Source organism: Staurois parvus, unplaced genomic scaffold (assembly GCF_062004578.1).
Source record: "Staurois parvus isolate SC_StPar_1 unplaced genomic scaffold, SC_StPar_1.0 ptg000105l, whole genome shotgun sequence".
NCBI lineage: Eukaryota > Metazoa > Chordata > Amphibia > Anura > Ranidae > Staurois > Staurois parvus.
Genome location: NW_028317901.1, coordinates 2,460,706 through 2,532,794, shown reverse-complemented (window position 1 = coordinate 2,532,794; position 72,089 = coordinate 2,460,706). Strand labels below are relative to the sequence as shown.

The 72,089-nt window shown below is 42.9% G+C and overlaps 1 protein-coding gene across 1 annotated transcript; it reads left to right on the top strand.

Moving 5' to 3' along the window:
• Nucleotides 1-21,957: 21,957 nt before the first annotated feature.
• Nucleotides 21,958-63,194, top strand: LOXL1 (lysyl oxidase like 1). The gene is made up of 7 exons (XM_089671382.1): nucleotides 21,958-23,974; nucleotides 24,331-24,439; nucleotides 42,181-42,318; nucleotides 58,147-58,303; nucleotides 58,476-58,571; nucleotides 60,450-60,565; nucleotides 63,007-63,194. The coding sequence occupies exons 1-7, from the start codon at nucleotides 23,005-23,007 to the stop codon at nucleotides 63,011-63,013; spliced, it is 1,593 nt and encodes a 530-aa protein (XP_089527508.1). The 5' UTR covers nucleotides 21,958-23,004; the 3' UTR covers nucleotides 63,014-63,194.
• Nucleotides 63,195-72,089: the final 8,895 nt, after the last annotated feature.

Sequence of the window (72,089 nt, the reverse complement as noted above, 5' to 3'; positions counted from 1 at the left end):
CCATAAAATTGTCCTGTAGTAGGTTTAAAAAAGTTTGCCCTTTAACTGTTTCTGCAGTACCATTACTCCAGTCAATTTCTGGGTAGTTAAAATTCCCCATTATTATCACTGTCTCAGCCCTTGCAGCCCTTTCAATCTGTGCAAGGAGTTGAGTCTCCACCTCCTCATTAACACTGGGAGGCCTATACCAAACTCCAGTGATTACCTTTGTAGTATGCACCCCCATCTGCAGTTCCACCCTTAATGCTTCAGCCTCATCACACTCTCCATCAAATAGGTCCTCTTTCACACTCATTCTGAGATCACTTCTCACATAGAGACAGACACCACCACCTTTCCTATTTACCCTGTCTCTCCGAAAGAGAACATAGCCAGGAATATTAATGGCCCAGTCATGTGAAGAATGAAGCCAAGATTTACCAATACCAAGTACATCATAGTTCTGTTCATGCACCAAAGCTTCCAACTCACCTATTTTGCTTGGCAGACTTCTGGCATTGGTGAACATTGCTTCACTACAGAGCTGTTGGAAGTTGAAATTGATATGATGTGAACAGATAGGTGATCATTATTCTTCTTTGCATTTATAAAGGTAATGCTACAATGTTACAAACATATTGTCATTGTAACAATGGAATAAATTTGAACTTGGAACATTGGAACTGACAATATAAAAAGTAATATGTATGTCGTCTGTGCAATCTAAAAGAAAAAAAAAAGATTAGGTAATTATTTTTCACTAGAAACCCTTTGAACTCTTGGAGAACATCTGAAATAATGTTCATATCTACAGCTCACAGAACATCAGTGTGATCAGCAAGCTGTTTGATATGACAACAATTGTTTTTAAAAATAGCATAAAATAATATAATAAATATTAAAACGTACCCATTTAATTTGAAACTTGTACTTGCTTTTTCTGAACAGATTCTCAATTCTGCCAGTCCAGCTTGATATAAGCAGTGTACGAGAGGTAACAGCAAGGTGAGGTACAGGGGGCCAGAAGAGTAGAGTAGAGGGGTAAGCAGGTGTCAAGGTCCTACCTTTTCCCAGAAGTTATGCTGCTCCATGTGCTGACATCCATCTTGGGTTTCTGCAAAGCATGGTGGGAGCCTTTTATGCTTTCAGGCTTCTGCGGTCCATCCCCCAGAGGGGTGTGGTTGAGCAGATTTAAACCTGTTGTCTGCACTTGCTCTTTGCATTCGTGTCCTGTTTGATAGTGTTGTTGCAAGCTCTTATTCTACTCTCGTGGCTCTCCTGGAAACTGACTCGGCTTTGTCTAAGACCATTCTCAGCCTTATCCCTTTATCTGACCTCCCATTGCTAAACCCAGCTTGTGACCCGTGTATTCTTGTCTACCGTTCTGTACTGTCTGTCCCGCTGTTATCGACCCGGCCTGTCTGATTACGCTATCGTTCTTATCTGGTTCCTACCAGCTATACGCCATTGGCAGCGGCCATTACCGCAGCTGGGGTTTCTCGGGGGCCGCGACCTGGTTCCTGGCTGCGTTAAGTCCATCCCCACCATCAGGGGCCCTGGTGAAGGCCTAGGCCTAGGGCCTAGGGCTTAGACTCCGCGCCCTGAGGGACTCCGGTCTGTGGGTGGTGGTTGTCGTCAGTCGGTGCGTGACCCTGCCATTAGGCCTGCCTGTCCATTCCACAGCTCCTGCCCTGACAGCAGGGCACAGTACATGGGACAGGAGGGCACATATTTACATGGGAGCAGGGTACACGATTACATGGGAGCAAGGTACATGATAACCTGGGAGTAGGGTACACGATTACATGGGAGCAGGGTACACGATTACATGGGAACAGGGCACGTGATTACCTGGGAGCAGGGCACGTGATTACATGGGAGCAGGGCACGTGATTACATGGGAGCAGAGCACTTGATTACATGGGAGCAGAGCGCTTAATTACATGGGAGGAAAACATGTGATTACATGGGAGGATAGCACGTGGTTACATGGGAGGAGAGCACATATTTACGTGGGAGCAGTGCACATGACTACAGCTGTTATTATAACAATTATTTTTAAAAATAGCATTAATTAATAGAATAAATAATAAAATGTACCAATTTAATGAGAAACTTGTACTTCCTTTTTTCTGAACAGATTCTTAATTCTGGGTCCAACTTGATATAAGCAGCGTATGGCAGGCAACAGCAGGGCAAAGTACAGAGGCCCAGAAGGGTAGAGTAGAGGGGTAAGCAGAGCATAGGACAGAAGGGCACATTACATGGCAGGAAGACACAGTACATTGCAGGATGGTACACAATTACATTGGAGCATAGCACATGATTACATGGGAGCAGAGCACATGATTACATGGGAGCAGAGTATATAGTTACATGAGAGCAGAGCACATATTTACATGGGAGCAGAGCACATAGTTACATGAGAGCAGAGAACATACACTATATTGTCAAAAGTATTGGGACGCCTGCCTTTACACGCACATGAACTTTAATGGCATCCCAGTCTTGGTCCGTAGGGTTCAATATTGAGTTGGCCCACCCTTTGCAGTTATAACAGCTTCAACTCTTCTGGGAAGGCTTTCCACAAGGTTTAGGAGTGTGTCTATGGGAATGTTTGACCATTCTTTCAGAAGCACATTTGTGAGGTCTGGCACTGATATCGGACGAGAAGGTCTGGCTTGCAGTGTCTGCTCTAATTCATCCCAAAGGTGTTCTTTCGGGTTGAGGTCTTGACTCTGTGCAGGCCAGTCAAGTTCTTCCACCCCAAACTTGCTCATCCATGTCTTTATGGACCTTGCTTTGTGCACTAGTGGTCATGTTGGAACAGGAAGGGGCCATCCCCAAACTGTTCCCACAAAGTTGGCAACATGAAATTGTCCAAAATGTCTTGGTATGCTGATGCCTTAAGAGTTCACTTCACTGGAACTAAGGGGCAAAGCCCAACCCCAACTCCTTAAAAACAACCCCACACCATAATCCCCCCTTCACCAAACTTTACACTTGGTTCAGTGCAGTCAGGCAAGTACCATTTTCCTGACAACTGCCAAACCCAGACACATCCATCGAAATGCCAGACAGAGAAGTATGATTCATCACTCCAGCAAACGCATCTCCACTGCTCTAGAGTCCAGTGGCCGCGTGCTTTACACCACTGCATCCACCGCTTTGCATTGCGCTTGGTGATATAAGGCTTGGATGCAGCTGCTCGGCCATGGAAAAATCCATTCCTTGAAGCTCCCTACACACTGTTGTGCTAATCTGAAGGCCACACGAAGTTTGGAGGTCTTTAGCTATTGACTCTGCAGATAGCTGTGACTTCTGTGCACTATTGTTTCCAGTTGCTTCCACTTTGTTATAATACCACAGCTGACTGTGAAATATTTAGTAGCAAGGAAATTTCACGGATGGACTTATTGCACAGGAGGCAACCTATCACGGTACCAAGCTTGAATTCACTGAGCTTCTGAGAGTGACCCATTCTTTCACAAATGTTTGTAGAAGCAGTCTGCATGCCTAGGTGCTTGATTTTATACACCTGTGGCCATGGAGGTGATTGGAACACCTGAAGTCACTGATTGGGAGGGGTGTCTCAATACTTTTGGTAATATAGTGTAGTTACATGGGAGCAGAGCACATAGTTACAGTATATTGCAGCAGGGCTGTAGCGGCTTCCCTTTCATGCAAAGCTACATGGGGAAGTTGTTGTGGTAGTCCTGGTTCTGGCATGCTTTTCCCAGCCAGCCCCTCCTCTCTTGTCTATCCTATCACATACAAGCACCTTGGTTGGACAGGAGGGGGGAGGGGCCATCAGGGAAGAGCAGAGACACTCTTTTTTTACCCTCACCACTCTGCATGCAGGAGAAATGATACCCTCATTCATACCTTCTCCTCCAGTCCTCGCAAGCTCTTCTCCACTTTTAACTCTCTATTCTCTCCACCTCCACCCAGTACCTCACTCACCACCCACAAGATTGCTAACCACTTCAAAAAGAAGATCGATTCAATTCATAGGGACATCGCCACTGTTCAGACTTCTACCCCACCTAGCATCCCTCACACTAAAAACCCCCTCAACACTCCACTCCTTCGACCTCGCTACCACTGAAGAGGTCACTAAGGTCTTCTCTGAAGCCCGCCTCACCACCTGCCCTCTTGACCCTGTCCCCTCACAACTCCTACGATCACCCTCTTGCTCCATCCTAAGCTCCCTCACTCACATCTTTAATCTTTCCCTCTCTACTGGCACATTCCCCTTCCCTCTAAAACACGCGCACATCACTCCCATATTTAAAAATCCCTCCCTGGATCCCACCGACCCGAACAACCTAAGACCCATCTCCCTGCTGCCATTTACATCCAAACTCCTAGAGCGCTTAGTCTATAATCACCTGAGTTCCCACCTCAACGACAACAACCTCCTTGATCTCTTACAGTCCGGCTTCCGCCCCCTACACTCCACCGAAACTGCCCTACTCAAACTCACCAATGACCTGCTAACTGCCAAAGCTAATGGCCACTATTCAGTGCTCCTACTCCTCGACCTCTCTGCGGCTTTCGACGCGGTTGACCACCCCCTCCTCCTCAAACAACTACACTCTCTTGGCCTCAGAGACTCCGCTCTCTCCTGGCTCTCTTCCCATCTATCACAGCGCTCCTGCAGTGTTACCTATAACGCTGCCACCTCCTCTCCACTCCCCCTCTCTGTTGGGGTCCCTCAAGGTTCTGTCCTCGGGCCCCTTCTCTTCTATATCTACACCTCCTCCCTTGGCCAATTGATACACTCTCACGGCTTCAACTACCATCTCTATGCTGACGACACGCAAATCTATCTCTCTACCACTCACCTCACCCCTTTAGTCTCTGCTCGTATCACAAGCCTACTGAGTGACATATCGGACTAGATGTCACTCCACTTCCTCAAACTGAATCTGTCCAAAACTGACCTCCTAGTTTTCCCCCCAGCCCGCGCCCCCCTCGACTTCTCCATCAAGACCAACAACACCACCATCAGTCCCTCCCCTCAAGCCAGAGTACTAGGTGTCATCCTAGACTCCAATCTGTCCCAAGTCCATTCGCTGACAAACTCATGCAGACTTCACCTCTGTAACATCTCCAAAATACGTCCATTCCTAACCCCGGAAACCACTAAGCAACTCATTTACTCCCTCATTATATCACGCCTTGACTACTGTAACTCCCTCCTCATCGGCTTACCCCACCGCAGGCTATCCCCGCTTCAGTCTATCTTGAATGCTGCGGCCAGACTCATCCACCTTACCAATCGCTCCGTATCCACCACCCCTCTCTGCCAATTCCTCCACTGGCTTCCGATTGCCCAACGGATAAAATTCAAAATGCTAACATTAACTTATAAAGCTGTTCATAATACTGCCCCAAACTACATCACTGATCTGGTATCCAAATACCACCCAAAACGTACTCTCCGCTCCTCACAAGACCTCCTACTCTCTAGTTCCCTGGTCTCCTCCTCCCATGCCCATCTCCAGGACTTCTCCAGGGCTTCCCCCATTCTCTGGAACTCCCTACCCAAATCCATCAGAATGTCACCTACTCTGCTCATCTTTAGGTGCACTCTGAAAACCTATCTCTTCAGGGAAGCCTACCCCGCCCTCAGCTAATTACTGAACTCCTCCACTCTTCCTACCACTCCATCCCCCACAGCTATTTCCTCCTGTACCACTATCCCCTCCCTCCTAGATTGTAAGCTCCATGGAGCAGGGCCCTCCAACCCCTCCTGTATTGAATCGTATTGTACTGTCTCGTGTACTGTCTCCCTTTATAATGTACAGCGCTGAGCAAACTATAATAATAGGGAAGTGTCAGCAGCAGGGATGCAATGAACCCATCAGCAGCTTACGATTGATGGGTAGTTTGCTGCAGAACCACTGGGGACCTCTCACGGAGCCCTAGGATTCCACAGAATGTTGAGTGGAAAACACTGCACTATGGTATAAAAATTGTTACATGCCATGTTTTAGGTAATTGCACCAACAGTTACCCACTCAAATAAACCGAATTACTTTCTTCCTCCTAAAATGAATCCAAAACACAAATGTGTTTACACACACACATCCTATGTGTACATGCCCTATATGTTTCAACAATTTGGGTTTGCCTATTTTTAACAGTATAAGTTTACACAGGCATTGAGAGTAAAGTAATTTAAAATGCTTTTAAAAAAGCTATCGTTTTCACGTTTCAGACACATTTTAGATGCTCTTTGAATGGGTGCGTGTGTGTGCGTGTGTGTGTGTGGGGGGGGGGGGGCAATCAACATCTTTCTTGACATACTCCATAGTAATTAGATTAATAAGTCTTAGCTACCTTTTGTGGCTATATATAACCAGGTATGTTTCTCTTTTAAGAAGTGGCTTTGGTATGCTGCCAAATGGCTACAACATTGCAGAGCATGTGCAGTTGAATGTGACTAGCTACTACTAGGTACAGCATGACCTGGTTAAATAAGAACCTTTTAAGTCATATTCATATTACTAGCTAAAAGGTTTTATAGAACTTGGTCATTCAGCACCAAACAGACAATCAAACCAATAGCTACTGTTTCAGTCTGTACCAAATACCAAAAAATATAGATTCACTGAAATAAATAGAAAAGCATATCTGCGTGTTCAAAAATATTTTTTAAGAATTCAATTGATATTATTATTTTGTGTTTTTCCAAAAATGTGCACAATTCTCCACGTATTTTCTCATTCAAGGAGAAGTTTATCAAAATCTTTCCTCCTTAAATTTTATGAATTTTGTCCAAGGCAGTAAAGCAGGAGTCTTCAAACTCTCTAAACAAAGAGCCAGTTCACTGGTTTTCAGACTTTAGGGTGATCCAGGGCTAGTAGAAGCAAAAAATGATGAGTGGTCAGTGGAAGTAAACAATTCTTCAGGTTCGGTGAGCAATGAGTAAAAATGGTTTAGCGTCATCGTTGGTGTCAATGGGAGGAATAGTGTACTGTCGTTGATGTAAATCAGAGTAATAGTGCCCTAACACTGGTATCAGTGGGAAGAATAAAGCATTGTCATCAATATTGGTATCAATGAGAGGAATAGCGTTGTATCATTGCTGTAAGTAGAAAGAATCGTTGGTGTGGGGGAAGGAATAGTGTCCCAATGTTAGTGTCAGTAGAATGAATAGTGCTCCTTTATTGGTATCAGTGAAACAGTTCTCCATCATTGGTGTCAATGGGAGGAATAGTGCCACTTCCTTGTTGTCAGTGGGAGGAATAATGTCCCATTGTTGGAGGATTGGAGGATTTAAGGTTTTTTTCTTCTCATAGAGAGACTCTCCACTTCTATAGTTCAGGAGCCATCCCATCCTCTGCTTTCCATGAAGGTTTTGGGTCTACTGACATTTCTGGGGGGAAAAAGCCACTTTTGTACGATGATTAGACAAGTTGACATTTAAGCCTATAGTTTGAAGGAGAGGGTTCTACCCTCTCAACTTAGAGGAACACACTGCTATATATGTCATTGCTTCATGGGCATTTCAGCATGAGGCATTTGTTTCCCAGATTTGCAAGGCTGCCACCTGGTCTTCTGTTCACTCATAGTTATATAGTTACATAGTTAGTAAAGCTGAAAAAAAGACACTACTCCATCTAGTTCAACCAAAAAAAACACGTACACAAATAGAAAACCTATCTATCCTATACCCACAGTTGATCCAGAAGAAGGCAAACAAAACAAAACAATAAAGCAGGATCAAAATAGCTCCTCCCTGATCTCCCATGTGGCAATCAGATATTCTCTGGATCAACTACCCCTGTCGTTATTACCTTTAAATATTAATATTCAGTTATATTTTGTGCACGTTTGTTTTGTTTTTACAGGTAAGTAAAAATTCCTATTTTTTACATTAGAGACAACGATTTTTCTACATTTAGACACCTGACAGGGGTTCTACACCTTTGCTACCTGGGGATCTAACTCTACACTTTATTTTCACCAATATTGTTTCCTATTGCTGCACTGACAACTACAATCCTCCCCTATGCAATAAAGTAATTAAAAGGGTTAGCTTAACAATAATAATGCTATTTTTTTAAATTATTATTATACAGGATTTATATAGCGCCAACAGTTTGCGCAGCACTTTACAAAATGAAGGTAGACATTACAGTTTCAATACAATTTGGTACAAGAGGAAACAGAGGGCAATGCTCGTTAGAGATTACAATCTAGGAGGAAGGGTTGATTGATACAAAGGTAACAGCTGTGGGGGGATGAGCTGATGGAGGAAATAAATGGCAGTTTAATAGGTAGAAGCAGGATAGGCTTCTTTAAAGAGAGATGTTTTCAGGGATCGTCTAAAGGTGGATAGATTAGGAGATAGCCGGACAGATTGGGGTAGGGAGTTCCATAGGATGGAAGAAGCTCGGGAGAAGTCCTGGAGGCGAGCATGGGAGAAGGTGACACAGGAACTAGAGAGCAGAAGGTTATGGGAGGATCGAAGAAAGTGGTTTGGTTGATATTTTGGCTATAGATAGATGTTTGTCAGTTAAAATATTCACTGATTTGTTTAGGAATTCTTCTCTTCGAAGTTCTCATTTCTTGCCTATAGCCATTGAGCCTCACTGCTTTTTGCAACATGAGCAGCCTCAATCCTGCAGGGACAATATCACTTATGTGACAATAGTATCAAATCCAAACAGAGAATGAGATTCCCTTGTAATAGCCACTACAAGTTCACGGAACTAGGAACACAAGTGTACTGAGCCTTTCTCAAGAGGATATAGGAGATATATATAAAAATGATACAACCTGCCAGTGCTTATTAAAAAAACCAAAATATTATCATTATTATTATTATACAGTATTTATATAGCGGCAATAGTTCGCTCAGCGCTGTACATTACAATGGGAGACAATACATGAGACAGTACAATGACAATACAGTGTGATACACGAGGGGTTCGAGGGCCCTGCTCCTTGGAGCTTACAATCTAGGAGGGAGGGGATAGTGGTACGGGAAGAAAAGCTGTGGGGGATGGAGTGGTGGGAAGAGAGGAGGAAATCGGCAGTTAGCAGGGGGCGGGGTAGGCTTCCCTGAAGAGGTGGATTTTCAGGGTGCACCTAGAGGAGAGGAGAGTAGGTGAAAGTCTGATGGATTGGGGTAGGGAGTTCCAGAGGATGGGTGATGCCCTGGAAAAGTCCTGGAGGCGGGCAAGGGAGGAGGAGACCAGGGAGCTAGAGAGAAGGAGGTCTTTTGAGGAGCGGAGACTGCGTTTTGGGTGGTATTTGGATATTAGGTCGGAGATGTAGTTTGGGGCGAAATTATGGACAGCTTTGTATGTCAGTGTTAGCATTTTGAATTTAATGCGTTGGACAATAGGGAGCCAGTGGAGGGATTGGCAGAGGGGGGTGGTGGAAACGGAGTGGTTGGTAAGGTGGATGAGTCTGGCTGCCGTATTCAGGATCGACTGAAGCGGGGATAGCTTGCGGTGAGGTAGGCCAGTGAGGAGGGAGTTGCAGTAGTCGAGTCGTGATATGATGAGGGAGTGGATGAGTTGTTTAATGGTTTCCGGAGTTAGGAATGGGCGTATTTTGGAGATTTTGTGGAGGTGGAGTCGGCATGAGTTCGTTAGCGATTGGACCAATCTGATATGTCGTTCAGTAAGCTAGTGATTCGGGCAGAGACTGAAGGGGTGAGGTGGGGGGTCGAGAGATAGATTTGCGTGTCGTCGGCATAGAGGTGGTAGTTGAAGCCGTGGGAGTGTATCAGTTGGCCAAAGGGGGAGGTGTAGATGGAGAAGAGAAGGGGCCCGAGGACCGAGCTTTGAGGGACCCCGACAGAGAGGGGGAGTGAGAGGGAGGTGGTAGCGTTGTAGGTAACGCTGAAGGAGCGTTGTGATAGGTAGGACGAGAGCCAGGAGAGAGCAGAGTCTTTGATGCCAAGGGAGTGTAGTTTTTTGAGAAGGAGGGGGTGGTCGACTGTGTCGAAAACCGCAGAGAGGTCGAGGAGTATGATCACTGAATAGTGGCCATTAGCTTTGGCGGTTAGCAGGTCGTTGGTTAGTTTAAGTAAGGCAGTTTCGGTGGAGTGTAAGGGACGGAAGCCGGACTGTAGAGGGCCGAGGAGGTTGTTGTCGTTGAGGTGGGAGCTTAGGCGATTGTAGACTAAGCACTCGAGGAGTTTGGATGTAAATGGCAGCAGGGAGATGGGTCTAAGGTTGTTCAGTGGGGTCCAGGGAGGGCTTTTTGGGTATGGGAGTGATGTGTGCGTGTTTCAGAGGGGAGGGGAATGCGCCAGAAGAGAGGGAGAGATTAAAGATGTGGGTGAGGGAGCGTAAGATGGAGGAGGAGGGAGGTCGTAGGAGCTGAGAGGGGACAGGGTTGAGGGGGCAGGTGGTGAGGCGGGCTTCGGAGAAGACCTTGGTGATCTCCTCAGTGGTAGTAGGGTCGAAGGAGTGGAGTGTTGAGGGGGCTTCAGTGTGAGGGATGTTAGGTGGGGTGGAGGTCTGGACAGTGGTGAGGCCAAGGGAGAGGGGTGTTGAGGGGGTTGCTGTGTGAGAGGAGATAGGTGGGGAGGAGGTCTGGGCAGTGGCAATGTCCCTGCGAATTGTGTCAATCTTGTTTTTGAAGTGATTGGCAATCTCAAGGGTGGTGAGTGAGGTGCTGGGTGGAGGTGGGGGCGGAGAGAGTAGAGAGTTAAAGGTAGAGAAAAGCCAGCGAGGATTGGAGGAGAGGGTATTGATGAGGGTCAGGAAGTAGGCTTGTTTGGCAGCATGGAGAGAGGAGGTGTAGGCGTGGAAGGTGGATTTATAGCGGGTGAACGCTAGTTGGGATCTGGTTTTGCACCATGATCGCTCCAGTGCATGAATGCGTCGTTTGAGGGATTTGGTGTGATCAGTCTGCCAGGGCTGGAGCGGTCAGGGTCTGATGTTTTGTGTGGTTAAAGGCGCTAGCGAGTCAAGAGCGGATGACAGCGAGTTGTTATAAGCAGTCGTGGCCAGGTTGGGGCAGGACAGGGGAAGGATGCTGTCATAAAGTTGATCGGCTGCAGAGTGGAGGGGGGTGTGGTTCAGGTTGCGTAGGTTTCGGCTGGTAATAGTTTGGGATTTGGAGGGGTAGACGTTAGAGGATGAGGACACAGAGAAGGTAATAATGTTGTGGTCAGAGAGAGGGAAGGGGGTTGTGAAGGTGAGGTTGTGGGGAGCGCAGCGATGGGGGAAGATAAGATCTAGGGTGTTTCCGTCGGAGTGGGTGGTGGATTGTATGCACTGTGCGAGTGCAAAAGAGGAGGTTAAGTGGAGGAGTTGGGATGTGGCTGGGTTGTTGATGTTGACCGGGATGTTGAAGTCTCCAAGGATGATGGTGGGTAGCTCGGAAGAGAGGAAGAAGGGTAGCCAGGCAGAAAAGTCATCAAGGAAGCAGGATACAGGTCCAGGAGGCTGGTAGATTCCAGCAATCCTCAGGGGGGTTGGGGAAAATATCAGTGTTATTTAGACTAACCTATTAACAGAGACTTTATGACTTTGGAGGAGTTTGAGATCTTAACAGTAAGACTTGTTCACACTAGTGTGATTTCTGATTTGAGTCATCCACAATCGAATGACAATGGAAGTACAGTGGATACAATGGAGCTGCGAAGCAGCTCTGGGGAAGGGTCGTGTGCTACTTTGGTGCAATGTAGTGAGATTTTGTGGTCCACAGACTTCAATAGAAACACATGTACATCCATTTTTTATGACATTTTTTGCATTTTTCAGTAGTAGTAATAGCCATAGCAGCATCGCGTACAAAAACACACAGACCTAAAATTGCATGAAAATCACAAGCTGCTGGCGCAAGAATTGCACAGTACCTGCACTTCATGACCGTACTTCAAATCACATTCAAAACTAATTGCACTATTGTGACCTAGAAAACAAAAATAAAAATGTATACTGCACAAAAAGTATAGAAAAAAAAGCAATTAAATAAGCAGCAAACACCAAAGAGGATATCCTCTCCACTAAACAGATGAGATAATGTGTATTGTGCTACAACATATGTGCACAACATAATACAAAATTGTGAATAAATAAAGATGGTAAACTATCAAAATAATTCAATCAAAAATTACCATTAAAGTGCAAAAAAGATAAAACCAATAATACAGTGAAAGGAACATCAAAGTGAAAAATATCCAAAAGTGTAAACTATATAACCAATAATACAACGAAAGAAACATCAAAGTGAAAAATATCCAAAAGTGTAAACTATATAACCAATAATACAGTGAAAGAAACATCAAAGTGGGAGTGAAGGAGTGGCTTTGTAAGAAGCATTTCAAGGTCCTGGAGTGGCCTAGCCAGTCTCCAGATCTCAACCCCATAGAAAACCTTTGGAGGGAGTTGAAAGTCCGTGTTGCCCAGTGACAGCCCCAAAACATCACTGCTCTAGAGGAGATCTGCATGGATGGAATGGGCCAACATACCAGCAACAGTGTGTGCCAACCTTGTGAAGGCTTACAGGAAACGTTTGACCTCTGTCATTGCCAACAAAGGATATATAACAAAGTATTGAGATGAACTTTTGATATTGACCAAATACTTATTTTCCACCATAATTTTCAAATAAATTCTTTCCAAATCAGCCAATGTGATTGTCTGGATTTTTTTTCTCATTTTGTGTCTCATAGTTGAGGTCTACCTATGATGCCAATTACAGGCCTCTCTCATCTTTTTAAGTGGGAGAACTTGCACAATTGGTGGCTGACTAAATACTTTTTTTGCCCCACTGTATGTAGTAACAAATCAGAGTCCATCTTGAATGTATATTCCTTAAAAGTAATTCTAATTGATTGCTGTAGGAGGTAATGAGGTTTGCTCCTGTCCAGAAAAAAATCAAGCTCAATGTGACCAGCAGTTGACATTTTAGATTTTTCTAAATTGCTATATCTACAATGAAAACCTGTCTGTACAGCCCAGCTAGTCCAATATAAAAGCAATTAGAATTTTAGTGAACGTTTGAACAGTGTAATATTATTACAAAAACAAAATATATATAGTGCATATATATACCCCAGCGCCCAAATAAACAAACTCTGTGATTATGCAGCTGTGCAACAGTGAGAAACACCAATCAATAACATCAAAATAACAGCGCAAAATCAAGATCTCCAAATAAATATATTATAAGTGCATAAATCCAAAATCAAATGTCCAAGTGTAACGCCCTGTGGAATGGGCGAAACGCGTTGACGTACTTCCGGTCCGCCGTCATTTGGGTCTACGTCACTTCCGGTGTTTGGAACGCAAGCCAAGTGCGTTCCAAGCGGCCATCTTTAGTGGGGGATGCTGATCATCCTCTGCTATCCAACTGAAGCGTGAGATCCTTTACGTATCTTTCTGAGTGTGGAACTTGGATGCTTTTAAGTCATACAGGCGATTAAACAAGGCTTTTTTATTATATTTGACCATGTGAGTGGCCTGAATTTATCCTTTTATTTATGAGCGATGTGCACTGCATTACATTCTGGGGAGACATGCAGGGTCTTTTAGACCTTTGATGTCTCAATAAAGAGAACCTGTCACCAAAAATCATCACATAGGGGACTTTGTCCCCATGTGATGAAAAAAAAAAAGTTTTTTTTCAATTGCTGAAAATCAAAGTTACACCCAAGCTTATAACATCACGCCCCTGAAAAAAAAATTGAGCCCTCCCCCCACATATACGCACATACAACGTAAAAGCACATGCTGGGGCGCATACGCATGAAAACATCGATTGCAATACACATGTTACATATCAACGCATGCGCCATAATGAGAGCAATAATTATAGCACAACACCTCCTCTGTACACTATACTGATGACCTATAGGGGACTTTAAAAGTGTCGCCTATAGAAAAAATAGGGTACTGAAGTTCGCCACCATTTCACAAGCGCGTGCAAATTTAAGGTTTGACAAATTGGATATCTGTTTACTTGGTGCAACCTCATCTTTTATATTTTACAAAAAATAAGGTAATTTATATTATATATAATTATTTTTTACTGAAATTTTGCGGTAATATTGTGCGACATAAAAAATTGGAATTACCACTATTTTATTCTCTAGGGTCTCTGCTTTCAGAAAATGTATAATGTTTGGGAGGTTTATGTAATCTTCAGGCCTAAAATTTTTTTTTAAACGTGCATAAAATGCAAAAGGGTTAAAGGATAAGACGGACACTCCCCTTTCCTGAGGAGCAGCCAATCAGTGCTTATTACACTGCAAGGTCTCTCTCCTCCCTGCTGGTCCTTGGGGGCGGTGCTGGAGATAGGCAGGGAGGAGAGGGGGCGATAAACAGCGCAAAGTTAAAAATATTACACTTTTAACTCGCTATAAAGCCCCTTTTGTTTTTAAAAGCCCCAGACATTCCTAAAATCATCTCTGATTTAAATACAATTTTGGTTAGAATGTATTTATTTTTTATCTGGACAAGTAGATTGTCATGAGGGACAAGTAGATTGGAACCCCAAATTAGTCCCTGGACAAGTAGTTTTTTCAAAAATTTCCACATCTCTATTATCATATGCTTAGGAGTCTTATTAGATGAGTCCTATAGTATGATTTAACCTTGTGTTACCATTCTTTGACTATGTTCATCCTGTTAAGGGCAAGAGTCAAGCCAAGTCCTTGTGTAACTTGTACACACTGTATAATTAGGAGTTATCCTGTCACTAGGCTCAGCCACTTATTTGACATATGCTGGGATAGCGCTTGAAAAAGGACAAAATTTGTTGCAGTGATTTTATGTCAGTAATTCAATAAAGCTACTTTTATCACTGGAAGCGAAATGATGGATTTACTTTATATACTGAATCTATTGCTATACTAAAGTGACTCAAGGAAGGCATACCTTTACCACTGCCCCACTGCAGAATCCTGTGCAATCGCCGCCCCAAACTACCACATCAACTGACATATCCAGAAATGTTAATCTCCTGGGCAGGGGCGGACTGACCATTTGGAAACTCGGGCACTGCCCGAGGGCCTGGGGTCAGTAGGGGGCCCCATGAGATGCCCCTGGTACCTTTTTCATAGGCTTTTTTGAGTTTGGGCAAGGACACAGGGGCCCCATGATCCCCTATTGCCCAGGGGCCCCATGAGTTGTCAGTCCGCCCCTGCTCCTGGGTTTTCTGTAGCTCTTAGTCCTCATCCACACTGGACGTTTTTACAGCTGCTGTTTTTGGCTTTTGGCATTTTTTTCTAGGGCCAGTAAACTCCCCAGCATGTTATCCTATGTGTCCATGCACACATAGACTGTAATCAGCATTTTTTGGCAGGGGAGTTCTTTGGCTGGAAAAAAAACCCAGGACTAGTGGGTTTCTAAAAGAGTTTTTTAGCTGTAAAAACACTCTAATGCTGAAAAATGCAGCAAACCGGCGTTTTTGGACTTTTTTTGAGAAGGAAAAAATTTTTTTCTATTAGTAAAAGAAACGCTAAAAAACGCAAACGTGGCAAAACCCCGCTAAATGCTAATGCAACAACGCTAAAATAACGCTGAAAAACTCACGTTTTTAACATGACTTTACACAGCTAATGTTACCAGCGTTATTAAAACGCTCAGTGTGCATGGAGCCTTATTGTTTCCTCTTGTTGACATTGATTTCATTGCTCTTCCCTGCAATAACATGGAGGTCAGCAGGAGTAATCAGGGCATGCTGCAGGGAGCCAGGAGATCAACACTCCCAGACAACGTGTTGGTTTGATAGTGGACTTATTGGGGCAAATTCTGCAAAATCACACCAAAACTGCCAGCAGGTAAGGTAATTATTTACGGTTTTCTTTTACAGGGGTGCCCTGCTTGAGTTACTTTTGGGGCAGGGGTTACTTGAGTTACTTTTTCTGGGCAGCTGGCACTGTGGGCTGTGCGGAAGCAATCGGGCGGCAGCGCTGCTGCCCGAATGCTTCCACCTGACAGATGAGCCCTGCTGCTTGCCCGCAGCAGGGTTAAAGGCAAAAAAACCTACCTGTCTGGTGCCCATGTCCCGGGTGTTGGGCGATATGAATTGCACATCCCTAAATTGTATTTTAACGCATGCATTGATTTTGATGTATTGTGTTTTCATATGCATTTTGCAAGCAGCATTTTAATACACTTCTGATAATGGCAATGTTTTCATTTGTTGTCTAGGAGGACATCACAGTTCACAGGCAGGGTACCGACACAGCAGCCAAGGGGCAGAGTGTGGAGGAGTCCTGGAGTTCTTGATTTCAGGGCTAAGATGTAGTAAATACAGCACCCAAGGATGCAGTTGAGTACTGGAACTCTTGGTTTCATGGCTTTGGGGTAGTCCTTACAGTACCCAGGGACAGGACGCAGGGGGGTACTTGGGCTCTTGGTTTCATGACTTGGAGGTACTATAAACAGCATCCAAGTGGCAGGATGCTGGGGAGCACTTGGACTCTTGATTGTGTGGGCTTGAGGTAGTCTATACAGCATCCAAAGCACAGAATAAGGAGGCATACTTTGGATCTTGGGTTCTCGGCTTTGAGGTAGTCAATGCAGAACCCAAGGGGCAGACTGCAAGGGAGTACATGGGCTCTTGGTTTCTTTGCTTTGAGGTAGTCCAGGTTTGCACCTTAGCAGCAATACCGTAAAGGAATGCCTACACATCATCCAACTCCCCATACTGACCTATATGTGTTTCATACACCACACAGTTCCACTCACTGTGCTGTACATTCCATACTCAGCACGGCACTGTGCTGTACATAAAGTTCCACTCTGTACCCTGTGTAGTACATTATAGAGATGCAGCGGTACCCCCATTGGAGCCAGAAATTTTGTAGGTCCTTAGGGAAAAGACCTAAGGACCTACACAATTTCTGGCTCCTATGGGGGTACCGCTGCATCTCTATAATGTACAACACAGGGTACAGAGTGGAACGTTATGTACAGCTGTACATAAAGTTCCACTCTGTACCCTGTGTAGTACATTATAGACATGCAGCAGTACCCCCATTGGAGCCAGAAATTGTGTAGGTCCTTAGGGAAAAGACCTAAGGACCTACACAATTTCTGGCTCCTATGGGGGTACCGCTGCATCTCTATAATGTACAACACAGGGTACAGAGTGGAACTTTATGTACAGCACAGCCCCGCTCAGCACTTTATGTACAGCACAGCCCAGACTGAGAGACCATTTAAAGGCTCAGGAACCCTTTGCAGGTGTTATGGCTTAATTAGCTGATTAGAGTGGGACACTTTGAGCCTAGAATATTGCACCTTTTCACAATATTCTAATTTTCTGAGATTTTGGATTTGGGGTTTTCATGAGCTGTAAGCCAAATTCATCTCCAATTATGACAAATCACGGCTTGAACTATCTTGCTTTGCATGTAATGAGTCTATCTCATATATTAGTTTCACCTTTTAAGTTGCATTACTGAAATAAATGAACTTTTGCACGATATCCTAATTTTTTGAGTTTCACCTGTATATTCAGATGACAGCCCTTTAGTCAGCTCTCTGTAGCTTCAGCATCCAGGCCCTCAGGTCACCCACCTGAGGCCTCACGAACAGCAACCATATGGCAGCACTGCCCAGAAGGCAGAAAGCCCTCCAGACTGGACTTCCCTTCTGCAGGCTGAAGCTCCATGTCGCAGAGAATTTATACAGACTACCAGCAGCCTTCAGGGCCACCCTCCCTGGGATTTGTCAGTGTTGTATAAAAATTCACACTGCTACTACTGGCATTGCTCCACAACTATGTTCCAAAGGATTCTACTGCTCTCTGGAAAGGAGGAAGGAGGCAAACCAGCAGCAGCTGAAACATTGAGCAGACCTAACTAATCACATGCAGCTGCACTGATCACAGTGAACACAACTAAATTTACCTAGTACAACAATTACAGCCACACTGGTTACAGTGAGACAAGCTAAATTTGCCTAGCAAACAAAAATACAGCTCAACAAAACACAGTGAGCCAGCACTAAATCTAACTAGTCCTAGCACCTATGTAGGAGGGTGCTACACATTTTACGCTTCTCCACTCTGTATATTCTTCTGTATGTCCTAACACTGCACCTCTCATTCTGTAACACATGCACAGTTTGTAGGAAAGGGATATTCACTCAGGCATAATGCCTTCTTTATGTGTGTAGAACAAGTGTGATTTGGCTTTGAAGAAAATACATATGAAACGGAAACAACTTGGAAGCAGGGAGAATTAGTTTTTTTTTTTTTTGATGATCTGCTTATCAAGACCATTGTTGTAGCACTGTAGCAGATTTGCCAACCAAATTATAGCAGATCAAACTTTTTATACACGTAGAATCTTCATAATGACCGCCTATTTCATATATAGTTAACAAAATGATATACAGTAAGTAACATTGAAGCAATGATATTCTGTATTAAAATGCAACCATTATGTTGAACAGGAGCAATTTTCAAGCAGATTGAAGTCACACTGTATAGTAAGGGACAATATACAGAAAATTGTATTTGCAAGCCAAATAAGGCTACGTTCACACTAGCCTTGTTAGCAAGTGGCAGACAGGCGTTTGGGAAGCGGTTTTACTGTTTCCCAAATGCCTGGGAAAATTCTGCACATTGCAGCACATGGTGCTGTCCAAACGGGAGCGTTAGCGTCATGTTGCGTCGCTTCGTGGCAAAACGGACACCTCTGGTCGAGTCAGGAGGAGTTGAAGCCTCCTATTCAAGTCTATGGTGCCGCTCCCCAAATGCCCGGCCGGCGTTTGCGACGCGGTTGCGGGGTGTTTGCGGAACGTTAACACCATTCAAACTTTATTATAGGCGTTTGTAGGGCGTTTTTAACGCTTGCTGTATATTGGCCAAGCCTAGCAACCACTGCTAAACCGCGCATGCGGCGTTTGCGGAGCATTAAAAACACTCCGCAAACGCTGGACCAACGCTTGTCAAACGCTATAGGGGCATTTGGCACGAGTTGGAAAAACAGTTAAGTGTGAACAAGCCCTAAAACATACATTACCAAAAAGGTATCAGATAAACATGTGACTAAAGGACTGTGGTTGATTTAGACTGTGCACATCAGCATTATAATAGCAATAGTTATCACTGACAATCCAATATAAGCTTACTTGAAAATTCTCCGTTCATGTTTTGGGTTCTACCTGCTTGCTGTCTCTTTCCACATCTTCCTGGATTCTCTGCATGCTTTGCAGCTTCTCCTCTGCTGTTTACTTTCCATTTCTAAGGACTACATATCCCATGGTACATTACTGTCTGCAAGCTGTGATTCCTGTACTGACTCCGCCTCCTGAAACTCCTCCCCTCCTCACCACTGCAGTTCAGAAGGCAGGCTCTGTGAAATGTGTGACACAGCAGTGCCTACCCACAGGACAGTGAAGATGTGTCACAGAATTTGAGGAAGTAAACATGTGAGGACCTTCACAAAGTAAGTTTACAAACTTCAACATCACACAAAGTAATAGGAGCAGGCTAGAAATAATAGAAGTTCAACATGGAACTCAATATATGAATATACATTTCACCATAGATATGCTTCAAAGTGGGACTCAAACCAAGGCATTTTGTTTGAACTGAATGTGACACTGCAAAATTTGTACTGCTGTCTATGCACCTTTTGGAGAAATCTATGATCAACTACGACAGTAGTTGGAAGTGAGAAGAAATCTTTGCAACAAGAACACAGACAGCAATAAGTACACCATACAGTAGATGCTATGTCCCTGTGATCACTGGGACAGGAGGTGAGGGTAAAGCTGGCCATATCGGCATATATTTCCTCTTATCACATAGAAGGATGAATTTTCCCCCACCTATTGTATTTTGACAGCCTCCACCTGTGGTTGTCAGAATACTCTAAAAGTGCCTGAATTTGGTAGGATTCTGGTGCTGTTCGGCCAACAATTTTGCATCTGGCTGCTTTGACCAAAGTTCTTTGAACAGTGGACCGATCCAGGGCCAGTAGGAGGCCCCATGAGAGGGTCTTGTTACCTCCTGCAGCAGGGGGAATCAGACAGTGGGGGGTGATCAGTGTGGTGGGGACCATTACAAGAATCAATCTCCCTGTACTGCTTTCCATGAGGCAGCTGAAAAATGCTTCTCTTCCTCTCCCTCCTGTGGCTTTCAGCTGCTTCATGGATAGCCATACGGGGATATTGGTGCTTGTAATTGCCCTCCTGCAGCATCAATCTTCTCCAACTGTCCATCAGATTCCCCATACTCTCTGCCCCCCCCCCCCCCGTGTGCCCCCTCGGCCCTCCACAGTGCTGCCTGCTTCCCCCTCTCCTGCCAGCTGCTGCGGGGGGATGTGTCGGGATGTAGAGAGGTGAAGGGGTCAGTAAAGATGTTATTTGCCTTCCTTTTCTGAATGAAAACAGTGATTATAGTGATCACTGACTCTGTTCATTTATAACTGAAGCATAGTAGACTATGTTTACTATGCTTCAGTTTATGAATGGACAGGAGCCTCTATCTCCTGTTCATTCATCTGCAGTGCAACTGAGGCTACAGAGGAAGGGACTGGGGAATGTGTCTCCAGTCCCTTTCTCTGTTTTAAAAGTGAGAATTCAGGGGTCTAATTAGACCCTTGGTACCTCATCAAAGCCCCCAGCGGGGCTGCTAAAACAATTGTAATAAATAATAAACATTAACTTGTAAAAAATAATAAAAAATAAAATTGTTATAAAATGGAAGCCCTGTCAGTGGTGACAGTGTGCCACTGTTGGGCTTTGTTTAAGGTAAGTTTCTCATAATGTGCTAGTATGAGATGCATACATTGCCTTGCATGGGGGATTTTCTTTTCATAATTTACTACCACTTTAAAGTGAAACTAAAGATTGTATTGCCAAGTATGTTTACTGTATCTTATTTTATATATTTGTCATCCCACACTGGTCAATCAAGACAGCCAAAGAAAAGTCCAGCACCCAGAAGAAGCCAGGAGCCAGTGCTGGCAAGGGAACTTGCAGACATTGGAGGGAAGGTGGGTATTGCGTTGGTGCACATTGTGGTAACCTGCAGGTTAGTGCAAATAATTACGGGGAATGGCCCCAACACTTGTGATCGCCTGTCAGTTGGTGTGCTAGAGTGCTGTTCAGAATGAAAAATGGTGCATGTACCAATTTTTGAAAGCATACCATACCGCAATGTATGTTAGAACAACGCTGCACGCTGTGCTGCACTGCGCGTCCGCTGGCAAATGTCTTTGGGTGCCATTCAAATAGATTGTCAAAGCTACAGCATTCATTAATTTTTGGTGGTGGACCACAATGCACGTATGGATATTAAGGCTCAGTTCACATCTATGCAAGTTGCACGGGTGCATGCATGATTTTGCGCATATTCACATGTAGCATTTAGGACAGCCTATTCATTGCAACAGGCTGCCCTACATGCAAACAAAATCACACAAAAAAAGCGCATGACCCTTTTTAAAATTGCACCCCATCGAAACGCACAATACTTTCAATTGTGCTTCAACAAGGTGCATTGGGGCTCCAATAAGAATGAATGGTGGCATGAAATGCCTGCAAATGGGATGAGACTTTTTTGTATATTGCAGGAACGCACACAATTTTGAATACCCGTGTGAATGTGAACCTAGCCCTATGTCGTGCATTGCGACAGTTGAACCACCACAAATCACATAATGGGAACTTTGAAGCAGACATTTAATATTGTTTTTACTGAGTTTACATATTAGCCTCCATCAGATGTATTTTCTGTAGTGTACAGTACACATAGTAACACAACTCGAACAGACCTTACTACTGAGAACAGTATGGGGAACCCTGCTGCACTCTATTGTCTTCTGCCATCAATCAGGCTTCTTCACGTAAACAACGCATCTGTCTACACTTAGCTTGTACTTTATATAACATGGAAATCATTAGCAAGTCGTGTTTTTTTTCTCTCCTTGCGAAGGGAATTTTGTGTTGAATGAAAAGCTCTGCGTCACCGAGGGCTCCTCTGCAGGGGGCTGGATCACTGTCCTGGGGGAATGAGGCTGGAGCAGAGTGAAGACACACCATTCTGCTGGAAGCAGTGAGGGGCAGCCTGCATGGTGACACAGGACAGACCTGGGAGAACCAGAACACAATCCAGAGAGTAGGAAAAGGAGGGCGGAGAGAGGGGAAAGTGAGGGAGAGAGAGGGATAAACAGGAAGTCAGGGGAAGAAATGGATAGAGAGAAATAGTGATGGAGTGAGAGTGGAAGAGATAAGAGGGAAAGGAGTGCGGGGCACAGAAAGTTACAGACAGGGATGAACACGGACAGAACAAAGAATGGGACATTTCCTCTGCTGATCTCTACCACCTCGCCTCATTATCTCCTGCAGATTACCTCAATCCATTCCTAGAGAGAAACCTGCATTCCCCTGGCTAACATCTGCATTGAGGATTTACAAGACAGCCCTTCATCATACAGCCTTCCCAACCTAGGAACCTGTAACACTGATCCGGGATCCACCATGTGTGTCCTGCACTGCACTGAAAGCTGAAGAGGTCCCAGCACCAATAAACCTGCTGAGCTGTCCCTTTAACCTGGCATTGTCCCTTTAACCTGGTATTGTCTCTTTAACTTGGCATTGCCCCTTTAACCTGGCGTTGTCCCTTTAACCTGGCATTGTCCCTTTAACCTGGTATTGTCCCTTTAACCTGGCATTGTCCCTTTAACCTGGTATTGTCTCTTTAACTTGGCATTGCCCCTTTAACCTGGCGTTGTCCCTTTATCTTTGCATTGCCCTTTTAACCAGGAATTAAGCCTTGAACTTGGCATTGCCCATTTACTGGGCATTGTCCCTTTAACCTGGTATTGTCCCTTTATCTAGCTTTGCCCCGTTAACCTGGCATCATCCTTTTATGTAGCTTTGCCCCGTTAACCTGGCATCATCCCTTTACCTTGGCATTGTTCTTTTAACGGGGCATTTTACCTTTAATTTGGCTTTGCCCTTTAACCTGGCATTGTCCCTTTAACTTGGCATTGCCCCTTTAACCTGGCATTGTCCCTTTAACCTGGTACTACAGCTGCCATTTTCTACACTCTAGTAATAGGAAGGCACAGACATGGCCTTTATAGCTCAACTGTGTTTATTCTTGTCAGGACTTTCTTTGTCTTTTGGGCAGGATGGAGCTGGCTGGGGCCAGATGATCCAGTGGGAAGAGAGTGGAAGGCGTTATCGGCTCCTGAATTCTGGCCAAGAGTACCAGCCAGCAGGGGAAAGTGCTGGAGGAACTCGAGTTTTGCTGGATGGAAGTCGTGGAAGCGGCGTGGATCTCCGCCGCCAGGCACCCACATTGCCTCGAACTGGATCACAGACAGTTAGGGGCAACACTCGTCATCCATTTGGCTTTGGACAGGTGCCAGATAATTGGCGAGGTGGGAGTGAAACATCGAGTTCGTCAAGTCGATTTGTACCTTCCACAGGGACTGGAGGCGGAGGGGGGAGTAGAATACGACAAACTTACTCCCAGAATTCAGTAGGACCTCCATTTTTATCAAGACCTCAACCTCCTTTTGTAGCGCAACCTGATTTTTACCCCCAAGGCTATGAAGAAACTTATAGCTATTCTAGGAGTGGTGGTGGAGGTGGTGGAGGTGGTTATGTCGCACAACCACCTTGGGGAGGAGGTTATGAAGATTTCTATGAGGAACCAAATCCACCCTATGCCCAACCACCTTATTTTGGGGCCCCCCCTAACTTACCTCCTCAGCAACCAGCTGCTGCCAATCCTGTAGTGCCACAGGATGGACTTGACCGCCGTTTTTCTCACAGCCTCTTTCGAGGTAGTGATATACCAGTAGAAAATGAACCAGTGCGACAAGGTGTAGGAACTGGAGCTGGTGAAGCAGGGCTCCCACCATATGGAGGAGTGAGTCAGGGTGAAGGAGGTTACTATGGAGCACAACGACCAGATGTTTTCCAACCTCAGAGCCGGGTAGCCAGTGCTCCAAACAGTGGAAGTGAATCACAAGGAGGACAACAAGCAAGAGTCAGTGTTGGGAATGTTTTTCGTGGAGGTCAGAGTGGGAGAGGTGAGTTTTAAAAGTTATGGAGACAACTGTACAAATAGCAGCTATGGTGCCACACACATTACTATAACCACACACATTAGTGTTACATACATTTGGATCCCATGTGGCCGGTCCAAATGTTTCCTCTTGTAGAGGGAAAATTGTTTCTCCCTGAGATTATAAAATGATTAACACAGCCATGTTGTAGGCTGTACTTGAGGTAAAATGTATATAAAACTTACAATGTACTTATTTTATTACATCTGGATTTGCAATCTTGGAACTGGGTTTAGTGTTCCTATTAGTCTGATATTCTAATACAAATGTTTCAGTAGTATGTTACCCTCTGTTTAACTAAAAGATATTTTCTTTTTCAGGACTTCCTGATTTGGTGCCTGATCCAAGTTATGTTCAGGCTGCAACTTATGTCCAGCGTGCTCATTTGTATTCACTACGCTGTGCTGCTGAAGAGCGCTGCCTCTCTAGGTATGTACTTAAAAAATACAGTTTCCTCTAGAACAGCCTTTCTCAACCTTTTTATCCCAGAGAAACCCTTGAAATAATTTTCAGGTCTGAAGGAACCACTGCTAAAATGAATTAATCAGGGATCAGTGGGAAGAATGTCCTTTACATTGGTGATCATTGGGAAGAATGCCATTTACATTGGTGGTCAGTGGAAAGAATGCCCCCCTACACTAGTGGTCGGTAGGAAGAATGACCTCTTTACATTGGTGGCCAAGGAAAAAAGCCCCCTTACTGTAGTGGTCAGAATGTCACCCTTCCAGACAGCTACAAAGATCACTGGTGTCATGCCGCTGGTTCTACCTAGTGGCATTGGACTCAAAGCTATGCAGGCACCATTGGAGGTCAGTCAGCCAGATTTCACGGAAACCCTAGCAACCTCTTGAAGTTTCCTAGGTTTCTAGGGAATCATTGTTTAGAATGGCTATTCTAGAACATTAATTTATACCATCAATGGATTCTGCAATCTAACACTTCCACGGCTTCATATACCAACATGGAAGGATCGTCCTTTCTTCTAATCAGTAGGACCCCTCTTTTTGTTGTTATTACTTTATTCACGTGTAGTAGTGCCCCATGAAGCTCCTTCTTATCTAAGGTTAAAGGTGGTGCAACAGCTGAATTTGAATTTGCAACCTCTCAGTCTGGTAGGAGTTAGGGGATGCAAGAACCAGAAGCATCTGAGAAAGTTTTGCTTATACTAGAGGCTTTAAGCCTAATGAGCTAATACCTACAGTATGTGGCTCAGATCTCTGCGAGGCCATTTTTTACTGGACTCATGGGCTGATACCTCCAGGTATTAAAGAATTTAAAAAGGAAATTAAATTTTACTTAAGCAGATCACATTGCTGCAGGTTGCTTCCATGCAAATAATGTTTTAGATAGCATTTTGCAAATCCAGATATTACCATATGAAAAGAGCAGTGACATCATCACTTTGCTGGACATAGCCTGTGGAGAGAACAGAGCTATGGGAGGGACCCAGCAGGCCCACCTAAAAACAGGCAGTCTACAGATAACTACATAAGGGGAGTGGATACAAGACCACTCATCCTGCATGAGGAGAATGAGGAGCAATGGCGTGTCTTTGTTACAGGAAGCTCCTGCCCAGGCAAAGTTTTACACTGGACAAGGACACATCAAGGAGAAATACAGAAAGCACACCAAGATTCAAATAACAATATACATGCCTTTTGTATTTAGACAATGTTTGCTTATCCCAGAGTTTAGCTTTAAAGTGTTACTAAACCCAGGACCCTGCATTCACTAAATCTGGTCTTCAAGAGTACACAGAACATGGAAATGCAATTATTTAGTAAATATAAAATGCTAAATACCTTTTTTAATCAGCAGTATATAGCAGTCTTGTGACTTCTATCATCGTCCAGCTCAAAACTGTTTACTCTTGTAGGAGGAGTTTTCATTATTCTCTCACTGTCCTATGAGGCTGCATAACCCCTGACCCTCTGTCTGGACAGCGCTGATTGGCCCTGTGCTGATCACATGCACTCTCCCAAAGAAAAAAAAAAACTTTACCCATACACACTAAATTGAGCATGTGTAGAGTGACTACTAGAGCTCTGTACTATCAGCAGATGGATTGGGGACAGTAGAAGAAGGGGAGGATCAGAGAAGACAGGATCAAACAGCCTTTTTACACAATGCAGAGAATTAGCCCCTTAGGTTCCACAGTGAGTATAACAAGCATGCTTTACTGCATATACAGACTGATTTTACTGTTGTGGGTTTAGTGGGACTTTAAGTTTTTCTAATGTTTGTTCCTTGTGCATCATTATTATTTTTTTTTATTAGACTAAGTAGTGGAGGGAGTAGTTCTGCTGCCGGGGTTTTTATTGCCATGTTTGGGGAGATTTTCTACCACTTCTTCTCTCCATAGCACAAAAAAAATTAAAATAGGGGCACAGATAAAAACAAAAACCTAATATAGGTTTTGACTCTACTAACAAAACAACTCTCCTAACAAAAGTTCATTTATTATGGTCTCTGTCCCTGTTAAAAAGATTCTCCTCCTTTCCTGTTCCGGTGACACGTCAGAAGGGAAAGGAAGAGCTCCCAAAGGTGACAAAGCACTACAAATCTGGCAGACATTCTACCTCCTTCCACTTTAAAACTTTAAAAACATGTTGGCTGGAATTCTGCTGTAACTTTTTATTCGTTCCATCTAAAAAGTAGTGTTTTTTGGAACTGAGATGAGTATTTTTTCGTCATCGAAAACTGATGCAGGAATTAAACTCATAATGCAGATATATGAGAAGCAAATTTGTGTAAACAGAGTCAACCTTTGACCAGGTTAAAAAAAATTTGCTAATTTGATTTCACAATATTGTTTTTTCCAACACGGGTGAAAGGTACATCTCATGAAACTTTGAAACATGTTCCCTTAGGCTGGTATCAGATGTGCTACAAATCGCCAGTGGCAGAGTGCTTTTGACTTACCTCTGTCCCTTGCTGGCCCCAAATGTTACTGAATCTTGATCATTAGTGATAGGAGCAACATCTCACTGCTTCAGCTAGCAAGGGAGCAATTCCATAGGGGCAAACAGGTAGCCTCTTACTGATCCTGCCACTGGAGATTTACCACTAGTGGCAGAATCACATATCTGACATCAGCCTTAAAGCGGTATTAAACCCATAGACAAAGCTGTATATTTTGCAGTTTGCCAATCCTTAAATGTGGTGGCTGCAATCATTTTTTTTGGCTTCTTTACCTTTATTTTCACATGGTGATTCAGCCAGTAGTACATTTCCTGCGCTAGGATGTCTCCACTCTGGATGGAAGAGCCTTTGGACCACAGAATTGTCAGTCTGGGCAGATGGTAGTGTTGGATGCATTAGCAGATTTATATGGATTAGACCAGGGGTCTCCAAACTGTGGCCAGAGGGCTGGATGTGGCCCTTTGCAACCCTTTATCCGGCCCTTGGGGCACTATTCCTCCCACTGAGTCCAACAATGGGGCAATACTTCTCCCATAAAACCAATGATGGTGTACTATTCTTCCCTCTTATACCAATGGTAGGGCACTACTCCTCCTACTGACCAACAACCCTGAGGCCATGTTTATTCTCACTGATGCTGGGGCCAGGATATTTTATATTTTCACTGGCCCTAATCCAGCCCTCCTAAATTCTGAACAACAGTATACTGGCCCTTTGTTTGAAAAGTTTGGAGACCCCTGGATTAGACTAACAAAGATAGCTAACATTTCTTTAAAAACTGTAAACCCTAAAGTTTTTTTTGTACCTTAATGCATACTTTACATGCAGCCCCCCCCCCCCCACCTCCCCTAACTACCTACCAGATCCCACTTTTGATCCAGCGCTGTGCATGAGAGCAGAGGCACTGCTCTCTCTTTCTTCACTGGACTAAGTGAGAGCAGTGGGAGCCATTGGCTCCTGCTGCTGTTAATTAAATCTTGTGACAAGGGAGCAGGGGGCAGGGCTGAGCTCCTCTGTGTGTCAATAGATGCACACAGTGCATCTTGGGATTGAGCCCACAGAGCCAGCGGGGGACCTCAGAAGAGGAGGATCAGGGCTGTTCTGTGCAAAACCATTACACAGAGCAGATAAATATAACTTGTTTGTTATTTAAAAAAAAGAAAGAAATCCTCTACAATCACTTTAAAGCGGAACTACAGTCTCCTTGGCAGTTTTCTCCAAAAGGCACCCCTGTGATTCTCTTTAGTTGCACAATATAAATAGGATACTGTTATATCTTCTTCTTACTTGTAAATATGATATTCATCACAGGATCCTGTCCATGGCCATTACTAGTGTGGCATCTGAAGCCTGCTCCTACTTGCTTCTGGGATTCCGTGCAGCTGGCTACCCAGCATGCACCTCCCGATCTTGCGCCTGTGCAGTAAGGACACAGCTCTGTGCACTGTGTTGTTTACAGGTTCCAGTGAAAAAATTGATCTGCAGTACCGCCGCTGCACTAAAAACGTCCTTTATTGTATTGACCACAAAAAAATTACACAAAAAATACAGTATGCTGACGCGTTTCGGCCACACAGCCTTAGTCATAACTCATAAGAAGACATAAAACATGAAAAATGTATTTATAAGGTGGTGAAGACATAAGTGCGGCCTACTAATTAGCAGGCAGAGTATGTTGTTTACAAGTTGCCATAACAATGGTAGTGCTGGCCTATTGTTATGGCAACCTATCAATCAACACAGAACCCAGAAGGAAGGCGAGTGTGGCCTGAAGTTTCCTGAGATAGATGATGGCTATATGCCAGGAGCCCTAGGGAATCACCTAATGACGAAATCGCCTAGGTGGCCGGGACCAGACATGCAGACTACATATAGAAATATAAGGTATTTAGAAAAAAAAATAATAATTGCCATTACAGACTGTTCTATGGGTGAGCATTGTGTTGCAAGGAACATGAAAAAAAATGGATGGAAGTCCACTGTAAGCAGTATCTTCTTTTTTTTTTTGTAAGCAACAACTTTTTAAGCAGTTACAATAACAGTTTTTGTTTTCCATTGTAAGCACCCCTGGTAAATGGTTTGTTTCAACCCTCTACCCGTCTCTTTTGCTGGACAGCTTTGTCTGTTAAAGCGGAACTTAAGGCAGAAAATAGCAAATTGCGAACAGGCTGACTTTTTATTGCAGAGAGACACGCAATGTTTGTTCTGCAATAAGATAATCATACCTGCCTGTTTGCAATGCTCTGCAGAATGTACACGCATATGCGCAGCTCTGTTTACATTTCCAACACAGTTTTTGGTGCCAGAGTGAAGGACTCCCATGCATGTGTGGGAGCGAAGTCATACCGCAGTGGCCAATTAAGAAGGCCAAAGACCGGCACCCAAAAGAAGCCAAAGGGAATATGCTGGAGCCAATAAGGGACTTTGTGGGTGTTGGACTGGTGGAGTATAGGTGAGTATTCTTGCCTTTAGTTTAGCTTTAGAGGTAAAATAACAGACTTACTGGCTGGATCAAGAGATAACAATAAAAGAAAAAAAAGAGGCCAAAAAAAGAAGACTGATGCAAAACCAAATGTTAGCTCACTTGAAAAAAGAAAACATACCTACTAGTCGATGGAGTCCAATGTTGTCTCCTATGCAGCCAAGGTTCTCCTTGTTCCGCTCTGCTCCCACGCCACCATCTTGAAATGAGATCCCACTCATGCCCATGCATGCTGCAGGTCCCTGATAGGTTTATTGGACCTGGCAGAGACCTGGTGCGTATCAGCACATGCGCTAGATTCCACAGTTTACAAGACCTGCAGCACAACTGTGCATGTGCGAAATCCCACGCTGAAACAGTGAAACACTGCCGCTGGTATTTGTGATGCAGGAATCTCAGGATGCAGCAGGTGGCTGGCCCTACAGCATCCTTGCCTAGGCAAGGAATCAGGACGTGGAGGAACGATACGTAAAGTATTTAGTTAAAGAAAAAAAAAATCTGCAGTCGAGTAAGCAAGGGGCGGGAGAGGAGTGAGTTCTGTTCATGTGTGAAGGTTCGCTGTAATTTACATATATCCCTATTAAAGCTAAAATACAGAATTTAGACAAAATCTACCCTTGTAGTGGGGCCACCCCTCGCACTGCAAATGTTAAATGCTTGTTTAGTCTAGGGGTGCAGGGAGATTAATTGCTTACCATATCCTTCAGTGCAGCCGACTCTCTTTGAGGCTAGGTTCACACCTATGCAGTTTGCATTTGATCCGTTCATGAAGTGCTTTTTTCAGTGTGTTTTGCATTACTGCACATGTATTTTTACGCGTTGTGGACATGTTTTTGATGCGTTTTGTGTTTTTTGGGGGAGTTTTTGGCCAAAAATGCAAAACGCATAAAAAATGCATAAAACATGCACTACATGCATTTCTGCAGCATTTCCATTGAAATCTATTGAGCCAAAAAGCCACCCTTTTTTTTAAAAAAAAAAAAAGCCCTTGACTCTTCGCACTGGGTGAAAATGCGGCGATGTGAACGTGTCCCATAGGAAATGTTAAACTGACTGTAGTGCGTTTGCGCAAAATGCACCCGCAAAACGCTTAGTTGTGAATCTAGCCTTACTTGAAGCTCCAGTCTGTGGGCAGCTGTGGGCGGTCCCTCTGTGCCATCACATACAGTACAATGTAGGGCTTTTAACTCTGCATTATATTTGAAAGAAGTGAGCATGCGACCATAGCTGAGAGCGCTTTAGAGAGGCAGCAGTGCTGTATCGGTTGTATGGATTGACAGAACCTGCTGGTGCCAGGATTAAGGTAAGTATTACACCTTAACCCTGCACCCCTAGACTAAGGCTGGCCATATGGATTCCCCCATCCACAGGTGGGTGGAAGAATCTTCTCCATTGTACTATTATATTCTGACATCATGGACACCTCTGATGTTGGAATACACGCAAAGTGCAGCAGCCGAATGGCTGCAGGCTCTGATCGAATGAAAAATTTCCAACAGTCCAGTTCGAGAGAGGTTGATCATTAGATCAACTCACTAATTATTGTTACCAGCAGGTTATAAAGGGTCTTATGACCACATTTCCTCGTAAGAGTGTCTGCTAGTATAAACTGGTATTCAGGAAAGACTTCAGCAATTTATGAAAACAGTTTCATTACAAACTGGAATCTGCTGTTTTTGTACTGAAGACATATCCCTTTTACTTTATTAATGAATGTTTCATACTATGGTAAAATATTACACAGGCACCAGAATTAAATAATACCGTACATTTGTAAATGTTATTTCTTATACATACAGTATGCAGGTTAACATGTGCTATTTCTTGAATATTGGAGGTAGGCAGCGCTACTTAGATCAGGGTTTCTCAGCTAGGGTTCCTTCAAAGGTTGCCAGGGGTTCATTGAGCAATGAGCAATTTTTGCCTCTCAGATAAGTTCCCATTGACACCATTGATCTTTTTAGCAATCTGTAAGAGGGTAATTCTTCCCAATGACCACAAGTGTAAGGAGCATTCTTACCTCTGACTATCACACTAATGTATCATGAATTGTAGATATACTGTAGTCATTTTTAGCAGTGGTCCCCTGAGACTAAAAAGTTATGTCAAGGGTTCCTCTGCATTGAAAATTTTGCGAAAGGCTGACTTAGATATACCATAAAAGCAAAAATTAAAGTACAAAATATAACAAAAAATAATTCACCTTATGCAGCAATTTTTAAGATAAATAAAGTACAATGTGCCAACTACAACCATTTCTCAATAATGAAACAACAATTCTGAATCAATAATATTGTGCATACATTATTAGATAATCCTGTGCAATTGTTTGTTATATTATTTACCTTAATTTGCTTTTATGGTGTATATACTGTAAGTAGCACTGCCTATCTCCTATATTCATGTCTGATTACTGTAAATGTACACTTTTATGGTAGCTGCTTTTATTCAGAATAGTGTTTACTGTGACACAGGTGCTATTTGATTGAACTTCTAACATTTTTTTGTCGGGATTGAGTCGTCCACTCTGCAGTTAAAGGCTAACTCTCCCAAAATTGATATTTCAGTAATGGATACATACAGCTGGGTTATTTATTCTTTGGATTCTTATATCTCTAGATGATTCCATTAGTCAAATATTGTCCTTGCCTTGGAGTCTCACTCTTATTGCTGAGAAAAATGTTTTTCTTGTGCAGCACTCTCTGAATTTGAATTACATGTCCTAGGGGTAAGGGAAGGTCCCATGGGATGATGTGAGAAGCTCCTGTAAAAGTGGCCACTGCACTTTTGTGTAGGTTGAAACTCAGTAACGGAGTTAGAAATGTAACTTTAGGTCAGACTGAATCTTAAATTACAATCTTTAACATCCTGTCCGTTAATGAATGCAGCCACCTCCAAATGCAGCCTATCTTGTCCAGTTCTTTCCTTTGTCTCTCTTTTAATTATCTTCATATGCAGCCCTCAGTAGAGTCACAGAGCCAGTTTTGCATCCCTGCTGGGCTCTGCTCATCTTGCAGATGCATGCTAGTACCCCATTGATTCTCAGGGGAAAGCCCGTACTTTGCAGGACTGCTGGAGACCACTATAAGTATGGGCTCTCCCATAACAATGCATAAGACCCAGCCTGAATGTGCACAATGGAGAAGACCAAGGAGGGAGGGACACTTGAGGAAGAGGCTGTGTTAGGCCAGACATACGGTAGATAAGTCAAAAACCAAATACTCCGTTGATCGGAAAATTAAAATGGCGCACAAGATTATGCAGTGTTTTGCGTCTTTTTTTTTTTAATTCAGCGTGTTGCATCAGGCATTTTAGATTGCACCACAAAAATCGTGTGTCACAGCTTGGACATGAATGATGCAAAAAACAAACAACCTGATGATCGACAATAATTTCTGTTCGCTTTTTGACTCATCAATGGCCTACCTAAAGCCAGCCATCGGTGGTTTGAATCCATGATTCGAACCCTGTATAGGCAGGCTGTATTGGCATGTGTGGGCAGGCTGAATGTACCCGAGTTGATCGATCGATCAACTCGGGTACAACCAGCCTGTTCAATTTTACATGTGATTATTGCTATTATAGCAGATAGTAGTAATCACTGTGTTCTTCTGGCAAGGACAGTTCTCCCCTGGCCCCTGCCAGGAGAACACAATGGCTCCGCGGGAGGTATTGCCCCATCAACACTGACTGTGTTGATGTTGGAGTCTAGTGAAAGAAAATTGCTCCCTCTGTGGCTGGCTATGGCCAGGCTGTGAAGTAAAGATTGCTGAAACAGATAAGTTAATTATTTGACCAGGTGAGCTGCTTTCAGTCTATAGTCTCCTCTCAGGCTAGGTTCACATCTATGCAGTTTCCATTTGATCTGTTTCTGCAGTGTTTTGCGCTGCGTTTTTGCACATGCGTTTTTTACGTGTTTTTTTCCCTTTTTTTTTCTTGTTGCTAGGCAGATTTAAAATGCAAAACACATCAAAAACAAGGCAAAAACACACACAACATGCTTTCCCACAGCATTTCCAGTGAAGTCTATAGAACCAGAAATGCAACTTTTTGCGTTCAAAAAAGTCCCTGACCCTTTCCAAAAAACGCACTGGGTGAAAACGCGGAGATGTGAACTTGTCCCATAGGAAATCATGTTAAATGGACTGTAGTGCATTTGTGCAAAATGCTGCGGAAAACGCTTAGGTGTGATCTTAGGGGTAAACATTGTAATCAGCTTTGCCCAGGTCACCTCTGTTAACTGCAGAACACCAACATGTGATGGAGAAGAGGGGAGAGGGAGGTGTTCTGTAGTTCTAACAACACATCCTTCATGGATTCAGTACAGTGAATGAGTCAGCGTTTGCAGGGCAAGAACATACGTATATGAAAAAGTTGTAATGCTTTCAGCTTTCTCAAAATTTTTTAATTATCCCCATTATTCTTCATATTTAAATTGTCTCTGTACTGCTTTCTAGGATTCATGCTGCAATTTTAGCGAACTTCAGCCCCCATTTACACCTGATCAAGGGCTGGTTCATAGAAAAGCGGTCCGATTGCATTCTGGATACGTTTTTTAAGCATTCTGGTGCTTTTCTTTCCCTCTTTTTTCTTCATCTTAAATAGGGACATGTGTGTTCTGGTGTGTTTAGGTGCATTCCAGTGTGTTTATGATGCACTGCAATACAGTTCAGTGCAGAAAAAATACAACATGTTCTACTTTTTTTTCTGCAGTGGAACTGACTTCACTGGTGTGAATTTTTTGAAGCAGAAAAAAACGCACTAAATGCATCTGGTGTGAAATGGCCCTTAATGCTTCACCAGATTTGCTTCAATGCTTGACACTAGGATTTCTATTATATTGAAACTCACCTGTTCACACCTGAATTTAGGGACCTGAACTTGAAACGTGTTTTTTTTATGGGGGGGGGGGGGGGGTAGGGCTGAGTTGGTATTTTTGGTCTCAATAGACTTCAATGGGAGCACCTTGAATGTGAAAAATACACATATCGCGCTTTATCCACACCTTTGCTTGCTTAGTAAGCTTTACATTGGCTAAAAATAAGATATAAAAAGAGCTGAACCCTGAAACGCGCAAAGAATGCAAAAAAACACCTGTACAAACGTCCAAAAAATGGTTCTGAAAAACGACCGAAGATACTCAGCTCAAATATGAATGAAGTTTTGGAGAAATATGAAAAGCTTCTTGAGTAATATGTTTTTCTCTGCCCTGAGATAACTGCAGGATAATTTTACCTGTAGTTTATGGAGGGTTGACATGAACATATGCAGCAGTAACGTGAAGGGGACGGTCACTGTTGTCATGTATGTGGAAGATGAGGCATTCACTTCTACCAAGCCAATGGTGTCCAGATATTTCTACAGTAGTGTAGTAAGCAGATCCCAAACTTTGCCATGTGTACAGAATTATTGATGTTATCACTTACAAAGGTATTATTACAGAAGGGTCCATGGAATATGTTTTGGTTCACTGAAAGCACACATCTATGTACATAGAAGACACAAAGATTGATTTTCTTCTGAGGCTTCTTTTTATCTATGGAGCAAACATTTTTTTTTTAGATGAAATCTTGTCACATAGCCAGCGGCAGACTAGAAAGAATTAAAAATTTATAGTGTATGAAAATCATACTTTCATAGTGTGCTTTACTGATGACAAGAGAACCAGGCAGCAATTCTGCTCCAGCTCTGAAAATTGGTATTTTTTTCTATCTTTCTAGTCACTTATCTCTCCTCCCGAATATTCATGGACTTTTCTCTGTGACTTCATCACAAAATAGGAGGGTTTTTTTTACATATACACACACACACACACGTGAGTACACCTCTCACATTTTTGTAAATATTTAATTCTATCTTTTCATGTGACAACACTGAAGAAATGACACTTTGCTACATTGTAAAGTAGTGAGTGTACAGCTTGTATAACATTGTAAATTTGCTCTCCCCTCAAAATAACTCAACATACAGCCATTAATGTCTAAACCGCTGGCAACAAAAGTGAGTACACCCCTAAGTGAAAATGTCCAAATTGGGCCCAAAGTGTCAATATTTTGTGTGGCCACCATTATTTTCCAGCACTGCCTTAACCCCTTTGGGCATGGAGTTCACCAGAGCTTCACAGGTTGCCACTGGAGTCTTCTTCCACTCCTCCATGATGACATCACGGAGCTGGTGGATGTTAGAGACCTTGTGCTCCTCCACATTCCATTTGAGGATGCCCCACAGATGTTGGAGACATGCTTGGCCAGTCCATCACCTTTACCCTCAGCTTCTACAGCAAGGCAGTGGTCGTCTTGGAGGTTTGTTTGGGGTTGTTATCATGTTGGAATACTGCCCTTCGGCCCAGTCTCCGAAGGGAGGGGATCATAATCTGCTTCAGTATGTCACAGTACATGTTGGCATTCATGGTTCCCTCAATGAACTGTAGCTTTCCAGTACCAGCAGCACTCATACAGCCCCAGACCCTGACACTCCCACCACCATGCTTGACTGTGGACAAGACACACTTGTCTTTGTACTCCTCACCTGGTTGCCTCCACATACGCTTGACACCATCTGAACCAAATCAGTTTATCTTGGTCTCATCAGACAAAATGACATGGTTCCAGTAATCCATGTCCTTAGTCTGCTTGTCTTCAGCAAACTGTGGGCTTTCTTGTGCATCATCTTTAGAAGAGGCTTCCTTCTGGGACGACAGCCATGCTGACCAATTTGTATGGTCTGAGCACTGATAGGCTGACCCCCCACCCCTTCAACCTCTGTAGCAATGCTGGCAGCACTCATATGTCTATTTCCCAAAGACAACCTCTGGATATGATGCTGAGCACGTGTACTGAACTTCTTTGGTCAGCCATGGCGAGGCCTGTTCTGAGCGGAACCTGTCCTGATAAACCGCTGTATGGTCTTGGCCACTGTGCTGCAGCACAGCCATGCAAAGCAGTGTGATTACAGTGAAGCACCAAGTAAAACAGTACACAGCACACAGTTAACCCTTTGATCGCCCCTCATGTTAACCCCTTCCTGCCCAGTGCCATTAGTACAGTGTCAGTGTCTTCCTGCCCAGTGCCATTAGTACAGTGTCTTTTTTTAAGCACTGATCACTGTATTGGTGTCACTGAGAATGTCAGTGACACTAAGTCAGTTCTCCCCAGTGTCAGAATGCCTGCCGCAGTCCTGCTATAAGTCGCTGATCGCTGCCGTTACTAGTAAAAATTAAAAAACAAATCCGAGTATATACAGTCAGGTCCATAAATATTGGGACATCAACACAATTCTAACATTTTTGGCTCTATACACCACCACAATTGATTTGAAATGAAACGAACAAGATGTGCTTTAACTGCAGACTGTCAGCTTTAATTTGAGGGTATTTACATCCAAATCAGGTGGACGGTGTAGGAATTACAACAGTTTGCATATGTGCCTCCCCCTTGTTAAGGGATCAAAAGTAATGAGACAGAATGGGCAAAGACATGTAGCAGAATAAATTTTGGCCTAAATTTATGACGTAATTTGATTTTTTAACATACTTGACATGTTTAATAGCAAAAAGTCAAAAATATTGCTTTTTTCTCAAAATTGTTGGTCTTTTTTTTTATAGTGCAAAAAATAAAAAACTCACAGGCAATCAAATCCCACCGAAAGAAATCTCAATTAGTGGGGAAAAAAGGACTTAAATTTCATTTCGGTGCAACGTTGCATGACCACGCAATTGTCAGTTAAAGTAATGCAAACAATGGCCTGGTTAGGAAGGGGGGTAAATCCTCAGGGGGGCAGGTGGTTAAGCCAAAAAACAAAATGATCCGATTCCCCCACAAACGGAAGATGGATGGGGGAATCCTCCCCACCTGTCATCCTCCTGTGTCATTGTACTCAGACAGTGGGGAGCCCCCAGCAGTGTCAGCATACATAGACTGAGTGAGAAAATACTGACAGGGTGGTTGAACAGGAGTTGATCAGTAAACCGACTTCTGTTGAAGCACAATGGCCACACATGGATCGAAATTTATCTGGTCTATGCTGAACAAGCCACATTTCAATCCATGTATGGCCAGCTTTAGGCAATAACTGACACATGCAGATGCTGCCAAATTGGGTCGGGGCATCTAAGCTTCAATGACTTTTATTATTATTATTATTATACAGTATTTATATAGCGCCAAAAGGTTTGCTCAGTGCTGTACATTATAGTGGGAGAGAGTATATGAGACAATACAGTAACAAAACAATACACAACCTTTATGCTGGCCATACATAATTTTTATTTTTTTTTTCAAACAGCAGATTGAGTTTAAATAATGAGCAGATTCCCCTTCCTACTGAGGTATTGTATTGTGACAGTGGTGAAAGTTCCCCGCCATCAGAATACACTGATCAGTGGGCAAAATGGTTAGCACTTTTGCCTGGCAGTACTAGGGTCGTTGGTTCGAATCCCAACCATGGCACCACCTGCCTGGAGTTTGCATGTTCTCTCTGTGCCTGTGTGGGTTTCCTCCGGGTCCTCCGGTTTCCTCCAACACTCCAAAGACATGCTGGTAGGTTAATTGGATCCTGTCTAAATTGTCCCTAGTATATGTATGTATGAATGTGAGTTAGGGACCTTAGATTGTACACCCCTTGAGGGTTAGGGACTGATGTGAAGTACAATATATATGTAAAGCGCTGCGTAAATTGACGGCGCTATATAAGTACCTGAAATAAATAAATAATCAGTATATAGCTGATGGCACTGATTGTTCAGCTGCTTGTACATAGGTCGATTGTACAAACTGATAGGCTGATTGTACACAATTATATTTATGTACAACCAGGCTGCCTATACATAGATTGAAATTTGGCTGGTCACAAAAGGTTTAATTGAACGGAGTTACATATGTGACTTCCCACTACTTTTAAAAAATGTCAGTTCCCTGGCCATCATGCTAACTTAGTCATATCAGCACTTCACGCCTTTGACTTGATAGAAGCAATGTAGATCAGGAGTTTTGACTTCACTTGCTGCATGCTTGTTCAGGTCAGTGACTCAAAAAGTACAGAAAAAGTACAGAAACCAGATAGTACAGAAGCCAGGAAGATAGTAGACGGATGTAGCTTTAGTAGTCTACATGTTTCCCTTAGCAGAGATTTCTTTTTATTTGCTTGGGAACTGTGGAATGAGTGTGGAATGGAGTTTAAAGCAAATGATATGGATTCAATGTTTGTAGAGCAGTTAGCTCTTGTCTGTCCCATTCCACATGGTATATGTAATTTCTCAATAATGTGCCTGTGCCTGTGAGAAACTTTGTTTTGGTTGAAAGCCTATTGCTACATCAGCGTGTGAAAGGAAGTCACTTTTTTTAAGCATCTGGTTAAAAATATCAGACAAAAAAAAAAATTAAAGGGCCAACAAATTTAAAGTAAATGTTTCTGTGCAAACAACACATTACTATTTACATTTAAAGCTGAACTCCGTGAACATGAGCATGCCAATTAATATATTAATTTGCGTTAAGCCTTTCATTTTGAGTGGGCCGCCAAATCACAGCAATGATCAAAATAAAAAACAGACATGCAGCATTTTGTTCCGGTGCACCACAACACACTGCAGTGCATTACTGTGTGTTGTTGGGGAACTGTAATGAATGTGCATCAGATCTGCATTGCCTTGGGATGCCATTTAAAAATGAACAGCACGACATCTTGCTAATGCATATCCTGTACTTCAATGTGCATTATGGTAACTACTACGTAACAGCACCTCAGCACTCCGCAAAAAAAGGTGTTTTGGCTAGTGATGCACCGAAATTAAAATTTTAGTGCCGAAACCGAAAATTCAGGATGCACTTGGCTGAAAACCGAAACCAAAACAGACAGTTTTTACATTTTTTCAAAAATGTAATTAATATGGCTGGCGATTTTGCATCAAAGTCACTAGGGCAGTGGTGGGCAACCTTTTTTTTCAACTGAGCCAAATCTCGCCAAAACCACGATTGAAATTTATTTTGAGAGCCACAATTTTAAAACTGAAAATACATCTCCCATATAGTAATTCATCCCCCATAGTAATTCATCCCCCATATAGTAATTCATCCCCCACAGTAATTCATCCCCCACAGTAATTCATCCCCCATATAGTAATTCATCCCCCATAGAGTAATTCATCCCCCATATAGTAATTAATCCCCCATATAGTAATTCATCCCCCATAGTAATTCATCCCCCATATAGCAATTCATCCCCCATAGCAATTCATCCCCCATATAGTAATTCATCCCCCATATAGTAATTCATCCCCCATATAGTAATTCATCCCCCATATTAATTCATCCCCCATAGTAATTCATCCCCCATATAGTAATTCATCCCCCATAGTAATTCATCCCCCCATAGTAATTCATCCCCCATAGTAATTCATCCCCCATATAGTAATTCATCCCCCATATAGTAATTCATCCCCCATATTAATTCATCCCCCATATAGTAATTCATCCCCCATAGTAATTCATCCCCCATAGTAATTCATCCCCCATATAGTAATTCATCCCCCATAGTAATTCATCCCCCCCATAGTAATTCATCTCCCATATAGTAATTCATCTCCCATATAGTAATTCATCCCCCATATAGTAATTCATCCCCCATATAGTAAGTCCCCCATATAGTAAGTCCCCCATATAGTAAGTCCCCCCCATATAGTAAGTCCCCCCTCATATAGTAAGTCCCCCATATAGTAATTCATCCCCCATATAGTAAGTCCCCCCCCATATAGTAAGTCCCCCCATATAGTAAGTCCCCCATATAGTAATTCATCCCCCATATAGTAAGTCCCCCCTGTGTCAATTCACTTACCTTTGCTCCGCGCGTTCCTCTCGCCGTGCTTCCCGCGCCGTTCTGGTCTTCAGGGCGGACTGTGAGAGGAGAGGAGTTCGTCACGCTGCCCCGCCTACATCCTGGCTGCCCCGCCTACATCCTGACAGCTGCAGAGTCCTGACTTTTGGGGCGGCCGCCCGAGAGGAGGGAGGGGAGCGGGCGGCCGTCCGAGAGGAGGGAGGGGAGGGGAGGTGAGGGGGCGGCCGCCCTGCACACGCCCATCCGAGAGGAGGGAGAGGAGGGAGGGGAGCGGGCGCCCGGCACACAGAAGAGCCGCATTTAAGCTTGTAAAGAGCCGCATGTGGCTCGCGAGCCGCGGCTTGCCGACCACTGCACTAGGGGGTGTTTTTGCATTGAAGTCTATGGGAACGTATTTTGCATGAAAGTCTAAGGGACTCAATTTTGCGTTGAAGTCACTAGGGGGCGATTTTGCATTGAAGTAATTGGGGACGCAACTTTGCATGAAAGTCTTTGAGACACGATTTTACATTGAAGTCACTAGGGGGCGTTTTTGCATGAAAGTCTATGAGGCGTGACTTTTGTTTATCGACAAAATGCTGATAGCACTATTTTCGGCCGATATGTTTCAGCCGTCGATATATAGGTGCATCCCTAGTTTTAGCCATAGATGTGCAGCACTACCCCCTTAGGGGTTGCTGATGAATTGGGTCCCCCTATAGTTCTGCACAGCCAGGCATTCAGCATTTTCTATACAAGCTTGCTTTAAAGTCAGAAACCAGTCCTTGAGCTTTTGTTTTGTATTTTATTGAGGGGATTAGAACTTGGATATGGTAAGGGGGGTATAGAATGCCCAAGGGAACTGATAACTGAGGACAAACTTCCTGAAACTATTCACAAGCTTCTTTTCTTCTGCAACACAGTCTCTGTTGGAGAGTTAGCCAGCATCTCCTTGTTTTACCAACTCAGACCATAGATAAACTCCTCTTCACCCAGTAATCTGGAGACTTTCCTGAGAAGGGTATCTGGTGCCTGTCCCTTTAAATGAGGTGAACAGTCACTAGTAGGGGGCTAATCTGGTTTCCCACCAGAGTGCTCCTTCCCCGATCCTCTCCTGTACCACTCGCGGGTTGGCTGCTGCTACCAGGCTGGGCTGCTCCATCCCTGCCATACAGGTGGTCCTCACTCAGGGGGCCAGTGAGTCCTGAGGTTTACACCTTTCCAGCTCCAGGCTCACAAGCAGACCCCATCCCACTAGGCCTCCTGGCAGCCTCCTTCCTCCAGCCTCACATCTTTCTGCTCCACACTCCTCTCCCACCTCCTGACATTCCATACCACTTCCTACTGAGCAGTCTCCTACACTTTTAAGGAAGTTCCAGCTCCTTGCCAAGCCTTCTGTTGGCAATTGGCTGAGGTCCCTCAAGTGTGCAGCCAGACACTCCTCAGATCCACTCACTGCCTCCAAGGCCCTCCTCCAAAAGCCTCAGAGCAGAGGGAAATTCCAGAGGGGCTGACTTGCTGAGTCTTTCAGCCCTGACCACAATTTGACCCCACTGGCTATCCCACATGAACTGCTAACAGCTCCTGTCTAACCATTGGGATCTAGCTCCCCCTGGCTAAACTAGGAGGGTGCTGCAGATGTATTTCGAAATGCATGAAAGGTACAACTAATGTAGGCACCTAGATTAATTTTGATGTTGGTATTTTATAATCTGTACAGCAGGATTTGGAGAGGGAGCCAGCGTTGTCCAAACCACAAAGCTGGCTACACTGTATTATATATCCCATGGTAGGTAAATCTGTACCCATATTTGTCTGTCTTCTGTGTATCTAGCTATTTGTCTGAAGATCATCTGGAAATACATGATGAGATGGAATGAAGAGAGAAAAAACTAAAAATGACTTAGTTTATGCCATGAATTCCATATTTGTTTTAAGCTGTATTCTGTCTCCACAGCTCTGCATATGCCACGGACACTTCAGATTATGATGTGAGAGTTCTGCTTCGATTCCCTCAGAGAGTGAAGAATCAAGGAACGGCTGACTTTTTGCCTACACGACCACGCCAAGCATGGGAGTGGCACAGCTGCCATCAGTGAGTATTGTAGCTTTATTTCAAAGAGGACAATGGTTTGTTTAAATATACAGGAACAGCCATCCATATGTATGTCCAGGCACCAATTTTAATCACCTCAATAATGGACACTTTCACCCCCTTCCTACCCAGGCCAATTTTCAGCTTTCAGTGCTCACACGCGTTGATTGAAAGTTACTCAGTCATGCAGTGCTGTACCCAAATTAAATTTTTATAATTTTTTGAGACAAATATAGCTATCTTTTGGTGGTAGTTAATCACCACTGGATTTTTTACTTTTTCTGTGGGAAAGGTATAGAGTCTACAAGCAATGGTACATATATACTATCTGACAATTGATGTACTGATGGCCTATCTCATTTCCTTAGGTCCTAAAATGCCAGGACAGTACAGATACCTCCCAAATGACCCCTTTTTGGCAAATAGACATCCCGAGGGATTGCAAAATAAAAAATTACATAAAATTTGTTTTTTTTCCCCACAAAATTGTCATTTTAACAACTTATTTTTCACACGAAGCGTAGGCATGCTTGCAATTACTCCCCAAAACACATTCTGCTTCTCCCAAGTAAAGGGATACCACATGTGTGAGATTTTTTTCACAGCCTAGCCACATAGAGGGGTCCAAAATCCAAGGAGCACCTTTGGGCTTTCAAGGAACATAAATTACGCATCTAATTTCCTGACTATCTATCACACTTTTGAAGACCCTGGAGCACCAGGACAAAGAAAACACCCCCAAAATGGCCACATTTTGGAAAGCAAAAATCTCAATGTATTTTCTATGAGGTACAATGAGTCTTTTTACATTGCATTTTCTTTCCATATTTTCCAAAAACCTGTGGCAAAAAGTGACAGCATGTTTTTTTTCCCATAGTTGTCAATTTAAAAGCTGTTTATAACACACAGCGTGGACATACTAAGAAATACACCCCAAAATCCATTCTCCTACTCCTCCTGAGTATGGCGACACATGTGCGAGTCTTTTTCACAGCCTACAATGCATGTGTACAATCCAAACGCACACGTTCCTGAATTAAAAAATGGTTGTGTGTATAAGTGGGTGCTGCAGTGACCATCGGCTGGAATCGAATACAATCAGCAAGGGAGAATGTCACCAGCACACCGAGGATCACCAATATAGGTCCAAAAGTTTTAGGCATGATGAAGGGGTCCTGCAAGACTCCAAAATGTTGCCTTGCTGTAACTATGTGATTGTTCATTAAAACTTTTGGACCCATATTGGTGATCCTCGGTGTGCTGGTAACATTCTTCCTTTTTCACAGCCTAGCCACACAGAGGCCCAAAATCCAAGGAGCACCTTCAGACATTATAGGGACATAAATTACACATCCAATTTCCTGACTGTCACATTTTTGGCCCACTAGGGACACAATAAATGTTGATGGTCCACTGGGACACCAACAGATGTTGAAGGTCCACTAGGGACTCCAACAGATGTTGAAATACACTATTGCAGATGTTGATGCGACACTGGTACACAGTGAAGGATATTGATGGGACACTGGTACACATTGACAGATGTTTTGTGCAATGCTACACTGTGACAGATGTTGATGGGACACTGGTACATTGACAAATGGTTTTGTGCATAGGTACAATGTGACAGATGTTGATGGTCCACTGGGTGCAATGCCAGATGTTGACGGTCCACTAGGGACACCACCAGATGGTGGTGGTCCACTAGGGACACCGACAGATGTTAATGTTGCAATGGGACACTGACAGATGTTGATGTTGCAATGGAACACTATTGAAGATGTTGATGTGCACTGGTACACTGTGACAGATGTTTTGTACACTGGTACACTGTGACAGATGTTGATGGGACACTGGTATACTGTGAAAGATGTTTTTGTGCATTGGTATACTGTGACAGATGTTGATGCAAATAAATTAGCAATTTCAGTCACAAAGGCACCAGCTAAGTGGGCACCAATAAATTGCCCTCTTTGAAGCTCAGTAAGCTCTGACATGACTCCGTATTACTAGCAGCACATGCAATGAGTGAAAGTGAGGCTTCCCACCTGTTAGCTAGGTGTCTGATCAGACAGCGGAAGCAAAAGAATGTTACATAACATCTGCTTTCAACGCAAAACATGTCATCACTTTCTCACCTGCAAATCATGTAGTGTTTACATTTTTTTGTACAACCCTGTAATTCTTCTGCTCTGGTAGGTATGAGAATAATAAAAAAAGTAATTAAAAAGTATTATAACAAGTATTATAACAAGTCAAGAGTGGATATTCAGATTACTACAAATTAGTAGTGCACTGAAATGAAAATGCTGGTCCAAAACCAAAACTAAAAATTCAGGATGCACTTGGCCGAAACCCAAAACCGAAATGGACAGTTTTAAAAAAATATACATTTCATATATATAATTGTTTTATATTCAACTTCTTAATTAAAGAGGAGCTCCAGGCTCCCCCAAAAAAATTAAGTTATCAGCTACAAATACTGTAGCTGCTAACTTTTAATATAGGGACACTTACCTGTTCAAGGGTCCAGCACCATCCACCTAGTTCTTCACAACCGGTTTCCTACTACCCTTCTGGGACCTGTATCCCAGAAGACTGAGGGGGGGAAGATGGGGGGCCAAACTGTTAAAACCAGGTACCTGCTCCCCCCTCCCCCCAAAAAGTGCCAAATGTGACAGAGGAGGGGCTGATTCAAACAAGTGGAGCTTCCGCTTTTGGATGGAGCTGAGCTTTAATAACATGAATTTAATAATATGAATTTAAAAAATACAATCCAGTAATGTAAAATAACTTTTATTGAAAGTAACAAACAAAAATTGGAAATAAAATAAAATGAAATATATTAAAAATTGAAAAACTTAAATGTAGGCATTTTTGCATTGAAGTCAATAGGTGGCATGTTTGCATTGAAGTCAATGGGATGCAATTTTGCATTGAAGTCAACGGGACATGATTTTGCATTCAAGTCAATGGGACATATTTTACATTGAAGTCAGTTATCATTATCTGCACTTTTTTTTCTATCGGCAAAATGCTGATAACCCTATTTTAGGGTCAATAATTTTCGGCAGCTGATATCAGTACATCACTACTGCAAATGGCCATTTAAGGTCCATTCAAAGGTATCCTCTACTTTATATACAGTAGCTTCATGTACTGTACATTCATTTGTTGTTATTGATGTACTAAGTTAGTGGTTCTTAAACTTTTTGAGTCACAGACATCTTTAACCACTTGCCCTCCTGAGGATTTCCCCACCTTAATGACCAGGCCTTTTTTTGCGCGGTCATGCAATGCTGCACCCAAACAAAATTTACATCCTTTTTTTCACACAAATAGAGCTTTCTTTCGGTGGTATTTGATCGCCTGTGCGCTTTTTATTTTTCACGCTATAAACAAAAAAAGACCAAAAATTTTGAAGAAAAATTATATTTTTTACTTTCAGCTATAAAAAATATATAGTAAACTCAAAGTTAGTTATAAATTTAGGCCAAAATGTATTCTGCTACATGTATTTGGTAAAAAAAAATCCCAATAAGTGTATATTGATTGCTTTGTGTGAAAGTTATAGCGTCTACAAACTATGGTATAGATACTGCAATTTATGACATTTTTTTGCTATACAGTGCTGCGCTAGTTTAACGGACAATTGTGCGGTCATGCAATACAGTACATAAATGAAATTTATGTTCTTTTTTTCACACAAATAGAGCTTTCTTTTGGTGGTATTTGATCGCCTGTGCGTTTTTTATTTTTTGCGCTATAGAAAAAACAAAAGGCTGACAATTTTGAGAAAAAAAAACAGTATTTTGGACTTTTTGCTATAAAACATGTCCAGTAAAAAAAAATTAAAAATCAAATTGCGTCATAAATTTCAGCCAAAATGCATTCTGCGACATGTCTTTGCGAAAAAAAACCCAATTCGTGTAAATTAATTGGTTTACATGAAAGTTATAGCGTTTACAAATGGCGGGAAAGATACTGGGATTTTTAAAAAACACTGACACTGGGGAGGAAGGGGTTAACCTTTTTATTTACTGAAAGGGTTAACTGTGTGAGGGGAGTGTTTTACTAGGGGGCAGGGGTGTGTACTGCACGGGAAACCACTGATCCGGAGAGATAAACTCTTCTCTCTGGCTCAGCATGTCAGGAGCTGACAGGGAACTGACAGAAAGCAGAGTTACTGCAGCCGTGCTCTCTGTCAGTGATTGCCGCTAATCGGCGGGACACAGCCGGTAATGACCGGCCATGACCCGGTGACTGACATCCGTGGCTGTGATTGACGGGACAGGTAGGGCGTTGGCGCGCCGCGCGCACGCCCCCTGCCTATTTTGCAAAAGCACGTTTTAAAACATGGTTTTGCGCAGCTGTGCCGACCTGTCACTGTATTTCTACAGTGGCTGGGCGGCATGTGGTTAAGAATCCTATGGACCATCTCCCTAAAAATATTCACATAAACACAGCTTTGCACGCAATGAATATATGTACGTTATTTTATTGAAATTTGATCGCCTCATACATATTCACTATACTGCCAAAAGTATTGGGACACCCCTACAAATTATTGGATTCAGGTGTTCCAATCACCTCCATGGCCACAGGTGTATAAAATCAAGCACCTAGGCATGCAGACTGCTTCTACAAACATTTGCAAAAGAATGGGTCGCTCCCAGTAGCTCAGTGAATTCAAGCGTGGTACCATGATAGGTTGCCACCTGTGCAATAAGTCCATCCATGAAATTTCCTTGCTACTAAATATACAACGGTCAACTGTTAGTGGTATGGTAACAAAATGGAAGCAACTGGGAACAACAGCATGTCAGCCACGAAGTGGTAGGCCACGTAAAATGACAGAGCAGGGTTAGTGCATGCTGAAGTGTACAGTGCGCAGAAGTCGCCAACTGCCTGCAGAGTCAATAGGTAAAGACCTCCAAATTTCGTGTGGCCTCCAGGTTAGCACAACAACAGTGCTTCGAGAGCTTTATGGAGTGGGTTTTCAAGGCCGAGCAGCTGCATTCAAGCCTTACATCACCAAATGCACTGCAAAGTGTTGGATGCAGTAGTGTAAAGCACTCTCAAGAGCAGTGAAGACGTGTTCTCTGTAGTGAATCACGCTTCTCTCTCTGGCAATCCGATGGATGTCTGGGTTTGGCGGTTGCCAGGAGAATAGTACTTGCCTGACTGAATTGTGCCAAGTGTAAGGTTTGGTGGAAGGGGGATTATGGTGTGGGGTTGTTTTTCAGGGGTTAGACTTGGCCCTTTAGTTCCAATGAGGGGAACTCTTAAGGTGTAAGTATACTGTACCAATACATTTTGGACAATTTCATGCTCCCAACTTTGTGGAAACAGTTTGGGGATGGCCCCTTCCTGTTCCAACATGACTGCATACCAGTGCACAAAGAAAGGTCCATAAAGACATGGATGAGCGAGTTTGGGGTGGAGGAACGTGACTGGCTGCAGAGAGTCCTGACCTCAACCCAATAGAACACCTTTGGGATGAATTAGAACGGAGACTGTGAGCCAGGCCTTCTCATTCGAGTTCAGTGCCTGACCTCACAAATGCTCTTCTGGAAGAATTGTCAAACATTCCCATAGACACACTCCTAAACCTTGTGGACAGCCTTCCCAGAAGAGTTGAAGCTGTTATAGCTGCAAAGGGTGGGCCAACTCAATATTGAACCCTACGGACTAAGACTGGGATGCCATTAAAGTTCATGTGCGTGTAAAGGCAGGCGTCCCAATACTTTTTGCAGTATAGTGTATGACATACACAAATTTGAATAAAGTAAACAAACTTAACAAAAAACCCACTGCTTTTCAGTAATGGCCACTTATTGGAAAAACTAAATACAATCATCTTGTGCAAATGAAACAAAACAATTTTATTTTTGCTCAAATCCGCTACTACTACTACTACTACTACTACTACTAGAAAATGAGAATTAGCACTTGTGATTATGGAGTGGCAAAAGATGGCAGTTGTTTATAGAACGATGATACAAATTTAAATGGAGAACGTGCCAACAATGAGTCTACAGACAACCCAAAAATTGGAATTTTCTTTTATTTTCAGTGATATTTTCACTCTTTTGCTCTTGGTGATAATGGTAAACAGAACAGAGAGGGTGAATCTCTCTAAGTCTAGGTTCACACCTATGCGTTTTCCGTTGCGTTTTGCAGAAACACACAACAGTTCATTGAACATGATTTCCTATGGGACAGGTTCACATCTCTGCGTTTTAACCCGCTGCATTTTTTGGAAAGGGTCAGGGACTTTTTTAAATGCAAAATGTTGCATTTTTGGTTCTATAGACTTCAATGGAGATGCTGCAGAAAAGCATGTAGTGCGTTTTAAAATCTTTTCAGTTTATTTGAATTTTTTAAATGATTTTCAGGTTCCATCACTTCCTGTAGATCATCTCTCAGCATTCACTTCCTGTAGGCCATCTCAAGAAGCATTCACTTCCTTGTTGCATCATAGAAGAGGGTGTGATAGGGCGTGTTCACCACTCTGGACCACGCCTCCATCATTACAATACTACCTTCCACCCACTTTCTATACAGTCTGATTGTACAATCTCATTTAGATCTCCCAGAAGTTATATAGTGCAAAGGCCTGTCTGATTTGATACAGATTGAATGGATTCTTCACGTGTGTCCTATTCCACAGTTCTGGTAAATCCAAAGGAATTTGTACAGATATTGTACAATCAGATTGCATAGTGTATGGCCATCCTTATACAAGTACATAGGAGGTAGTGGACAGAGACTCTCAGTTGTAAGGCCCTGTTCACAACCTCATGAAGTGAAAACTCATATTCACACATGCATTTGTTATAGGTGTTTTGGAGCATTTTCACTCGTCACACATAGGGCAGCCCATTCACTTGAATGGGCTTCCCTACATGTAAAAATCTCCCCAGAGAAGCTCCAGAACTTTTTTTAGAGCAGAGCTTGGTGTGTTAGTGCAGTTTTGGTGCCTTTCCTGCACTTGGGGTGCCTTTAACATGTAATGACAACACAAATACGATGCACATTTGCAGCGTGTTTTTGAAACGCACAAGAAAGCACGCATTTTCTGTGCAGTTTGCCATGCATTCGGAAACACAAGATGTGAATGTACTATATATATATATATATATATATATATATATATATATATATACTGTATGTAAAGCGCTGCATAAAATTGATGGTGCTGTATAAGTCCTGTAATAAATAATAATGTGAATGGAGCCTCGTTGTTCTTGTGTGAACAAACCAATTTCACTTTCCGGCCCCATTCACATCTAGCATAATGGGAGCCTAAGTTTTTTGGCTCGCTTTTCCAGTGACACACATAGGGCAGCCTGCTGATTTCGATGGACTGGCAAAGTAGCTCATGGGACATTTTGGTGTGGTGCGAGTTGCACATTTTTTGCTGCATTTGTCACCTGTTTTTCATGTGGCAAAATGTATGTTTGCTTTTGTGTTTGGTGTGTCATAAACAATTACTGAAGCTGAAAGTGCAACTAGGTAATTTTAGGTGTATAAAGGTGGCCATACACTATGCAATCTAACTGTGCAATCTCTATACAATCTCCTTTAGATTTACCAAAACTATATCATAGGAGGACACACAATCTATCCAATCTGTAACCAATCAGGCAGGCCCTTACACTACATCAGGGGTGTCCCGTGGGCTGTATACGGCCCCGGGGAGTTTAGCATGCTGCATGAGCCTGTCTGAAGATACACTAGGAAAGCAAAGGCAAATGCACACGTGGACAAATGTTGGGGATTCTGTGAAAAAATAGTTGATGGGTGAATGGTGTGGGTTTTAATGAGGTCAGTGTAGGATGTGTGTGCTAATGAGGTCACCTGGTAAATTCCTTCCTGTGTCTTACTGTTTTTTTTGTCCTACATCTACATACCAGCATCTGATAAAGCTTTTTAAAAAAAATACAGCAAGGGCTAAATTAAGGCCTGGTTCTCAAAATCAAAGAAAGCTTTTATTTTTCTACAACTGAGATACATTAATGATATATTGACACATAGGGGAGCTGGAATTAGAAAAAAAAATAAAAGGTGAACATGGCCTTTAAATGTGGCGGCTGTATTTGTTTTCTTTTTCTAAGCTTTTTTTCCTTTATTTTTGCCTGGTGATTCAGCCAGTAACAACTTTCTGTCTTAGGGTGTCTTCACTATGGATGGCAGAGCAATGGAGACACCTTTGGACAACAGCATTGTCAGTGTGGAGGAAGGGTAGTGTGAGCACTCGATTTAGATGGACTTGACTAAGAAACTGAAGCAACAGTTTTTTGTTCCTTTGGGGATTATGAAAAACTACATGCTGTATGACAGAGCATGCATACTCAGAAAGCTACTAAAGCATTTGTTTTATGTAGAGTGAAATACAGTGAGGAACAGAAGTATTTGAACACCCTGCATTTTTGCCACTTAGAAATCACAGAGGGGTCTGAAATTCACATTGTAGGTGCATTCCCACTCTGAGAGACAGTATTAAAAAAAAAAGTCAGGAAATCACATTGTATGATTTTTAAAGAATTTATTTGTCTTGCACTGCTGAACATAAGTATTTGAACACCTAAGAAACAGCAAGAATTCTGGCTCTCAAAGACCTGTTACTGTGCCTTTAAAATGTCCATCTCTACTCCACTCATTAATCTAACTTAGTAGCACCTGTCTGAGCTCTTTAAAGACACCTGCCCACCCCACAGTCAGATGCCAACTACTACCATGGGCAAGACCAAAGAGCTGTCAAAAGACACCAGAGACAAAATTGTGGACCTCCACAAGGCTGGAAAGGGCTACAGGGCAATTGCCAAGCAGCTTGGTGAAAATAGATCAACTGTTGGAGCAACTGTTAGAAAATGGAAGAGGCTAAAGACGACTGTCAGTCTTCCTCGGACTGGGGCTCCATGCAAGATCTCACCTCGTGGGGTATCACTGATGATAAGAAAGGTGAGGAATCAGCCCAGAACTACAAGGGAGGAGCTGGTCAATGACATGAAGAGAGTTGGGACCACAGTTTCAAAGGTCACTGTCGGTAGAACACTACGCCGTCATGGTTTCAAATCATGCATTGCATGGAAGGTTCCCCTGCTCAAGTCATCACATGTCCAGGCCCCTCTGAAGTTTGCCAATGACCATCTGGATGATCCAGAGGAGGCATGGGAGAAAGTCATGTGGTCAGATGAGAAAGTAGAATCTTTTTGGTCTAAACTTCACTCGTCATGTTTGGAGGAAAAAGAAGGATGAGTTTCATCCCAAGATCACCATCCCTACTGTGAAGCATGGAGTTGGTAAGGTAACATCATGCTTTGGGGGTGCTTTTCTGCGAAGGGGACAGGACGACTGCACTATATTAAGGAGAGGATGAATGGGGCCATTTTTTGTGAGATTATGAGCTCCTTCCCTCAGTCAGAGCATTGAAGATGGGTCATGGCTGGGTCTTCCAACATGACAATGACCCGAAGCACACAGCCAGGATAACCAAGGAGTGGCTCCATAAGAAGCATATCAAGGTTCTAGAGTGGCCTAGCCAGTCTCCAGACCTAAATCCAATAGAACATCTTTGGAGGGAGCCGAAACTCCATGTTGCTCAGCGACAGCCCCGAAACCTGACAAATCTAGAGGAGATCTGTGTGGAGGAGTGGGCCAAAATCCATGTTGCAGTGTGTGCAAATCTGGTCAAGAACTACAGGAAACGTTTGACCTCTGTAATTGCAAACAAAGGCTTCTGTACCAAATATTAACACTGATTTTCTCAGGTGTTCAAATACTTATGTTCAGCAGTGCAAGACAAGTAAATTCTTTAAAAATCATACAATGTGATTTCCTGAATTTTTTTTTAATTCTGTCTCTCAGAATGGGAATGCACCTACAATGTGAATTTCAGACCCCTCCATGATTTCTAAGTGGGAGAACTTGCAAAATCGCAGGGTGTTCAAATACTTCTGTTCCTCACTGTATACCTGATTGATCCTGCCTTTAGCTGTCTCCCCCAGCTTCTCTGTGTCCCCACTGCAGGCTGAGATTGTGTAGACCAGCTGGTGTCTTCTACTGAGCATGCTCATATTTCAGTTCCCTTCTAAGTTATTTTCCTAATTTTTCTTATCAGTGAAGCTCACGTGACTATAGAGTCACACATGTGGGTGTATACACAGTGGTAGCTGACACTCCCCTCCCTCCCTCCTCCTCCATGTCCTCCCATTGCTAAACACTATGCTGATTGTTTACATTCACTAAGAAGCTCACAAAAAAGTTTTAATATACAGTAAACCAGTATTAAATACAAATGTAACTGCTAATAACTGTAAATGAAAAAAGTGTCTTGGATGCAGATGCCATCTGAACAAAATGAAAGCTAGTGTCAGTCATATTTGACTCCGCCTACACCATATTAATGCACCAAATATACACATTTGATGTTCAATAAAGATTTGTAGGGAGCTGTTTCGATATTTATAATGTAATTTGAATTGCTCTTTTGAAACTTGTTTTTCCTTTAGTCATATGACTGGCACAGCCAGGTGCTAGACTATTTTGCGCCCTAGGCAAGACCAGTTACTTTCCCTCCCCCAAAAAAAGATTTTTAAAAAGAGGAGAAAATATTAATTCAACAAAACATGAAACTGCTAAATTTCTTTTAATTTGCAAAAATAAGTGCCATAAGATGCCACCAGCACTAATATTAAAGACAAAATCAGTGTCACGGACGGACTGTATCTGTGGCTGGCAGTGTCAGGGTGACAGTTGCAGTGAGTGGAGGAAAATAGATCCACACTCTGACATATCCCAGGCTGGAATTCCCCAGGCAATGGGGGGAGATAAAATACTGTGACAGCAGGCAGCCCAACCCAGCCCACACACAGAGAGAGAACATCTGAGCTGAGTGATCCCACACAGTGACAAACCCAACACAGCACACCACCACCAACACTGACACAGATCAGCAGGCACTAGAAGAGCAGGCTGGGGGATCATGATGATGTCATTACTCACTGACACATTGCACATGTGATGGATGGCTGGCCGGGTCACAATCACACAGACACAAGACATCAGAGTCAGACATTACCTTCCTCCGCTCAGTAATGGGAACAGAAGGGCTGGAACTCCACAGTGATCAGCAGCCACTAACCGGCTTGCAGTAAGTGACTGAATCTGTGAGAAACACTGAAAGGAGCAGCAGATCAGCTGCTACACTGGCCCCAGACACCGGGCATCTTCTTCTGTCCTTTCTTACTCCCCTTGGCTGAAGGATCATTCATGATGTGGCAGCGTCCCCACACAGAGAGTGCCGGTCTGTGCTGCACCCAGGTGCCCTTAGGTGGCAGTGCACCCTAGGCAGCTGCCTAGTTTGCCCAGTGGAAGCACCGTCTCTGCACAGCACCAATCAGGGCTGTGCAGACAGACTCATACTGTAGTAATAGAAGCCCCTCCTGAGGATCGTTCTCTGCAGATGCCAAAGAACAGGGAAAAATCGTGATCACACAACACTGCTGCAGGAATTAGGTACTTAGAGGATTTAAAAAAAAACATACAGTGGCATGATACAGTATATATGATTTATGTGAATTAATTATGGCAATTAACTCTCCTCTGTATGGTATCACTTTAAATAGTTTGTTTCAACCCTCTAAGTGCCACTTTTGCTGGACTTTTTGGACAATTATAAGACAAGTTCACCTTTTGTAACATGTTATAGCCATATTCAGGGTGTAATATATTACAGATGCACCGCTCCCCGCTCTCCAATTTGACAGCGAGCAGGGGATTTTCTCTACCTGCTCGCTGTCACATTTTAAACAAAATGCAGTATTACTTCTAGTACCGTGGTGGTGAACCTATGGCACGTGTGCCGCAGTGGGCATGCAGAGCCATCTCTGCCGGCACGTGAGTCACGTTGCCCCACTACTGCCCTGCAGCCTAGCATTGGGTCCCATGCATGTGCTGTTGTGGCGCTGTCCGATGACATCACAAGCCATGACTACCTCCCTAGCCACTCGTCAGAGCTTTCAGCGTGCCTTCAGCCAGCAGTGAATCTGCTACAGCAGCTAGCTGCTACAGACAGGAATGCAGATTTGCTGCACTGGATGTGAGTTTTTATACATATTTAACTGAGACTGACATTCTTTTAATGTTGTGCTGTCCCCCTGGTATCTAAATCTGCAACATTAGGAACATTGCCCCTCTGTGCTGGTGGTCAGTGTAACATTGCCCCTCTGTGCTGGTGGTCAGTGTAACATTGCCCCTCTGTGCTGGTGGTCTGTGTAACATTGCCCGTCTGTGCTGGTGGTCAGTGTAACATTGCCCGTCTGTGCTGGTGATCAGTGTAACATTGTCCCTCTGTGCTGGTGGTCAGTGTAATATTGCCCCTCTGTGCTGGTGGTCAGTGGAACATTGCCCGTCTGTGCTGGTGATCAGTGTAACATTGCCCCTCTGTGCTGGTGGTCAGTGTAACATTGCCCCGTCTGTGCTGGTGATCAGTGTAACATTGCCCATCTGTGCTGGTGGTCAGTGGAACATTGCCCGTCTGTGCTGGTGGTCAGTGGAACATTGCCCGTCTGTGCTGGTGGTCAGTGGAACATTGCCCCTCTGTGCTGGTGGTCAGTGGAACATTGCCCCTCTGTGCTGGTGGTCAGTGGAACATTGCCCATCTGTTCTGGTGGTCAGTAGAACATTGCCCCTTTGTGCCCATGCTCAGTGGAACATTGCCCCTCTGCGCTGGTGGTCAGTGGAACATTGCCCGTCTGTGCTGGTGGTCAGTGTAACATTGCCCGTCTGTGCTGGTGATCAGTGTAACATTGTCCCTCTGTGCTGGTGGTCAGTGTAATATTGCCCCTCTGTGCTGGTGGTCAGTGGAACATTGCCCGTCTGTGCTGGTGATCAGTGTAACATTGCCCCTCTGTGCTGGTGGTCAGTGTAACATTGCCCGTCTGTGCTGGTGATCAGTGTAACATTGCCCATCTGTGCTGGTGGTCAGTGGAACATTGCCCGTCTGTGCTGGTGGTCAGTGGAACATTGCCCGTCTGTGCTGGTGGTCAGTGGAACATTGCCCCTCTGTGCTTGTGGTCAGTGGAACATTGCCCCTTTGTGCCCATGCTCAGTGTAACGTTGCCCCTCTGTGCCCATGGTCAGTGTAACATTGCCCCTCTGTGCCCATGGTCAGTGTAACATTGCCCCTCTGTGCCCATGGTCAGTGTAACATTGCCCCTCTGTGCCCATGGTCAGTGTAACATTGCCCCTCTGTGCTCATGCTCAGTGTAACGTTGCCCCTCTGTGCCCATGGTCAGTGTAACATTGCCCCTCTGTGCCCATGGTCAGTGTAACATTGCCCCTCTGTGCCCATGGTCAGTGTAACATTGCCCCTCTGTGCCCATGGTCAGTGTAACATTGCCCCTCTGTGCCCATGGTCAGTGTAACATTGCCCCTCTGTGCCCATGGTCAGTGTAACATTGCTCCTCTGTGCCCATGGTCAGTGTAACATTGCCCTTCTCTGCCCATGGGGACTGTAACATTGCCCTTCTGTACCCATTGTCAGTGTAACATTGCCCTTCTGTACCCATTGTCAGTGTAACATTGCCCTTCTGTACCCATGGTCAGTGTAACATTGCCCCTCTGTGCTGCATGTGTTTCTTTCAAAATAATGAAGTTGAGCCACAATTTATCAGCATGCATACAACAGCAAAGATCACATTAATTGTGCAAAAGCACACCAAATGCAAACTTTTACTTTTCAATAAAAAGCTGTTTGTATCATTAAAAGCTCTGTCGTGTTTTTCTTTTAAAACAAAAGATGCTAATGTACAAGTTTTTTTTTCTAAACTAAAACCTCAGTATTCAGGTTTAATTGCAGTGTTGGCACTTTGCGATAAATACGTGGTTTTTGGGTCATAGTTTGGGCACTTGGGCTCCAAAAGGAGCCTTCACTGTTCTAGTATTTCTTTGAGTCTTCCTGTCAGAGTGTAACTGCCTGCCCATACGAGGTACAAGTAGACAGATACACTGGCAAGTCTGCAAGAACCCTGCGTTTATTTATTTTTTCTACAAAGCTGAACGTATCCTGTAAATTAAGTTGAAACATAAAAGACTTGCAGGATCACTAGGTGAAAATAAAAGAAAAGCCTAAAAAAAACAAATGCAGACACTACATCTAAGAATTGGTATTCTGCAATAAAATGCATTTTTGGTTTTGGTTTTTAAAGGTGAATTCCAGCTTAAACCTAAATAGCTTTAAAAGTGCCCCCTCCTAACACTTATGCTGACCAACCTCTGTAAAAAAGATGTATATACTTACCTATTTTCAGCCCACTTCAATCCGGTCACATGATCCGACTCCGTTAGGTAAGTCAGCGGCAGCTGCAGGAGAGAGGAGCGAGCACTGACAATGGGTGGCCCATAGGAGCCTATGGGTGACATTACCACTCCCAGCTTTAACCATTGTTGATGAATGCTCTCTCCTCTCCCCTGCAGCCGGCAATGGCTGACACAGAGGATTATGTGACGGGATCGGAGTTGCCTGAAAATAGGTAAGTACAGTATAAACATCTTTTTTGCACAGGCTAGTCCCACAAAGGTGTTAGGAGGGTACGAGGGGACATTTGTAAGGCTAGTTAGGTTTAAGCTTGCATTCTATTTTAATGACACTTTAAATGTTATCTGATACAGGGGTGTATTTACCACAAGGCAAACAAGGCACTTGCCTAGGGCGGCATTTTTCAGGGGGGCAGCACCTCCCCCCAGAAGAAGGGATGAAAGCAGGGACATGTGCACCATGGGAACCATAGGTGGAATCCAAGAGAGGCTACGGGCTGCTTGATAGTGAATGTAGAGCCTGACTCTGGAAGGCTCTCCCAGGTGGGGGGCAGGGGTATTGTTGGTCAATGAAGAAAATAAACGCTAGTAGGAGAAACTAATGGGACTTTTAAGGTACCATACCATTATGGGTATAAAGATGCATAATCATAAACAATATTGGATAAAATAGAGCATATTTTATTATGACATTATAAAAAAAAACACACCGAGTGGAAAGCAAGACAAACGCCAATGTAGGCACATACCTAATGAGTCAACAAAAATATAAGAAACCAAAAATGCTTTTCCATAAAACTGAATCCAAAACTGGATAATCAGTCAAAAGATCCGACGCGTTTTGTGTGATGTGACCCACTTCTTCAGGGAAAATGGAAAAACTGAGCAACAATGCCTACAGTGGAATCAAAAATATACAACCAATTAACAATGAAAATACATGTACAGCATAACAATGTACACAAAATTATACAAAAAGATAGACATAAATGAAAAAAGAAGCAGCAAATTACCACTCGATGATAGCACTCTGTTCAATAGCAGCACCTAATGTACATGAAGATTAATAGTGATTGGATACACAAAGGGAGATTTTCTGAGCACCGGGGAGGAAGCCACCAGTCTGAAAATACCTCAGATCAAATTGAGTAGCAAACACCAAGCCGTTGTTCTAAGGGTCCATACAATAATCAGTAATTAGAGATTTTTCCTTTCTTTTCTTTTTTTCTAAAAAAATCTAAGCCTCTCCCATCTCTGAAAAAAAAAACAACTACACCCCTACTCCCCAATTGTAGTGTAGTTGGTCCAATCTAATGTGTTGTTGGTCAATGTCAGGCTCTCTCCGTGTGAGGGGGAAGGGTGCTGGTCAGTGCCCGTGGGGGAAGACGATTTTTGTCTTGCCTAGAGCAGCACAAAACCTAAATTCACCACTGATCTAATATTTGCTGAGCTGCAAAATATAGAAATCATTTACAGTTCTGACATGTAAGCTTTCAATTGCAGACACTATCACAGCATGGATGAATTCAGTCATTATGACCTCCTGGATGCAACAACAGGAAGAAAAGTAGCAGAGGGACATAAGGCTAGCTTTTGTTTAGAGGATACAACCTGTGACTTTGGGAACCTCAAGAGATATGCATGTACCTCGCACACTCAAGTGAGTAATGCCTATTTCTATTTGTGAAGACCTGGTACACATAGTGATTCAGATCCTGCTACTACCTTCTCTAACTTCTCTTTAAAAATATAAAATAAAAAAAACACTCTTTCTCTTCTTCCACACTCTTTTATATCTCAAACACACTAACAATCTCTGCCTCCTCTTTCAGGGTTTAAGTCCTGGCTGTTATGACACATATAATGCAGACATTGACTGCCAGTGGATCGATATCACTGAAGTGAAGCCAGGAAACTACATACTCAAGGTAAATTGATGCAGAATATTATTGATGTTCCAGCTTACACCTAGCTAGTCTTAAAAATGTTCCCTCCCCCGCCTAACACCAATGCTACCTAGCCTGTGTAAGAAAGCTCTATATAATTACCTCTTCTCAGGCTGCTACGGTCTGGTCACATGATCTCCCCCCCCATCCTGTGTCATCCAGCAGCAGGAGAAAGTGCTCCGACAATGCCTTGTAAATCTTGGAGCAGTGACATCACCCATTTATTTATTCATTTCAGGTACTTGTATAGCGCTGTCAATTTACGCAGCACTTTACATATATATTGTCCCTAACCCTCAAGGGGCGTACAATCTAAGGTCCCTAACTTGCATTCATACATACACATACTAGGGCCAATGTAATCAGGATCCAGGACTTTTCCAGAGCTTCCCTCATCCTCTGGAACTCTCTACCCCAATTTGTCAGACTATCGCCTACTCTGCTCACTTTTAGGCGATCTCTGAAAACCTATCTCTTCAGGGAAGCCTATCCTGCCCTCAGCTAATAATGGAATCTTCTACTCTCCTAACCAGTCCATCCCCCACAGTTACTACCTTTTGTACCACTAGCCCCTCCCTCCTAGATTGTAAGCTCCAGGGAGCAGGGCCCTCCTTTCCCTCTTGTACTGAACTGTATTGTTGCTGTATTGTCTCCCGTTATATTGTAAAGCGCTGAGCAAACTGTTGGCGCTATATAAATCCTGTATAATAATAATTAACCTACCAGCATGTCTCTGGAGTGTGGGAGGAAACCCATGCAGGCATAGGGAGAACATGCAAACTCCAGGCAGGTGGTGCCATGGTTGAGATTCAAACCAACGACTCTCATACTGCCAGGTGAAAGTGCTAACCATTTAGCCACTGTGCTGCCCATAGGTTTCACTAACCCATGTGTTGTTGGTGATCTCTCTTCTGTCCCGCAGCCATGAATGGCTGACACAGGGGAAGTGGATCACATGACCAGACCAGAGCAACCTGAAAATAAGTATATATAACTTTCTTACACAGGTGAGTAGCATAGGTGATAGGAAGTGGGAGGGATAATTTTAAGGATCAGTCCACTCAAACAGATATTTCCGTTTTGGGTAGATGCTGCGGATTCCTATATCGCTCAGGGACTCTCGCAGTGGAATCACTACACTGAGATGTCAGGTTGCCAGTTACTGGAGTCTTTATAAGAGGGCATCATGCTCCTGCTGCATTTTCCATTTAGTTTACACAACAAATAATGCATCAGAATGTATGAATGTTTGAAGGGGGCTAAGAGGGAGCTCCTGCTGGGAGATCCTATTGGTGGTTATGTTCCTATTGCCTCTTACATACCATTTAGCCCTAGTGCATGAGTCTCCACCATTTAGGTGCAGGTAGAAGGCACATGACCATCATCCGGCCCTGCTGCCAGCAGCCCAACAGCTGAAGTGGCTGGATGGGGATGGAAGCTGTACCAAGCAATTCTAACATTTAGGGCTGAGCACATCCAAGGACGGAAACAGTTTGCTTTCCAGGCATTTTTCCCTGGGTTCCTACTGCCCCAAATATTAGTACCTCTCAGTGCACTGTCCATCCACAGCAGCCATCAGTCTCTCATAGAGTTTAACAAGCTGCTGTCAGTGAACTGGACAATGCAAATGTGCCTTCTACCTACACCTAAACACTGGAGTCTCGTGCTCCGGGGCTAAATGCCCAATGTGTATGAGGCCTATACAATATGGAAAGAATGAAAAGTTATTAGAAGGGTGATTTAGCCCACCAGAGGTTATCCATACATAAAATACCAGTTTTGTGAAGACAGACCCTTTAATACTTTACCACTTTACAAATATGTCTCTCAAATATTTTACTGTTTACTTCTGTCTTGTAGGTTGTGGTGAATCCCAAATATCTTGTGCTGGAGTCAGATTTTACCAACAATGTGGTGCGCTGCAATATCCACTATACAGGGCGATATGCGTCAGCCACAAACTGCCGTATCACACAGTGAGAATCATTTTATCACTTTATTTCTTTTTATCTTGTCCACACACTTACTATTCCTAATATAGGCATCACTATTTTCTTGTTATGCAACATTCACCTGTTTAGTTTTGTTGTCTTTTCAGAGCATAAACTTATAGCTACCTAACAGTACTAACAGCATCCAGGTCCACCATTCATTGGCAGAGATCAAATTACCAATATTCAGAGCTACAATAAAGGGACTTTTCACAATTTTTGCTTACCTTTCTGACAGCTATGGAATATAGGGATATAAGGTTATGACCATACTCTGAATGGTCTAGGGTTGTCAGTGGTGTACCCCAAGGGTCAGTGTTGGGACCCTTACCTTTTAATATATTTATAAATGATATAGGGTCTGGGATTAAAAATACCATTTCAGTCTTAATCCTTCCTTAATCAGGAAAGATTAGAGGAACTGAATTAATTCTCTCTTGAGAAGAGGAGATTAAGGGGGAATATGATCAACATGTATAAATACTTCAGTGGGTCATATAGTGAATTTGGTGTAGAGTTATTCACCTTGCAGTCATCACAGAGGACAAGGGGGCACTCTTTATGTCTGGAGGAAAAGAAATTTAATCTCCAAACACGGAAAGGTTTCTTCACAGTAAGAGCTGTGAAAATGTGGAATAGACTTCCTCAAGAGTTGATTCTGGCCAGCTCAGTGGATTGCTTAAAAAAAAATGATTTCCTGGATACACAGAATATAACTGGATACTAACATTTATAGGTAAAGTTGATCCAGGGAATATCCGATTGCCTCTCGGGGGATCAGGAAGGAATGTTTTCCCCTGCAGGAGCACATTGGGGCATGCTTTGCTGTTTTTTTGCCTTCCTCTAGATCAACTGTGGGTATAGGATTATAACTTTTTTTTTCTTTAATGGTTGAACTGGATGGACTTTTGTCTTTTTTCGGCCAGACTAACTACGTAACCATAGGAACCAGATGTTGCTAGCTTTTCCTTGAGCAATTTTTTCCTCTTAGATATGTAATCACTCACACCAATGCTTATTTTAGCTAACTGTAGGGGAAGCATTCTTCCTACTGACCACCAATGTAAGGATCATTCCTCCCACTGATCCTCAATGTAAAGATCATTCTTTCCACTGACTATCAATGTAAAGATCATTCCTCCCACTGACCACCAATATAAAGACCATTCTTCCCACTGACCTGACCCCCAGTGTAAGGATCATTCTTCCCACTGACCACCAATGTAAATAGCACTCATCCTACTGACCCCCAGTGTAAGGAACATTCTTCATCCTTGACCCCCAATGTAAGGATCATTCTTCCCACTGACCACCAATGTAAAGATCATTCTTCACACTGACCACCAACATAAGGACCATTCTTCACACCGACCACCAATATAAGAAGCGTTCATCCCGATAGGCTAATATATCGTGAGCTGTAGATATCATAATTATTGCCAGGGGTTCCCTAGACCTGAAAGTTATTTCAACAGTTCTTCCATGTTAGAAAGGTTGAGAAAGGATGCTTTAGGCCTAGCTTACACTTGAAGCACTCTTTGAAGAGAGATAAGCATTCAGATCCTTTTTCAGAGAGCATTTGACAACAGGAACCGGATGAATTTTGATCTGCCTGTGGCCACCCCGCTCAGCAGAAGTCGATCATTTGATTGGAAAAGTTGGAAATATTTTCTCAATCGCCGGCTGTGGCCAACCAGCTGTGGGCGCTTTTTTTAGAATACAGTGCCCCATTTTGGATTCGTCCATCCACCTCATTTGTGTTTATGGAGGAATTTGTCAGTTTTTTTTATTTTCGTTCAGCCTGCTGAAAAAAAAAAAACTAAAAGTATACAGCTAGATTACGTTTGATTTTGTAGCCCAGCTGCAGTTATCATAGATTTAAGTGAATCCTCATGTATTGTAATGCTGAATGCAGGGACAGGGCAAATATATATTGTATCATGCATTCTGTAGAGGATCCTTCCATGGAGTATGCAGAGAACTGAAAATAGTGAGTCATATAACTGAAGTGAAAAGACTGAGCTCAATTTGTGATGGCTTTGCTGAGAAGGGAAGTGATTCCACCACTGGAATCTAAGAGGCAAGTAAAGACCTGGCATGGAACTGAATCATGCCACATACTGTCCATTAAGTGGAAAATTCTATTTCCTTTTCACACAAAGCATGCAGTATTTTGACATCCGAATGGTCTCCAAACTAGGAATAGGACTAAGCACGTTCCATAGTATGTTACGTGGTTAAGAATGACAATTTAGAATCCAGCTTTCTCTGAATTAGATCCATTCTTTCCACCGGCAACCTTGTTTTGTGGTTAAGAATAATAATTTTCACTCATACCTTTCTTACTGTATAATTAATTTTTTCCAACCTAGTTTCCACCTTTCCCCCTTTTTTTCCCATCTAATATTTATTTTTTCTTTTTGTAGGTTCTGAGCAAAACTTTGAAGATCATTATCTGTGGTGGACTTCACTGAACCCTGCACCATAAGGGCAAAATCTCCATCCTTCCCTCCCTCTCTCCCTCCCATGATAAGCACACTAGATTTCATATTAATACTTGTGTAAAAGTGCCTTGTGGTTTGACCAATGAAATAAATTCTGTAATTTTTCTCAATGTCATGCATCAGATAGAAATGTGTGACTTCTTTTACAAACATTAAACATACAGATTGCAGAGTATTTTGCTGCAAATAAATATTCTGCTATTATGTTTACTCTATAGAGGAGACAATGTAAGCAGAGGGTGCAACAAGATAAGTAAAAAATATTAGGAAAATATTCTGGGGAATCTGAAGAGATTCAGTTTTTGGGACCCTTGTATCCATCTACCTTCAGAAGGGCCTAACATCTGCAAGGGTCTTATGGATGGTGATAATGGTCACCAGTGGGCAAGATTGGTCAACTACAACCCTCGCTAAAAACATCTACACTCTGTGTGCTATTGGACCCATCATTAACAATCAGGTAGTTTAGCCCTTTACCCCCATCAGGTGTTAGTAGACCAATGAAATAAATCCTATCATTTTCTCAACATCATGCATCAGATAGAAATGTGTGACTTCTTTTACAAATACTAAACATATAGTATGCAGAGTATTTTGCTGCAAGGAAACATTCTGCTTTTAGATTTTACTCTACAGAGGAGGTAAGTAAGTATAGGTTGCAACAAGACAAATCAAAAATATTAGGAGAATATGCTGAGAAAAAGAGCAGGAGCTGAGCTTTTGGCTTCCCACTGCATCAAAACTGTGTCTAAGACAGACAAGAATCTTAGGAGTACAATTTCTGCTGTATTTCCCGTGACCAGCTCAGTGGGATTTACAAATGGCTATTTAACTGAATGAACCACTTATGGATTATACCAGTCATAGCAAATATTAAAAATGAACAGTAATTTTAAAAAGTTGTAAAGTGGCACGTTTTTTAATACAGAAGAAACATTGTATGTCTTGTCTGCATGAAAGCTTCTTATCTGCCTGTTTGTACTGATGAATGAACTCCTGCATATATGTGAGAATGAGTGCACCATACACTCACTGGCCTCTTAATTAGGTACATCTGTTCAATTGCTTGGTAACACAAATTACTAATCAGCCAATCACATGGCAGCAGCTCAATGCATTTAGGCATCTAGATGTAGTGAAGATGACTTGCTGAAGTTCCAACTGAGCATGAGAATGGGAATGAAAGGGGATTTAAGTTACTTTGAACGTGGCATGGTTGTTGGTGTCAGACATACTGACCTGGGTATATCAAAAACTGCTGATCTATTGGGATTTTCACACACAACCATCTCCAGGGTTTACAGAGAATGGTCCGAAAAAGAGAAAATATTCAGTGAGCGGCAGTTGTGTGGATGTAAATGCCTTCTTGAGGTCAGAGAAGAATGGGCAGACTGGTTGTTGTGACATTCAGATGATAGGGCCAGAATTTGGCATAAACAACATGAAAGCATGGATCCATCCTGCCTTGTATCAACGGTTCAGGCTGGTGGTGGTGTAAAGGTGTGGGGGATATTTTCATGGCACTAGTAAAGTGGCGGGTGAGAGTACGTTTACCTTGGGACTTTGAGGGCCCTAACATAAACCAAAATGTCAGTATAAAACTACAACAATATTTACAATATTATTAAATAAAAACATAAAATTGCATAGCAGCTGGTGTACTGGACAATGCAATGGGGGTTATTTAATAGAACTGCATGGTGCAAAAGCTCTGCATAGAAACCAATCAGTTTCCAGTTTTGTCAAAGCTTAATTGAACAAGCTGAAGTTAGAAGCTGATTGGCTTCCATACACAGCTGCAACAGATTCTGAGTGGAACAGTTTTAGTAAATCTCCCCCAATATGTTATAAAAGACTAAAAGGAATCCCTAGTTGGGGAATAGTTATAGTATTTCCATAGTGGTAAGCATATGCACATTCATCTCAGAAGTGGGACAGACCCACTGCATTTCGAGATATTCTTTCTTCTCTTCCTCAGGGGTTCACAGGGTATGACATATCTACAATGAAAGTAAAAAATGGTAATTATAACATATACAGGTGAAACTCGAAAAATTAGAATATCGTGCAAAAGTTCATTTATTTCAGTAATGCAACTTAAAAGGTGAAACTAATATATGAGATAGACTCATTACATGTAAAGCAAGATAGTTCAAGTCATGATTTGTCATAATTGTGATGATTATGACTTACAGCTCATGAAAACCCCAAATCCACAATCTCAGAATATTAGAATATTACATGCAATCAATAAAACAAGGATTGTATATAGAACAATATCCGACCTCTGAAAAGTATAAGCATGCATATGTACTCAGTACTTGGTTTGGGCCCCTTTTGCAGCAATTACTGCTTCAGTGCGGCATTGCATGGAAGCTATCAGCCTGTGGCACTGCTGAGGTGTTATGGAAGACCAGGATGCTTCAATAGCAGCCTTCAGCTCTTCTGCATTGTTCAGTCTCATGTTTCTGATCTTTCTCTTGGCAATGTCACATAGATTCTCTTTGGGGTTCAGGTCAGGCGAGTTTGCTGGCCAATCAAGCACAGTAATCCCACGGTCATTGAACCAGGTTTTGGCGCTTTTGGCAGTGTGGGCAGGTGCCAAGTCCTGCTGGAAAATGTCAGCATCCCCATAAAGCTCGTCTGCGGAAGGAAGCATGAAGTGCTCCAAAATCTCCTGGTAGACGGCTGCGTTGTCCCTGGACTTAATGAAGCACAGTGGACCAACACCAGCAGATGACATGGCTCCCCAAATCAACACAGACTGTGGAAACTTCACACTGGACTTCAAGCATCTTGCAGTGTGTGCCTCTCCATTCTTCCTCCATACTCTGGGTCCTTGGTTTTCAATTGAGATGCAAAAGTTGCTCTCATCAGCAAAGAGGACTTTGGACCACTGAGCAACAGACCAGGTCTGTTTTTCTTTAGCCCAGGTAAGACGCTTCTGACGTTTGTTGTTCAGGAGTGGCTTGACAAGAGGAATACGACATTTGAAGCCCATGTCCAAGATCCGTCTGTGTGTGGTGGCTCTTGATGCACTGACTCCAGCCTCAGTCCACTCCTTGTGAAAGTCCTCAACACTTTTGAATGGCCTTTTCCTGACAATCCTCACCAGGCTGCGGTCATCCCTGCTGCTTGTGCACCTTTTTCTTCCACACTTTTCCCTTCCACATAAGTTTCTATTAATGTGCTTTGATACAGCACTTTGGGAACATCCAACTTCTTTTGCAATTACCTTTTGAGGCTTTCCCTCCTTATGGAGGGTGTCAATGATGGTTTTCTGCACAACTGTCAGGTCAGCAGTCTTTCCCATGATTGTGATTCCTACTGAACCAGACTGAGAGACCATTTAAAGGCTCAGGAACCCTTTGCAGGTGTTATGGCTTAATTAGCTGATTAGAGTGAGACACTTTGAGCCGAGAATATTGCACCTTTTCACAATATTCAAATTTTCTGAGATTGTGGATTTGGGGTTTTCATGAGCTGTGAGCCATAATCATCACAATTATGACAAATCACGGCTTGGACTATCTTGCTTTGCATGTAATGAGTCTATCTCATATATTAGTTTCACCTTTTAAGTTGCATTACTAAAATAAATTAACTTTTGCACCATATTCTAATTTTTCGAGTTTCACCTGTAGAATACATAAGAAAGTATACCAGGATTATAGGCAGTGGTCTCGAAAAGGCCTGTGGGCTGGATGCGGCCCTTTGCTTGCCTTTATCCGGCCCTTGGGGCACTATTCCTCCCACTGATACATGGCACTACTTTTCCCATTGACACCAATAAAGATTTATCATTCTTTTTAACTGACACCAACAGTGGGGTTTAATTGCTCTCACTGACACCAATGATGGGGCACTATTCCTTCCACTGGAAGCAATGTTGGGACATAATTCATCCCACTGCTGATACCCAAGTATTGGAGGAGACAGGAGGTGCCGAAAATAAAAGACTGGATGGATAGGGTGGATCAAATATGTAAATTGGAGGAACTTTATCATTTGAATGAAGATAAGATGGAGAGTCACTACCAGATGGAACAAATGGGAGGAATTCAAAAAGTCAAGGCTAGCCTTAGAGGTTATGGGGGATTAACAGAATAATATGGAAACATATTTTGTTCTTCTTTTATAGGGATTACGATCTCCAGAAATGAACAGGAAAATGCAGAGCAGAAGGGCTCGGGGATTGGATGGGGGGGGGGGGTGGTAAATAGGTAGGGGAGGGGGGGGAAAAGGATGAAAAGATAAATGTCTTGATAATAAGCTAAGGTTTTAATGAGTATGTTTGTATAACTTGTTTATCTGAAAAATTAATAAATACTTAAATTAAAAAACAAAAATAGAATTGGAGAACATTGCGCCTTCTGCAAACACAAGTTATATAAAACATTTTAAGATTAAAAAAAATAAAAATTAATCTCCACAAACACAATGATGGGGCTGAGCTCCTCCATGCCTCTTAACAGTTTGGTTGCCCTTCTCTGTACTTTCTCCAGTTCCTCAATGTTCTTTTTGTGACTTGTTGCCCACAACTGAACTGCATATTCCAGATGAGGTATTACTAATGATTTGTACAGAGGTAAAACGATACCTCTTTTAATACAAGAGAGGATTTTGCTTGTTTTAGAAACCACAAGTTGGCATTGCATGCCATTATTAAGCTTGTGATCTGCCAGAACTCCCAGATCCTTCTCCACTATTGATTCCCCCAGTTCTACTCCCCCTAGTATGTATGATGCATGTATATTTTTAGCCCCCAAGTGCATAACTTTACATTTATCAACATTAAACCTCATTTGCCACATAGTTGCCCAATTAAACAGTGCATTGAGGTTGGCTTGTAAGTTGGAGACATCCTGTACGGATGTTATCTGCAAAGACTGAAATGGTATTTTTAATCCCAGACCCTATATCGTTTATAAATATATTAAAAAGTAAGGGTCCCAACACTGAACCTTGGGGTACACCACTAATAACCCTAGACCAGTGGTGGGCAACCTTTTTTTTCAACTGAGCCAAATCTCGCCAAAACCACGATTGAAATTTATTTTGAGAGCCACATTTTTAAAACTGAAAATACATAGGATGGTACACTGTTTTTAGTTTCAATAAGTTTTTATAGTAATTCATCCCCCATAGTAATTCATCCCCCATATAGTAATTCATACCCCATCTAGTAATTCATCCCCCATAGTAATTCATCCCCCATATAGTAATTCATCCCCCATATAGTAATTCATCCCCCATAGTAATTCATCCCCCATATAGTAATTCATCCCCCATAGTAATTCATCCCCCATAGTAATTCATCCCCCATATAGTAATTCATCCCCCATAGTAATTCATCCCCCATATAGTAATTCATCCCCCATATAGTAATTCATCCCCCATAGTAATTCATCCGCCATATAGTAATTCATCCCCCATATAGTAATTCATCCCCCATAGTAATTCATCCCCCCTATAGTAATTCATCCCCCATAGTAATTCATCCCCCCTATAGTAATTCATCCCCCATATTAATTCATCCATCATATAGTAGTAGTAAGTAAGTAGCAAGTAGTAAGCCAAGTCCCTCCTGTGTCAATTCACTTACCTTAGCTTCGCGCGTTCCTCTCGCCGTCTTCCCGCGCCGTTCCGGTCTTCAGGGCGGACTGTGAGAGGAGCCTAGCTCCTCTCACGTTCGTCACGCTGCCCCGCCTACACACATCCTGACAGCCAATCACTGGCTATCAGGATGTGAGTGGCAGCGAGACTGGCCAATCATTGCATTTGAGCGTGCAGCCCTGGCTGTTTTTTTTTTGGATCACGCTGCAGAGTCCCTGCCGCCCGAGAGGAGGGAGGGGAGCGGGCGCCCGGCACACAAGAGCCGCATTAAAGCGTGTAAAGAGCCGCATGTGGCTCGCGAGCCGCGGCTTGCCAACCACTGCCCTAGACCATGCAGAGTATGAATCGCTAACCACTACTCTCTGAATATGATCTTTTAGCCAGTTTTCTATCCATTTACATACAGACTTTTTCAAGCCTGTAGACTTTACCTTACACTTTAGCAGTGTGTGGGGAACTGTGTCAAACGCTCTTGTGAAATCCAAGTATACCACGTCCACCACCACCCCTCTGTCCAAGGTTTTGCTCACCTCATCATGAAAAGAAATCAGATTTGTTTGACAACTTCTGTCTTTCATGAATCCATGCTGTCTGTTGCTTTAAATATTTTGTTTCCAGCAAGAACTCATCTATGTGGTCTTTTATTAAACTTTACAGTATCTTCCCAACTATAGAAGTTAAACTAACAGGTCTACAATTACTTGGTAAAGATTTTGACCCCTTTTTAAATATTGGCACCACATTGGCTTTACGCCAATCCAGTGGTACTATGCCAGTCATTAGAGAGTCCCTAAAAAATTAGAAACAATGGCTTTGAAATAACAGAGCTCAATTCTTTAAAGACCCATGGGTGTATGTCATCTGGTCCAGGTGCTTTATTCACCTTTATTCTGTCTAAATATTTTTGGATCAAATCAATTGAGAGCCAATGTGGATCATCAGGAGCTATGTCAATACCATGCCCATTATGGACAAGAGCTCCCCCATGCTTCTTTGTATACACAGAGCTGAAGAAAGTATTTAATAAATTTGCTTTATCTTTGTCCCCAGTCACCCATTCTAGATTATTTTATAAAGGGCCTACATGCTTGGACCGGACCTTTTTACTATTAATATATTTGAAGAATTTTTTGGGGTTGGTCCTTCTATCTCTTGCAATCTGTCGTTCATTTTCAATTTTTGCGGCCTTTATTTCCTTTTTGTATATTCTGTTATATTCTTTGTAATGTTTAAACGATGATAGCGTTCCTTAATTTGTATATTTAATAAAAGCTCTTTTCTTATTATCCATAGCTTTTTTAACTTTGGCTGTAAGCCAGATAGGTTTGATTTTTAGCCTTTTAAACTTGTTGCCCATGGGAATATATTTTGCAGTGTGTTCACATACAGTCTTTTCGAAGAACTCCCATTTCTGTGTTGTGTTCATTGATGCCAATATTCACTCCCAGTCTAAGTCTTGGAGCGCAGCTCTCAGCCTTGGAAAATTAGTTCTCTTAAAATGTCCCATCCAGACATTCACTGCCTCCTCAGCGAAATTAACTGTAATTTGGGACTGATAATGAGAATGAAAAAAAAAAAAAACCACTAGGGCTCCGTAGATGTCAAAACAACATAGCAGCTAGCACAATACCATAATACATAGCATAATAAACATCACAAAACAATGTAGTGCTAAGATAAATAAAAATGCACGTGAAATAGAATAGTGCAATGCAAATATATCATACTCCTATGTGTCACCGTCACCACAAATTGAAAAAATAAAACAAAGGAAACCAAATGTGAAGCCAAAAATTGTGAATTTAGTGGTTCTTCGATTATGAGGGAAATGACAGATGTGGATACTAAACGCCTCCAAACTTCTTAATGATGAGCACCTTAGGTACTGTTAAATCCATTGTGGTACATGGTACCCCTCAGCATTACTCCTCACTAGAGGGACTTCCTGACCTACAAGGTTGACCATGACCAAGTCTGGCTGTCTCTTATTTAAACATGTACTTGGCCTCTCAGCGTCCTTCAGAGGCACCTGCTACATTTTAGAGCATTGCCCCTGTGTTCACCCTATTCCCTTTTCAAAATATACCCATAATGGGATGTTCAGATGGCCTCCTCTTAAGAGATTCAGTTTTTTGGACCCATCTACCTTGAGAAGAGCCTAACATCTAATAGGGTCTTACAGGTGTCTAACATGGGTAGTCACCTGTCAACAGTGGTGAGACTATTCAACTAAACCCCTCACTAAAAAGGTCTACACCACGTGTGCTATGGTACCCATCATTAGCAGTCAGGTAGTTTAGTCCTTTCCCCTCATCAGTAGTTTGTACAATGTGTAGTTCATGGGGGTAGCCCCTCTCAGGATGGCCTCCCCTTCTCTTGGTGGTTCTGGGCCCTCTCTCTTGCTATGGGCCCAAGCTATAATTGAGGCTGCTCCCAGCTCCACAACAATGGATTCTTTCCTGGACTGGGATGGGTAAGGAGATTCTTATAACCATTCTCTGCGCTTGAAGTGATAATAAAGGTAAAGGTTATTTTTTTAAAATAAAAAAACATGTCATACTTACCTGTTCTGTGCAGTGGTTTTGCACAGAGCAGCCCTCAAACTCCACTCCTACCGCCTCTCCTGGCTTCTCCCCACTGCTCAGTGCCCCTATAGCAAGCCACTTGCTATGGGAGCACTCGAGCATGCTTGCTCCCAAGCACCATTCGGTGGGTCCATAGACACCCAGAGCATGGCTCAGCCCTGCCCTGCCCCTGCTTCCTCCTCACTGGCTGTGACTTACAGCAACAGAAGCCAATGGCTACCTGTTACAAATAGGTACCTGCTCCCATGAAAAAATGTTTAGTATAAGGATGTAGTGCTACCCCCACAGGAGCCGATAGTTATGTTGGGTCCTCTGTTCTTACCTTGAACTTGGCAAAGGCCTCAGCACCACTGACACCTCTGTTATATAAGACAATAGGTAGAGATTAATAGCTTTTGTTAATGCCTTAAGGTCACCCTGAAATTAAACTCGAGACCTTGTGGTAAAGTAACAAAGTATATTTTCTAGAAACAAAGATAGATAAATATACTTAAAACTGTGTTCTATAGTGGGTGAATTGTGTACAGTCTTTTGTTGGCTACATCGGGGCCCTTGAAGACGTTGGTGCGCTTGTTGTTGCAAGGGGAAAAAAATATCCCTGTAAACAGTAGGTCAGTTCCTACAAAGCAATGGCCTTCTTGGATCACCAATGAGGGAGTGGCCAGATGAGGGTTAACACACATGATGATGGTGGTATATATGTGAATTTATACACTCATTGGCCACTTTATGTACTTTAGGTACACATGTTCCAATTGCTTGGTACCACAAATTGCTAATTAGCCAATCACATGGCCGCAACTC

Excerpts from the sequence above, each read along its gene's own strand:
- LOXL1 (XM_089671382.1), top strand. The coding sequence starts at position 23,005 with ATGGCCTTTATAGCTCAACTGTGTTTATTCTTGTCAGGACTTTCTTTG. Across the intron at positions 24,440-42,180 it reads GAAGAGCGCTGCCTCTCTAG|CTCTGCATATGCCACGGACA; the intron begins GTATGTACTTAA and ends CTGTCTCCACAG. Across the intron at positions 42,319-58,146 it reads GAGTGGCACAGCTGCCATCA|ACACTATCACAGCATGGATG; the intron begins GTGAGTATTGTA and ends TTTCAATTGCAG.